Source organism: Mobula hypostoma, chromosome 6, assembly GCF_963921235.1.
Source record: "Mobula hypostoma chromosome 6, sMobHyp1.1, whole genome shotgun sequence".
Taxonomy (NCBI): domain Eukaryota; kingdom Metazoa; phylum Chordata; class Chondrichthyes; order Myliobatiformes; family Myliobatidae; genus Mobula; species Mobula hypostoma.
The window spans coordinates 25,347,513-25,419,601 of NC_086102.1; positions in this window are offsets into that span (position 1 = coordinate 25,347,513).

Genomic DNA, 72,089 nt, shown 5'->3' on the forward strand with positions numbered 1-72,089 from the left:
ATGGATAATTTGTAGAATACCGACAAGATGATATTTTAGAGTAGCTCCTGGTTGAGCCCACTAGGGAATCAGCTATTCTGGGATTGGGTATAGTGCAATTAATTGGAATTGATTAGAAAGCTTAAGGTAAAGGAACCCCTAGGGGCCAGTGATCATAATATGATAGAATTCACCCTGCAATCTGAGAAGGAGAAGCTGAAGTCAAATGTATCAGTATTGCAGTTGAGTAAAGGGAATTACAGAGGCATGAGAGAAGAACTGGCCAAATTTGATTGGAAGGGGACATTAGCAGTGATGACAGCAGAGCAGCAATGACTGGAGTTTCTGGGAGCAATTCAGAAGGCACTGGATAAATACATACAAAGAAGTATTCTAAAGGCAGGATGATGCAAACATGGATTCTGGCTTGGTCCAGAAGACTGGAAATACAAATGTCACTCCACTCTTCTAAAATGGAGAGAGGCAGAAGAAAGGAAACTATAGGCCAGTTAGTCTGACCACAGTGGTTGGGAAAATGTTGGAATTGATTGTTAAGTATGTGGTTTCAGGGTACTTTGAGGGACATGATAAAATAGGCCAAAGGCCAGCTTGGTTTCCTCAAGAGAAAATCTGTTGGAATTCTTTGAAGAAATAACAAGCAGGATTGACAAAGAAGAATTGGTGGAAATTGTGTGCTTGGATTTTCAAAAGACCTTTGCCAAAGTGCCACACATGAAGCAACGTAACAAATTTAGAGCCTATGGTATTACAGGAAAGATACTAGCATGAACAGAGGATTGGCTGATAGATGGGAGACAAAGAGCTGAAATGAAGGGAGCCTTTTCTGGTTGGCTTCTGGTGACTTGTGGTGTGCCACAGGGGTCTGTGTTGGACCGATTCTTTTTATTATATGTCAGTGATCTGGATGATGGATTGATGGATTTGTGGGCAGGTTTGCAGATGATATGAAGATAGGTGAGTGGCAGCTAGTGTTAAGGAAACAGAGAGACTACAGAAGGATTTAGACAGATTAAGAGAATAGACAAAGAAGTGACAGATGGAAGATCATGTCAGGAAGTGTGTGGTCATGCACTTTGAAGGAAGAAATAAAGTGTAGAATATTTTCTAAATGGAGAGAAAATTCAAAAACCTGAGGTGCAAAGCCACTTGGGAGTCATTGTGTAGGATTCCCTGAAGATTAATTTTCAGGTTGAGTCAATGGTGAGGAAGGCAAATACAATGTTAGCATTCATTTTGAGAGGATTAGAATATAAAAGCAAGGATTTAATGTAGAGGCTTCAAAGGAGGTTCATGAAAATGATTCCAGGATTGAAAGGTTTATCATATGAGGAGCATTTGATAGCTCTGGGTCTGTACTCACTGGAATTCAGAAAAATAAGCAGGGTTGGGGTGGGGTGGGGGGAGATGGTGGATGATTGTATCTTATTGAATGTTGCAAAGCTTCGATAGGGTGGATCTGGAGAAGATGTTTCCTATTGTGGGGGAGTCAAAGACCAGACGATACAGCCTCAGAATAGAGGGATGTCCATTTATAATGGAGATGAGGAGGAATTTCTGTAGCCAGAGATTGGTGAATCTGTGGAATTCACTGCCACAGTTGACTGTGATGGTCCAGTCATTGGGTATATTTAAGGCGGGGGTACACAGATTCTTGATTAGTAATGAAGGGATACGAGAGAAGGCAGGAGATTGGGGCTGAGAGGGAAATGGACCAGCTATGATAAAATAGCAGAGCAGACTCGTTGGACCAAATGGCCTAATTCTGCTCCTATATCTTATGGTCTTATGATCCCTTCCTACATGCTTGGTTGAGCATTATCCTTCTATTGCATTGGTCTTTCCCAGTAGAACATTCATAGTGGTGCCAAATCAAACCCCTACCCGCACATCTCTGAGATAGGTCCTTCGGAAATTTTTATGATTTGGAATCTATTTCAAAAATGCTGACATTTCAGGTTGAGACTCTGCTTCAGGACAGACTGAAGAGGAATGGCCATTACAGTCAAGGGGTGGGTGTTCAGAGGCTGCTAGCTGTGATAAGATTGAAGGGGCAGTGATGGGAAAGGTGGATAAACAGGAGAAACTGAAATAGATGGGTGAGTGCATGTGAGAAAACAACCAAGCCGTAATAGAAAAGAAGAAAATTCCTGAACAGTATCACAGATTCCTACATCTTGTAGACAAACATTAACAGGTGTTGCACAATAGCACCGGAGGATTTTTAGCTTTCATCAAAAGAAGGAAAAGTAAATTGGTGAAGACAGTTCACATCAGGAAGTACTGTATATAGGACAGTTTTTTTTAGATTAACATGTTGGGAAGCCATTGACCAGACAGGTACTTTTTGAATCAGTGAAGAAAGACCATCTCAAAGTTCAAAGTTCAAAGTTCAAAATAAATTTATTATCAAAGTACAAAATGTCACCATATACAACCCTGAAATTCATTTCTCATGGGAAATAATAGTAAATACAAGAAAAACAATAGAAACACTGAAAGTTTATGCCCAACAGGATGGGCAACGATCAATGTGCAAAAAAATCAACAAATTATACAAATACAAAAGGAAAGAGAAAAAAAAAAGCAATAAATATCAAGAATATAGATGAACAGTCCTTCAAAATGAGTCCAGTACAGTGATGGGATGGGTGAAGTTGAGTGAAGTGATTGTCCTGGTCATTTTTATGATGATCGCAAGACCTGTCCGTCGTTAAAGATGTAGAATTCTGCAAGTCTGGTTCACTGGCTCATTAGCAAGATTGAAGTTGAGGGAACTGCTTTGCCTCAGTTGTGGCGAGGACAAGGACCTCACCGCGGGGTCGCCTGCTGCAGTTGCTCAGTGGAGGAGATGCCAAAGGCGGTATGGCAGATAGCATAGGCCTCAATGGGTGCACAGGAATCTGCAGTATGTTGGGGGATGGCCTCTCCTGCCAGTGCAGCCCTCTAGTGGAAGAACAGGCTAGTCCAGTGCAACTTACCATCAATTTACAGGTCATGCCACTCAGGGACTTGGGCTATGTTATTATATTTTTTTCTCTGTGACTGATTGTTTTTCTGTAATCATGACCATAGGTTGCTATTTCTGCTGTGTGCTATGTGCTGTTGGTAATGTGTTTTGCACCTTGGCTCCAGAGGAAAGCTGTTTCATTTGTCTATATTCTTGTATGGGTGAATGATAATTAAACTTGAACTTGAATTAGATTTGGCGTCTGTTGTTTTATTTGTTTGTCAGTAGGATCTTGACTGATCTGCCCCAGGCTTCAGCTTCTCCACTGTGCCAGATCTCCACAGCCCTCAGTACGCCTGATTGTTCAAAAATATACCTTACCTCCATTCAAAATTCTTTCAATGAGCTGTCCGTCACACTTCTCTGGGGCAAAGAGTTCCAAAACTTCTCCATGAGAAGAATTTTCTATGCACCCTGTTTGTAAACTATTGACTGCTTATTTGAAAATAATATCCTCTCTTTGGAGACTCTCCCACTAGCCAAAATATTTCAACCAGAATACCCCCTCAGGACCTAGTGGACTTTTTTGCAATTACTTCTCATTATTCTACACTCAGTGGCAACTTTATTAGGTACACCTACACACCTGCTTGTTAAAACAGTTATCTAATCAGCCAATCCTGTGGCACCAACTCAAGCATAAAAGCATGCAAAGTGGTCAAGAGGTTCAGTTGTTGCTCAGACCCAAAAATCAGAATGGGGAAGAAATGTGATCGAATTTTGACCATGGAATGATGGTTGGTGCCAGACAAGGTGGTTTGAGTATCTCAGCAACTCCTGGGATTTTTGCACAGAACATTCTCTAGGGTTCACAGAGAACGGTGCAAGAAACAAAAACAATAGCATTCGGTGAGCAGCAGTCCTGCGGGTGAAAATGCCTTGTTAACGAGAAAGGTCAAAGGAGAATGGTCGGACTGGTTCAAGCTGACAAGAAGGCAACAGTAACTGAAATAACTATGCATCACAACAATGATGTGCAGAAGAGTACCTCTGAATGCACAACAGTAGCAGAAGACCACAAACATACACTCAGTGACCACTTCATTAGGTACAGGGGGTACCTAATAAAGTAGCTACTAAGTGTAAATTCCAAGAAATATTTACTCAATCAGTTTGGTTTCATATTCCAGGTAATTAATCTTGGGGAATCTCTTGTGAACTAACACTAATGTTACAATATCCTTTGTTAATCAGATTTAAATTGTACAGTACTGCAGTTGTGACCTCACCAACATGTATTTTTTTATATTAAAGCTTCCTTATTACTTAACTCTATCCTTTGCTATTTGATCTCTTAATCATCTGCGGCACCTCTCTGTGATTCATACACAATAGCACCTAAATTTCTCAACTCTTTACTGATTTGCAGTCTCTTTCCAATTAGGCAACCAGCTTCTTGGTTTCTCCGACAAAGAGTACAATCTTGCACATTCGCACATTAAACTTTATATGCTGCGATTTCACTTACTCGCTCAATCTATCTACAGAGTCATTGAGAGTGCCGGAAGTTTGGAATGGGGTGTCAGGAATAGTGAAGTAAATAGATATGATAGTGGAGTTTTAGAGGGATGCATGAATATACAGAGAATGGAGGGATATGCATCATGTACAAGCAGAAGTTATTTAGTTTAAATCAACATTGTGTTTGGCACAGGCAGTGTAGGGCAAAGAGCCTGCTCCTGTACTGCTCTATGTTTTCTCACCACAGATGCCGCCTGACATGCTGAATATTTCCACATATTCTGTTTTTATCTCAGATTTCCAGCACGTGCAGTTCTTTATTTCTAATTACTCTGTTCATGGCCGTCTTAATTTTGTATATGTCCATCTCTAAATACCTTTGATCGATAAAAATCTTTGAATTTCAGATTTTAACTTAACTAATAAAATATTAGCTATTGTTGGAGATCAACACACTTACTTGCAGAAGAATTTCATCACCTTACCCCAAGAAATCCTAGTTTGAAGATCAGGCTGACGTCGAGCCAGCACAAGTAGATTCTCTCTTTATACTTCTCAATATCTTTAAAACTTCATCCCAATTGCCCTTACTTTTCAGTGAATACAACCCAGGTTTGTATATTTATAATTTAATACTTGATCCAGGTATCAATCTTGTAATTCTATATATCTATGATGCATCCTCTTCATAGCTCAATAAGAAGACACTTCTCCACTGAACTGCCAATTACGGGATGGTTTTTGTTTTGCACACCATTCTCCATAAACTCCAGAGACTGTTGTGCATGGGAACCTCAGAAGATTAATAGTTTCTGAGATATTCAAACCACCCCGACTGGCAGCAACAATCATTCTACGGTCAAAGTCACTTAGATCATATTTCTTCCCCATTCTGATGGTTGGTATGAATGACAACTGAACCGCTTGATCATGTTGTATGCTTTTATGCGTTGAGTTGCTGCCACGTGATTGGCTGATTAGACAGAGTCATAGAAAAGTACAGCACAGATATAGGCCCTTTGGCCCATCTAGTCTGTGCTGAACCATTTAAACTGCCTACACCTATCGACCTGCACTGGGACCATAGCCCTCCATACCCCTTCCATCCATGTACCTATCCAAACTTCTGTTGAACTTTGAAATCGAGCTTGTATGCACCACTTGTGCTGGCAGCTCATTCTACACTCTCATGACCCTCTAAGTGAAGAGGTTTCCCCTCATGTTCCCTCCCCTCAGATATTTGCTTTAATGAGCAGGCCTGCCGGTGTACCTAATAAAGTGGCCACTGAGTGTATGTCATTTCACTACTTTTATACACTTATGGAATGAGACTTTGCTAGCACAACCAATATTTATTGCCTCAATCCTATTTGCTCTTGAGAGCTGGTATAAAGTTGGTGTTTTAAACCACAGTCATTAATGTAAAAGCTGCTTATACAATTCTCTCCTCCCCCTGCCTGTTTCCAAAGAAACGAAACCAGCACCACCCAATTTTGGAAGGAGCTGCCTTTTAAATGTTGAGGCAAGCACATTTGCAATATTTGAAAGGCATTTAGATATGTACATGGATAAGAGAAGTTTAGAGGTTCATAGGCTAATTCGGGGGTTACATTATTGTCATGGATGAGTTTTCATGCAGTATGACTGTAGAAGTAGATCTGAGCCGATATTTATGACAAATTTTTCAGCTTTGGCTGGCAGAATTGCTGGCTGCTTTTCCTATTACTGTGCAGACTTTAGGAGCCTAAAATGGTGCACTGTGTAGCAGATTGAAAAATCTGGACATTATCTTGACTCAATGGGGAAAAGCATCATTAGCACACTGCTTTACAGTGCCAGTAATTGGGGTTCAATTCCCACCGCTGTCTATAAGGAGATCATATGTTCTCCCTGTGATTGTGTGGGTTTCCTTTCAGTGCTTTGGTTTCCTTCCACATTTCAAAGGTGTACTGGTTAGGGTTAGTAAGTTCTGGGCATGTTATGTTGCAGCTTGAAGCATGTGGACTGTCCCCAGCAACCCTCAGACTCATTTCACTGCATGTTTTAATGTGTATGTAACAAGTAAGGCTAATCTTCTCTTTATCAGCACCAGTGCAGTCAACAATGTAGTGGAAGAAGAGTTGGGGAGAATTACTGGGGAAGGCTTGGGATATGGACTGTTCTACATAACCAATGAAAAGGCAGACATATCTGAGGCCCATGTGAGTGCCCATCGCTACCACTTGAGTCTGCAGAATGTGGGAGGAACCAAAGGAGAAACTGTTGAAGGTGAGGACTAGTTCTGCCAGATGGAGGAGGCTGGTGGTAGAATGGAACTGCTTTTTTTTATTGAGAAAGAAGCAGAGAGTTTTAAGACCTTCTTGATGGGGTATAGAAGTGTATAGGGACTGGACATCCATGATGAAAATGAGGCGGTCAGGGCTAAGGGAGGAGATCAAGACCATCAGAAGTGTCACAGATGTAGGTGAGAAGGGACTGATTCAAAGAGGATAGAATGGCAGGAGCAGGCAGAGACAATGGGCTTATCTGGACAGTCAAGATTGTGGATATTGTTTAGGAGGTAGAAGAGAGCAGTGTGGGGTAAGGGGACTATGAGTTTGGTGGCAGTGGATGGGAGTTCTCCGGAATTGATGAGGTCAGAGATGAATTTGAAGTCAGTTTTCTGATGGTCCAGAGAGGAGTCCTCTTCAAGGGTTAGGTTTAAGGAGCAGTGAGGAGTGCTGTTGCTGTCTCATCAGTAATTAGAGATGTAACGATCCGGGACAGGCAGAGAACCCGAGTGGGATGTCCAAGAAGAGGAGGAGGTTGGAGATGGGCCAAGGAGTCATCAGTCCGGGGTGGTGTATTCTTGCCAAAGAAGTGGGCTTGGAGGCAGAGGCGATGTAAGAAGAGCTAGGCACCGTGGTAGTCATGGAACTCACTGAGGTGTGGGTGAAGAGGAACAAAGGTAAGACCCTTGCTGAGTACAAAGAAGGTTCAGGGAGTACAAAGAAGGTTCACCAGATTGATTCCTGGGATGGCAGGACTTTCATATGATGAAAGAATGGATGAACTAGGCTTATACTCGTTGGAATTTAGAAGATTGAGGGGGGATCTGATTGAAACGTATAAAATCCTAAAAGGATTGGACAGGCTAGATGCAGGAAGATTGTTCCCGATGTTGGGGAAGTCCAGAACGAGGGGTCACAGTTTGAGGATAAAGGGGAAGCCTTTTAGGACCGAGATTAGGAAAAACTTCTTCACACAGAGAGTGATGTATCTGTGGAATTCTCTGCCACAGGAAATAGTTGAGGCCAGTTCATTGGCTATATTTAAGAGGGAGTTAGATATGGCCCTTGTGGCTAAAGGGATCAGGGATATGGAGGGAAGGCTGGTACAGGGTTCTGAGTTGGATGATCAGCCATGATCATACTGAATGGCGGTGCAAGCTCGAAGGGCCGAATGGCCTACTCCTGCACCTATTTTCTATGTTTCTATGAGACAACACCCCATGTTAGTGGGGAAGGTCATTGGGAATGTTGAAGACATGGCAGGGATTAGAAGAATGAGGGGAGACCTCATAGAAACATTTCGAATGTTAAAAGGCATGGACAGAGTGGATGTGGCAAAGTTGTTTCCTATGATGGGGGAGTCTAGTACAAGAGGGCATGACTTCAGGATTGAAGGGCGCCCTTTCAGAACAGAAATACGAAAAAATTTTTTTAGTCAGAGGGTGGTGAATCTATGGAATTTGTTGCCACGGGCAGCAGTGGAGGCCAAGTCATTGGGTGTATTTAAGGCAGAGATTGATAGGTATCTGAGTAGCCAGGGCATCAAAGGTTATGGTGAGAAGGCGGGGCAGTGGGACTAAATAGGAGAAAATGGATCAGCTCATGATAAAATGGCGGAGCAGACTCGATGGGCCGAATGGCCTACTTCTGCTCCTTTGTCTTATGGTCTTATGGATTAGAGCTGGGATTGAAGGGGCAAGATTTCGAGGCATCAGAGAAGGGGATAGGGTTAGGATGTTCACGGAAGGTGGGGTGGGAGGAAGATAGAGGCTCCGAGGACCCAGAAGGTAATGGTGGAACCTGAGAGACATGGGGTTAGGGAGTGGTGGTCAGGAAAGGGGAACCTAGGGGCCCAGAGGCAACGAGGAAAGTCTCGACCTGGAGGTGCTGGTGGCCTAGATCCAGGCTGGAGAAGGTTTTTTTTCTGCGGGGGCTCATTCTAAAGAAATGTATCAGCTCTCCCTCCAGTTGATGCATGAGGTGGTGTATAATCTTTAGATTACTTTGAATTGCCATGTAAGACTTAGAAAATGTGGTGATAATTATCACCATTCTCAGGTCACTATCTATACATCAGCTTCATTTTGACCATAGACCATAAGACTTAGGAGCAGAATTGGGCCATACGGCCCATAAAGTCTGCTCTGCCATTCCATCATGGCTGATTTATTATCCCTCTCAAGTCCATTATCCTGTCTTCTCCTCGTAACTTTTGTTGCCTTTACTAATCAGGAACCTAACAACCTCCACTTCAAGCACACTATGTTGGAATGATAACCCCAGCAATTGTCCCAATGCAGTTGTACTTAGATTTATTACAAAGGATATGTTTACAATGAATGTTCAGCTTATTATTTGTGCATTCATTGATGCAGAAGAAAAAAAAATCTGAAAGGACAGCTCTTGAACTCATATTTAAATTGGGAAACCATTTATAACTAATCCATAAGAAGATGAAAACTGGTTTTGCACCTTTGTCCATGACATATGCAGTCACTTCCTCCCTACCTGCATTATTAAAGAACACCTTCAGAGCTCTCAACACAGACACAAAAGTCCCTCAGAGACTTTTCAAAGAAAGCCTGATGCTCTGGGCATTCAGATAGTAAGAAAAATCACAATCTGAAGTCAGCCCTATTCACCATGGGATGCACGATACCACAATGGATCATGTTAACCGCTGCAGTTTTCTGTAAGTTTTATTTTGTGTATGTCCTATTCAGAATCTCTTTTTATATCCTGGCAGGATACAGTCATACTGTGAGAATATAAATTCCTGAACCAGTAAGGAACCAGTTTAAATATTTGCCAAATTAACTATAATGGAACTGACCAGAATCAGTGTGAATTTAAGAAAGGAAAATCATGTTGTTAAATCTACTGAAATGCTTTTGGGGATATGTTTAGTAGAATAGATAAAGGGGAAGCAGTGAATGTAGATTCTTGGAGGATTTTGATATAGTCTCACACAAGATGTTGGTAAACAGTCTGGACAATATGGAATTGGAGGAAATGCGTTGATATGGATTGAATATTGATTATTGAATAGAAAGCAAAGAATGGGAATAAACAGAGCCCCTTCAGATTTGCAGTCTGTGACTAGTGTTATATCGCACGGAGCATGTGAACTCCAGCTTTTCACAATCTATGTGAATGATTAAAAGGCAAAATATCAAATTTCTAATTTTCTTATTGATACAAAATAAGGTGGGATTGTGAGTATTGATGTGATGTAGAGTGGCTTGCATGAGAATATGCATTATAATGTGGAAAAATGTGAGGTCATCTATTTTAGTGCACAATACAGAAATACAGAGTATTGTGCAAACAGTTTGAGACTGGATGATATTAATGTTCAAAGGAAGCTGGGTGTCCTTGTGCACATGTCACTGAAAGTGAGTGGATGTAACAGGAGAACAGGAAGGTGAATGTTATGTTAGCAGTCATTATAAGAGGATTGGTATAAAGAGTAAAGGATTCTTAGTGCAATTGTGTTGGGGAGTGGAGCAGTGTGCACAGCACTGGTGTCATGGAGTCATGGTGAAAGAACACACTAATGGTACATCAATCACCCATTTAAACTTATCCGACACTCATCCCGTTTTGTTTTAATTCTCCCTTTTCCAAGAAACAGGGTATAGCAAAGGTTCACTATCTGTGTTCTAGGAATGGCAGCTTTGCTAACAGAGGGGAGACAGCAGAATGAGAGTGTACACTCTTGAGTTTATTAAACTGAGAGGAAATCTCATTGGAAAAAGTAACAGGCACTCAAGGGAGGTTTGAGTTAACTGTGGCCAACTAGATAGCTTTGAAAAAAGCATATTAAGTTTCACTAACCTGATTTTTAAAAATTTTTACAAAATGAATGAAGTGAAAGCTTTAGGTGTTATCCATCTATATTTTAAGAAAGCATTTGACAAGGCTGATATTACTGCAGTAGAGGAGTCAGCTTGATTTAAAATAATTACTTAAGAATGGGAGGTGCTGAAATTGGCCCAATGTTTTGCAGTCAGGAGGATGTTGAGATGACTCACCCCACACGTCAAAGCCCCAGGCAGTTTATTGTTCTGTTTTTTTTTATAGAAGACAGAGTAAATTCCAGAAGTTGTCATTATTTCTAAATATGGCAAGGGTCGACACACCGGTAGATTCCACAAGGATACCCCAATCACGCACAACGTGATAGCCACTTACCCAGTTCCATGACATACGAAATAACTCCAACAGTGATTTGCCACAGGGGTGCCTTCTTCCAGTGAACTACCACATCCAGACAAAGGGTAAATACACATGTGGTATTCACAAGGCTTTCTCCTCACCAGAGAACCCACTCCTGTGGATTGACTATGTGACAGTCACACTTTCGTATTCAGATGGAAACAAACTCACCCTTATGGGCTATTTAGAAGAGAGCCCAAACAGTGATATCTTTATCACGAGGTTTCTTCTGTTTTAAACCTTTCTCTTCCCGCCTCTTTCTCTGCAACCTTCTTCTAGTTGCAGTACTTTGTGAGAGTCATTTATCAATACTCTGGATCGATCTCAACTCACCCCTTTGGGCTACTGAAAGTTTAAACCAGCGACACCTCCCCTCCCCCCCCCCCCGGCACTGGTGTCTTCCCATGGTTGAAACCATCTCAACTCTCTCTGTGTGTGTCCGTATGAGGATCATCTGGCCTTGCTTATTCAAAACAAGCCGCGAGAAACCAGAAACATTCATTGTCCATCAAATAACTCCACCTCTGTCACCATAGTAACCAAGCAATTTTGCAGTTAGCAGAAATCCAGCAGTGTCCAAAAGTCAGTCTCATTCTTTCAGCGTTTTAAAGTGATAGTCCACAGAAAAAATGAACCCTAGGGGTATATAACAAAGCAAACAGAAAAGATGATGGCCTTCTGGACATCAGAAATACTGACTATAAAAGCATGGGAGTAATGCTGAAATAATACAAAATTCTCGTTAGACCACAAGACAGAATAAAAACTGTGGTCTAACCAGAATACTTTAACAGCAAACAAGAGTATCTGTAGATGCTGGAAATCCAAGCAACACACACAAAATCCTGGAGGAACTCAGCTGGCCAGGCAGCATCTATGGAAAAGAGTAAACAGTCAACGTGTCAGGCTGAGACCCTTCATCAGGACTGTAGGGTCTATATTTAAGAAAGATGCAGGGACAAACCAGATAGAAACATAGAAAATAGGTGCAGGAATAGGCCATTTGGCCCTTAGAGCCTGCACCACCACTCAGTATGATCATGGCTGATCATCCAACTCAGAATCCTGTACCTGCCTTCTCTCCATATCCCCTGATCCCTTTAGCCACAAGGGCCATACCTAACTCCCTCTTAAATATAGCCAATGAACTGGCCTCAACCGTTTCCTGTGGTAGAGAATTCCACAGATTCACCACTCTCTGTGTGAAAAAGTTTTTCATCATCTCGGTCCTAAAAGGCTTCCCCTTTATCCTTAAACTTTAACCCTCGTTCTGGACTTCTCCAACATTGGGAACAACCTTCCTGCATCTAGTCTGTCCAATCCCTTTAGGATTTTATACGTTTCAATAAGATCCCCCTTCAATCTTCCAAATTCCAGTGAGTATAAGCCTAGTCGATCCAGTCTTTCATCATATGAAAGTCCTGCCATCCCAGGAATCAATCTGGTGAACTTTCTTTGTACTCCCTCTATGGCAAGAATGTCTTTCCTCAGATTAGGGGACCAAAACTGCACACAATACTCCAGGTGTGGTCTCACCAAGGCCTTGTACAACTGCAGTAGTACCTCCCTGCTCCTGTACACGAATCCTCTCGCCTTTTTCATTGCCTGCTGTACCTGCATGCCCACTTTCAATCACTGGTGTATAATGACACCCAGGTCTCGTTGCACCTCCCCTTTTCCTAATTGGCTACCATTCTGATAATAATCTGTTTTCCTGTTTTTGCCACCAAAGTGGATAACCTCACATTTATCCACATTAAATTGCATCTGCTATGAATTTGCCCACTCACCTAACCTATCCAAGTCACCCTGCATCTTCTTAGCATCCTCCTCACAGCTAACACTGCCACCCAGCTTCGTGTCATCCGCAAACTTGGAGATGCTGCATTTAATTCCCTCATCTAAGTCATTAATATAGATTGTAAACAACCGGGGTCCCAGCATTGAGCATTGAGGTACCCCACTAGTCACTGCCTGCCATTCTGAAAAGATCCCGTTTATTCCCACTCTTTGCTTCCTGTCTGCCAACCAATTCTCTATCCATATCAATACCATACCAATACCGTGTGCTTTAAGTTTGCACACTAATCTCCTGTGTGGGACCTTGTCAAAAGCCTTTTGAAAATCCAAATATACCACATCCACCAGTTCTCCCCTATCCACTCTATCCACTCATCCTCAAAAAATTCTATGAGATTCGTCAGACATGATTTTCCTTTCACAAATCCATGCTGACTTTGTACGATGATTTCACTGCTTTCCAAATGTGCTGTTATCACATCTTTGATAACTGACTCTAGCAATTTTCCCACCACCGATGTTAGGCTATCTGGTCTATAATTCCCCGGTTTCTCTCTCCCTCTTTTTTTAAAAAGTGGGGTTACATTAGCCACCCTCCAATCCTCAGGAACTAGTCCAGAATCTAAAGAGTTTTGAAAAATTATCACTAATGCATCCACTATTTCTTGAGCTACTTCCTTAAGCACTCTGGGATGCAGACCACCTGGCCCTGGGGATTTATCTGCCTTTAATCCCTTCAATTTACCTAACACCACTTCCCTACTAACATGTATTTCCCTCAGTTCCTCCATCTCACTAGAGCCTCGGTCCCCTACTATTTCCGGAAGATTATTTATGTCTCCTTAGTGAAGACAGAACCAAAGTAGTTATTCAACTGGCTTGTCATGTCCTTGTTCCTCATGATCAATTCACCTGTTTCTGACTGTAAGGGACCTACATTTGTGTTAGCCACTCTTTTTCTTTTCACATATCTATAAAAGCTTTTACAGTCAGTTTTTATGTTCCCTGCCAGTTTTCTCTCATAATATTTTTTCCCTTTCCTGATTAAGCCCTTTGTCCTCCTCTGCTGGACTCTGAATTTCTCACAGTCCTCAGGTAAGCTGCTTTTTCTGGCTAATTTGTATGTTTCTTCTTTGGAATTGATACTATCCCTAATTTCCCTTGTCAGCCACGGGTGCACTACCTTCCCTGGTTTATTCTTTTGCCAAACTGGGATGAACAATTGTTATAGTTCATCCATGCGATCTTTAAATGCTTGCCATTGCATATTCACCATCAACCCTTTAAGTATCATTTGCCAGTCTATGTTAGCTAATTCACGTCTCATACCTTCAAAGTTACCCTTCTTTAAGTTCAGAACCTTTGTTTCTGAATTAACTATGTAACTCTCCATCGTAATGAAGAATTCCACCATATTATGGTCACTCTTACCCATGGGGCCTCTTATGACAAGATTGCTAATTAACCCTTCCTCATTGCTCGATACCCAGTCTAGAATGGCCTGGTCTCTAGTTGGTTCCTCTCCAGAAAACCATCTAGTTGGTTCCTTTTCAGAAAACCATCCCGCATACATTTCAAGAAATCCTATTCCTCAGCACTCTTACCAATTTGGTTTACCCAATCTATATGTAGATTGAAGTCACCCATTATAACTGCCGTTCCTTTATTGCATGCATTTCTAATTTCCTGTTTAATGCCATCCCCAACCTCACTACTACTGTTAGGTGGCCTGTACACAACTCTCACCAGCGATTTCTGCCCTTTAGTGTTATGCAGCTCTACCCATATCGATTTCACATCCTCCCGGCTAATGTCCTTCCTTTCTATTGCGTTAATCTCCTCTCTAACCAGCAATGCTACCCCACCTCCTTTTCTTTCATGTCTATCCCTCCTGAATATTGAATATCCCTGAATGTTGAGCTCCCATCCTTGGTCACCCTGGAGCCATGTCTCTGTGATCCCAACTATATCATATTCATTAATAACAATCTGCACTTTCAATTTGTTCACCTTGTTACGAATGCTCCTTGCATTGACATACAAAGCCTTCAGGCTTGCTTTTATAACACTCTTAGCCCTTACACAATTATGTTGAAAAGTGGCCCTTTTTGATTTTTGCCCTAGATTTGCTGGCCTGCCACTTTTACTTTTCACCTTACTACTTTTTGCTTCTACCCTCATTTTACACCCCTCTGTCTCTCTGCACTTGTTCCCATCCCCCTGCCACATTAGTTTAAATCCTCCTGAACAACAGTAGCAAATGCTCCTCCTAGGACATTGGTTCCAGTCCAGCCCAGGTGCAGACCGTCCTGTTTGTACCGGTCCCACCTCCTCCAGAACTGGTTCCAATGCCCCAAAAATTTGAATCCCTCCCCCATACACCATTTTTCAAGCCACGTATTCATCTGATATATCCTCTTATTTGTACTCTGATGAGCACGTGGCACTGGTAGTAATCCAGAGATTATTACCTTTGTGGTCCTACTTTTTAGTTTATTTCCTAACTCCCTAAATTCACCTTGTAGGACCTCATCCTGTTTTTTTCCTATATCGTTGGTACCTATGTGCACCACGACCACTGGTTGTTCACCCTCCCACTCCAGAATGTCCTGCAGCCGCTCAGAGACATTCTTGACTCTTGCACCAGGGAGGCAACATACCCTCCTGGGGTGTCGTTTGGGGATAATTATCACCAGTAAGTTTAATGCTGTTAGCAGGGGATTCTTCAGAAAGCTTCTGAGGGAGAGTGGTGTTAGAGGGTTCCCTCTGAATGGAGGCATGTGACTAGTGGTATGCCTCAGGGATCGGTGCTGGGTCCTTTGTTGTTTGTCATCTATATCAATGATTTGGATGATAATGTGGTTAACTAGATCAGCAAATTTGCAAATGACACCAAGATTAGGGATGTAGTGAACAGTGAGGAAGGGTATCAGAGGGAGCTACATCAACTGAAAAAATGGCGGACAGAATTTAATGCAGACAAATGCAAGGTTTTGCACTTTGGTAGAACCAACTAGGGTAGGTCTTACGCAGTGAATGGTAGGGCACTTAGAAGTGTGGTAGAACAAATGGTTCTGGGAATACAGGTCTATAATTCAATGAAAGTGGTGTCACGGGTAGACAGGGTCGTAGAGAAAGCTTTTGGCACATTGGCCTTCATAAATCAGTGTACTGAGTACAGGAGATGGGATGTTATGTTGAAGTTGTATAAGGTGTGGTGAGGCCTAATTTGGAGTACAGTGTGCAGTTTTGGTCACCGACCTACAGGAAAGATGGAAACAAGGTTGAAAGAGTACAGAGAAAATTTACAAGGATGTGGCCCAGTCTGGAGAACCTGAGTTATAAGGAAATATTGAATAGGTTAGGACTGTGTTCTTTAGAATGTAGAAGACTGAGAGGAGATTTGATAGATGTATACAAAATCATGAGGAGTATAGATAGGGTAAATGCAAGCAGGCTTTTTCCATTGAGGTTAAGTGGGACTACAATTAGAGGTCATGGGTTGAGGGTGAAAAGTCAGAAGTTTAAGGGGAACATGAGGGGAAATTTCTTCACTCAGAGTGTGAGATGAGCTGCCTGCACGAGTGGTACATGCAAGCTCAATTTCAATGTTTAAGAGAAGTTTGGATACATACATGGATAGTGGGGATATGGAGGGCTATGGTCCTGGTGCAGGTCGATGAGAGTAGTCAGATTAAATTGTCTTGGACAAGAGAAAATCTGCAGATGCTGGAAATCCATGCAACACACACAAAGTCCTGGAGGAACTCAGCAGGCCAGGCAGCACCTGTGGAAAAGAAAACGGTTGGCGTTTCAGGCCGAGGACCTTCATCAGGACTGGATAAAAAAAAAGATGAGGAGTCCGAGTAAGAAGGTGGGGGGAGCGGAGAAAGAATCACAAGGTGATAGGTGAAACCGGGAGTGGGGGAGGGGTGAAGTAAAGATCTGAGAAGTTGATTGGCGAAAGAGATACAGGGCTGGAGAAGGGGGAATTTGATAGGAGAGAACAAAAGGCCATGTAAGTAAGGGAAGGGGGGAGAAACACCAGAGGGAGGTGATGGGCAGGTAAGGAGATAAGGTGAGAGAGGGAAATGGGAATGGGGAATCTACTGTTGTGATGAGGCTGCTCTCAGGTTGGAGGAGCAACACCTTATATTCTGTCTGGGTAGTCTCCAACCCGACGGCATGAACATCGATTTCTCGAACTTCTGGTATTGACACCACATTTCACTATTCCCCATTGATGTACTTGTGACAAACAAAGCTAGCAGAGGTAATAGAACATGGAACATAGAATAGTACAGCACAGTACAGGTCCCTTGGCCCACATTGTTGTGCCGACCCTCAAATCCTGCCTCCCATATAACCACCTCACCTTAAATTCCTCCATATACAAGGCCATAATCAAGGCTTCATCTTTTTTTCTCCAGTCCTGAGTAAGGGTCTCGGCCTGAAATATTGACTGTTTACTCTTTTCCATAGATGCTACCTGGCCTGCTGAGTTCTCCAGCATTTTGTGTGTGCTGCTTAATTTGTTTTGGCATGGACTAGATAGGTCAAAGGGCCTATTTCCGTGCTGTAATTCTCTACGACTCTATGACAGGATTAATGTAAAGGCAGAGGATGATCAATGATCATCAGCATAGCTTTGTTGGGTGAGGGATCCCATCTGACAAATATGATGGTGTTTTTTGAAGAAATAAACAAAACTGATGAGGGCAGTTCAGTTCATGTAGTCGCATGGACTTCATGGAAAGCTGCTCTAAATGATTAGAGCTCACTGGATCCAAGCAAAGTTAATCAATTGCATCCAAAGTTTGTTTTGAGGTTTGCAATTGCACTCAAAGTTTGCTTAGAGGTTTCCTTTTATGATTGGAAGCTGGTGACCGATGGTGTACAAAAGGGTCTAATACTGATATCCTTGCTATTTGAAATATACTTTAATAATTTGGATGTGAGTGTCAAAAGTACGATAAGCGTATTTGAGGAAGGCACAAAGATTTTTGTTGATGATAATGAGTTTTAGATTTTGGAATGATATCGATCAGCAAATTTAGTGGAGCAAAAGCAGATGGAACTTGTCCCAATAAAGTGTATGGTACTTTGGACATATGATATCAATGATTTGGTTCTACAGTGTTTCAAGGAATAGGTAGACCTCAGCATAAATCCCCGAAAATGTGAGCACAGGTAGATAAGTGATGGAGAAGGCTTAAGGGATTCTGTGCTTCATTAACCAGGGCCTAGAATACAAGAGGACAGGGGTCATGGTACAACTTTATAAATTGGTGATAAAACCACTGCTGGAGTATTGTGTGAAGTTCTAGTCATCACGCCCTACAAAGGATGTGAATGTTCTGGAGAGAAGATTTACCAGGATGTTGCCCGAAATGGAACGGATAAAGAATGGACAAACTTAGCATGTTTTTCTTAGATCGGAGTAGGCTGACAGGGGACCTGATAGAGGTACACAAAATCATGTGGAGCCTTGATTACCTTTACTAGCTTTGTTTGTCTCAAGTACATTGAAATATCAAAACATACAGTGAAATGCATTATTTGCATCAATGATCGACCCAGTCCAAGGATTGTGTTGGGGGCAGCCCACAAGTATCACCACGTGTCAAGCGCCAAAATAGCATGCCCACAATTCATTGACCTCTAACCCTAACCATACATCTTTGGACATTGAGAAGGAATCAGAGCACCAGGAGGAATCTCACACGGTTGTGGGAAAACGTACAAAACTCCTTACAGACAGTGGCAGGAACAGAACCCTGATCAGCAATTGGCGGTTCTGTAAGACACTGTGTTAGCCATTATGCTACCATGTCGTCCTCCTTGTAGAACGGAATGGAATGGCACTGGCCCAGATGATCTGCAGGGTGCAGTAGGTACTTCAAGGACTGAAGTTATAGCATATCTAGGCTTGTGATCTGGCGCATAGGGAGAAACATTCCCCCATATATTCCAGAGGGTATAAGGTAAAGATGAAAAATAAGAGGGTTAGAGGAGATCTCAGGAAAATTCCAAGGATGGTTGTAGTCTGGAGTACAATGATAATTTGATGGAGGCATATATACTCAGGACATTTTAAAAAAGTATCTAGACTTCCAAGATGGCACCAAGCTGCAACTTCTGTTGAATTGTTGCTCAGGTTTAGATGCTTTTTTTTCAGGTTTGTAGAGATTACTTTGGGGACAGAGAAGGGAGTTAAGAGTCAGGTTAGGGTTTAGAGTCTGGGATGCAGGTAATTAGAGATAGGGCAGAACGTAAGTCTCCGCTCTGTGTTAAAATGCCAGTGTTGAGAATTTGGGACATCTGTGGACCAGGACAGGATGTTCAGCCGAATGTCAGGCTGGCGGACCAGTGTGGACAAGCCCTAGGGGTCAGTGAGCTGCGGAAAGTTTTGGACTTGAACTTCCGTATGAGCAGAGAGGAAAGAGCTCTGATAACCCCCTGGGTTTGCGAATTGGTGAAACTAGAATTCAAGGCCTTGTGTTAAGTGTCTGTTAGCGATGAGCCTGGTTTGAGGCCTAGTGTTCAGTGATCAGTGGGTCCTTGTGGATCAGAGGCCCAAGGAGTGAATCGGAAGTCCCGAACTCGCGGCCCATTGGCCAGAGTCCTGAGCCTATGAATCTGTGCGGGTCTGCCGGGAAAGTCAGTCCAATATCTGCAAACACGAGGAATTCTGCAGATGCTGGAAATTCAAGCAAGACACATCAAAGTTGCTGGTGAACACAGCAGGCCAGGCAGCATCTCTAGGAAGAGGTACAGTCGACGTTTCGGGCCGAGACCCTTCGTCAGGATTAACTGAAGGAAGAGTGAGTAAGGGATTTGAAAGTTGGAGGGGGAGGGGGAGATCCAAAATGATAGGAGAAGACAGGAGGGGGAGGGATGGAGCCAAGAGCTGGACAGGTGATTGGCTAAAGGGATATGAGAGGATCATGGGACAGGAGGGACAGGAGGCCCAGGGAGAAGGAAAAGGGGGAGTGGGGGGAAAACCCAGAGGATGGGCAAGGGGTATAGTCAGAGGGACAGAGGGAGAAAAAGGAGAGAGAGAAAGAAAGAATGTGTGTATATAAATAAATAACAGATGGGGTACGAGGGGGAGGTGGGGCATTAGTGCAAGTTATGCCATCCCCTTCTCGCAATTCCTCCGTCTCCGCCGCATCTGCTCTCAGGATGAGGCTTTTCATTCCAGGACGAGGGAGATGTCCTCCTTTTTTAAAGAAAGGGGCTTCCCTTCCTCCACCATCAACTCTGCTCTCAAACGCATCTCCCCCATTTCACGCATATCTGCTCTCACTCCATCCTCCCGCCACCTCACTAGGAATAGGGTTCTCCTGGTCCTCACCTACCACCACATCAGCCTCTGGGTCCAACATATTATTCTCCATAACTTACGCCACCTCCAACGGGATCCCACCACTAAGCACATCTTTCCCTCCCCCCTCTCTGCTTTCCACAGGGATCGCTCCCTACGCGACTCCTTTGTCCATTTGTCCCCCCATCCCTCCCCACTGATCTCCCTCCTGGCACTTATCCTTGTAAGTGGAACTAGTGCTACACATGCCCTTACACTTCCTCCCTTACCACCATTCAGGGCCCCAGACAGTCCTTCCAGGTGAGGCAACACTTCACCTGTGAGTCAGCTGGGGTGATATACTGTGTCCGGTGCTCCCGATGTGGCCTTTTATATATTGGTGAGACCCGACGCAGACTGGGAGATCGTTTTGCTGAACACCTATGCTCTGTCCGCCAGAGAAAGCAGGATCTCCCAGTGGCCACACATTTTAATTCCACGTCCCATTCCCATTCTGATATGTCTATCCACGGCCTCCTCTGCTGTAAAGATGAAGCCACACTCAGGTTGGAGGAACAACACCTTATATTCCGTCTGGGTAGCCTCCAACCTGATGGCATGAACATTGACCTCAAACTTCCGCTAATGCCCCACCTCCCCCTCGTACCCCATCCGTTATTTATTTATATACACACATTCCTTCTCTCTCTCTCTCCTTTTTCTCCCCGTTTCTCTGACTATACCCCTTGCCCATCCTCTGGGTTTTTCCCTCCTCCCCCTTTTCCTTCTCCCTGGGCCTCCTGTCCCATGATCCTCTCATATCCCTTTTGCCAATCAACTGTCCAGCTCTTGGCTCCATCCCTCCCCCTCCCCCTCCCACTTTCAAATCTCTTACTAGCTCTTCCTTCAGTTAGTCCTGACGAAGGGCCCGAAAAGTTGTCTGTACCTCTTCCTAGAGACGCTGCCTGGCCTGCTGCATTCACCAGCAACTTTGAAGTATGTTGCTCCAATATCTGCAAGACTGAGTCAGAGTCTGAATCTGCTGGAGGTGGGAGTCGGAAGAAGAAGGACTGTCCAGGGGTTAGAAGTGTGTGTATATGTGTGGGTGGGAGGAATGGGGCTCGTTTTGCTGTTGTTTCGTTACTCGTTGTGTTCTGTGTTCTGTGGAGTATTGTGGGCATGCTATGTTGGTGCTGGAATGTGTGGTGGAACTTGCAGGCAGCCTCCAGCACCTTTCAGTTGTGTTGGTTATTCACACAAATGACACATTTCACTCGATGTTTTGATGTACAGTACTATGAAAAGTCTTATTTATATATATAGAGAGTTAGGATGCCTATGACTTTTGCACAGTACTGTAGTAATTTTATGTATTGCACTGTACTGCTGCCACAAAAAAAGAACACATTTCATGACTTCTGTGAGTGATGATAAACCTGATTTTGATATGAGTCTCTATTGTGGACAGAGAGTGCAAAGGGGGCAGAGAGAGGGAATTCATAGTTGGGAAAAGGGGACGGGAGAGGGGACGGAGCAGGAAGTACCAGAGAGACATTCTGTACTGATCATGTTTGGAGTCAAATGATCTTGCCTGGTGTCTCATGGCTAGGTGTGTCTGCACCTGCACCACCCCCCACCCACCCATGGCCCTCCTCTCTGCCACCTGTCTCATGCCCCTCCCACGGCACTTCACCCTCAGTATCCCCAACATCCTTCTGCTCTGCTCTGCCAGTTCTACAAACTTGCTCTCTGCTCCATGTTGACAAATAGAGTACTGTCGAAAGTCTGGGCACCCGAGCTGTATACATGTGCCTAAGATTTTTGCATAGTACTGTATATGTGATAAATAATGTTGAATTTTGCATCTTGACATACTCTTAAATCACCAAGGCATAGAAGGCTATGGACCAAACACTGGTAACCAGGTTTAGTGTTAATAGGTACTTGATGATCAAAATGGGCATGGTGGGCAAATGGATTGGTTTCCATATTGTATGATTCTATAACTGCAACCAGTTCAGGACACTGCACTTTGGAAGAATTGAGAAAATCCCTGAGGTGGCCTGGAGCACACTTACCAGGTTGATCATAGAGATTCCAGACATCTTCTACAAGAAGCTGGGCTGTCCTTTTCAGAACATGAGAGATAATGAGGAGATTTGATAGAGGTATACATTGTTATGACATTTAGTTATGGCACCCAGAGAAAAAGCTGTTCCCATTAGACTGAGGACTACTTGGGCGCCACGGCACCATAGTGGTTAACGCGGTGCTTAGAGTTCAGAGTTCAATTCTGTTGCCATCTGTGAGGAGTTTATACATTCTTTCCGTGAACAGTGTGGTTTCCTCCAAGTGCTCTGGTTTCCTCCCACTGCGCCAAGATGTACAAGCTAGTAGGTTAACTGGTCGTTGTAACTTGTCCTGTGATTAGATCACGGTTAACTAGGTGAGCGGTGAGGCTCACTGAGCCGGAAGAGAGCTGGATCTCTGTAACAACAAATAAATAAAGACTAATGTGAATAGTTTAAGACTTTGGATAAGAAATAAGGGTGGATGTAAGAAAAGACATTTTTATGCAGTTGATAATAATAACCTTGAACTTGCTGCCTATGAGGGTGGTGAAAGTGGAGACAATCAATGATCTTGAAAGGAAATTTGTGGGGCAATTGCTTGAAACAGACAGGGTTAGAGGGTTACAACAAGGGAGTGAGACTGGCCGGAATATCTACATTCATACATGTACAGTAGATACTTCAAGGACTGGTGGACAGGAAGACACTGTAATTCATATTTTAAGTATTATTGACATGCTTATTTATTATTAATATTATTTTTGTACATACAGATTGTCTTTTGCACATAGACTGTCAACTTTTTGCAGTTTTTGCAGTTTTTCATTGATTTTGTCATACTTCTTTGTTCTACAATGAATGCCTGCAAGAAAATGAATCTCAGGGTAGCATAAGTTCAGAGTCCAAAGTACATTTATTATCATAGTAGCAGTAGTAGGCAGCCATCGATCCCAGGGGATCATGGGTATGCGCCTCTAGTAGACAGTGTCCTCTCCAGGGCACAAGCCTGGGTGGGAAGACTTGAAGAACCGGCTGTGCCTGTGCAACGGGCTCCCCCTCTGCACGTCACTGATGTAGTTCAAGGGAAGGCCAAGTGCAGATACAGCTCATCACCAGTGTCGTTGCAGAGGTTGCCAGAGTGAAGTTGTAAACAACGTCAAACTGCCTTAGGGACCTTATCAAAGTATGTGCTGTATATACAACCTTGAGATTCGTCTCCTTACAAGCAGCCACAAAACAAAGAAGCCCAATAGAACCCTTTAAAAGAAAAGACCATCAAACACAAAAGGTGCAGGAAAAAGAAACAAATCATGCAAACACTAAAAGTAAGCAAATTACATTCAAGACTGAAGTTCACAAAAGTGAGTCCACAGCCACGAAGCCAGTCTCAGCCGATCCAGGAGCCCTTTAATTACAGGCCACGGCCTCAGTTCAACGCAGAGACGAGTAAACCTCGTGAGCAGCAAGCTGAACACTGGCCCATCCTTCTCTGCTGGCCCCGACACCCTGACCTTTTAAATCTGGACCAGCGATTAAATCGGCCAATCAATGAGTTGTTCCTCACTCATGGATCCAGGCCCTGCAGCTTTTATCAGGCTCATACCTTAAATCAGTCAATCATCGTACTTCGATAATAAATTTGCTTTGAACTTTGAAAGGTATATCCAAGTTTATGATGTTAACCAAACGTGCCCTTTGAAGTTGTGGCAGCTTTTGAGGGCACCTGTATACAAGTGCAGATATAGCTAATGCTCCTAAATATTGGAAGATTCAACCCTTCTACCAGCACTTGCTGTTACAACCACTGGCACTTACCTACTTCGGCCAGGAAGTAGCCAGACCAGTGGAGTTGCTTGGTATTTGCTGAACTGGCTGCCTGTGGCCGTCCACTTACTGGTATATTGGACCAAAATAATTTTGTTATAAATATTTTAATTAAATATAAATATAATAGTCTAATAAATGTTTCAGCTGACAATAAACATCCTAATTAGATTTTAGCGGAGAGGGGAATGAGGGCCTGAGGGGTAGTAGTTTCACCCAGAGTGGTCTGTACGTGGAATGAGCTGAGACAGGATCAATAACACCATTTAAAATGCACTTGTACAGGTACATGGATCGGAAGAATTTAGAGGGATATGCATCTCTCCAATTGCACCTGACCGCAAGACCCCACAAAGGCTTGTGTGGACTGCTTACAGGATCAGTGGGGTCTCTCTTCCACCTGTCTGAGATGTCAGTTATCAAAGATGTGATAACAGCACATTTGGAAAGCGGTGAAATCATCGGACAAAGTCAGCATGGATTTGTGAAAGGAAAATCATGTCTGACGAATCTCATAGAATTTTTTGAGGATGTAACTAGTAGAGTGGATAAGAGAGAACCAGTGGATGTGGTATATTTGGATTTTCAAAAGGCTTTTGACAAGGTCCCACACAGGAGATTAGTGTGCAAACTTAAAGCACACGGTATTGGGGGTAAGGTATTGATGTGGATAGAGAATTGGTTAGCAGACAGGAAGCGAAGAGTGGGAATAAATGGGACCTTTTCAGAATGGCAGGTAGTGACTAGTGGGGTACTGCAAGGCTCAGTGCTGGGACCCCAGTTGTTTACAATATATATTAATGACTTGGATGAGGGAATTAAATGCAGCATCTCCAAGTTTGCGGATGACACGAAGCTGGGCGGCAGTGTTAGCTGTGAGGAGGATGCTAAGAGGATGCAGGGTGACTTGGATAGGTTGGGTGAGTGGGCAAATTCCTGGCAGATGTAATTTAATGTGGATAAATGTGAAGTTATCCACTTTGGTGGCAAAAATAGGAAAACAGATTATTATCTGAATGGTGTCCAATTAGGAAAAGGGGAGGTGCAACGAGACCTGGGTGTCATTATACACCAGTCATTGAAAGTGGGCATGCAGGTAAAGCAGGCGGTGAAAAAGGCGAATGGTATGCTGGCATTTATAGCGAGAGGATTCGAGTACAGGAGCAGGGAGGTACTACTGCAGTTGTACAAGGCCTTGGTGAGACCACACCTGGAGTATCGTGTGCAGTTTTGGTCCCCTAATCTGAGGAAAGACATCCTTGCCATAGAGGGAGTACAAAGAAGGTTCACCAGATTGATTCCTGGGATGGCAGGACTTTCATATGAAGAAAGACTGGATGAACTAGGCTTGTACTCGTTGGAATTTAGAAGATTGAGCGGGGATCTGATTGAAACGTATAAAATCCTAAAGGGATTGGACAGGCTAGATGGAGGAAGATTGTTCCCGATGTTGGGGAAGTCCAGAACGAGGGGTCACAGTTTGAGGATAAAGGTGAAGCCTTTTAGGACTGAGATTAGGAAAAACTTCTTCACACAGAGAGTGGTGAATCTGTGGAATTCTCTGCCACAGGAAACAGTTGAGGCCAGTTCATTGGCTATATTTAAGAGGGAGTTAGATATGGCCCTTGTGGCTAGGGGGATCAGAGGGTATGGAGAGAAGGCTGGTGCAGGGTTCTGAGTTGGATGATCAGCCATGATCATAATAAATGGCGGTGCAGGCTCGAAGGGCCGAATGGCCTACTCCTGCACCTATTTTTTATGTTCTATGTTTATCAGGAGCACTGCATATGCAGGGCCCTTAGCATTGTCAATGATCCCTCGTATCCATCCAACAATCTCTTTGATCCCCTACCATCGGGTAGAAGGCACAGTAACATTAGGACAAGCACTGTTAGGATAAGAAACAGCTTCTTCCCCCAGGCTCTGGGACTACTGAACTCCCTGCCACCGGCCCGGTCTTGTCACATATGGAGAGCCAGTAGTGATATGCTGTTTACCTTTTAACTTATGACGTGAATGCACCTTATTATTTATTAATTGATTTGTGCAACCATTAATGCAACTATCTAATCAGGCAATCAAAGCATAAAAACATGCAGACATGGTCAAGAGGTTCAGTTATTGTTCAGACATCAGATTGGAGAGGAAATGTGATTTAATTGACTTTTTCAATGGAATGATTGTTGATGCCCAATTGGGTGATTTGAATATCTCAGAAATTGCTAATCTCCTGGGATTTTCACACACAACAATCTCTCAAATTTACAGAGAATAGTGCGATAAAACAAAAGACATCCAGTGAGTGGCAGTTCTGTGGGTGGAAATGCCTTGTTAATAAGAGAGGTCAGAGGAAAATGGCCAGATTTGTTCAAGCTGGCAGGAACGTGACGGTAACTCAAATAACCATGTGCTACAACAGTGGTGTGCAGAAGATTATGCACAACACATTGAATCTTGAAGTGGATGGGCTAGAGCAGCAGAAGACTACATGGGGTTCCACTCCTGTACCTAATAAAGTGGTCACTGAGTGTAGATTGATGGAATCCATACTCATACAACAAGGAAACAGGCTGTTTGGCCCAATATTAGCTCAGACCACCGCACACCCCTCCTGTATTAATCCCCTCTTCAGGAGCTAAACTCATTGCTTTCTCTGCCTAAGGGATTCAAGTAGTCATCTAGCCACATGTTAAATGCTGTCAAGAACCCAGCTTCAACATAGCACTGTCTGGGTGATGAAGGACCCCTTATATCCCATTCAATTTTCTTGCCCCTTACTCTGTGCCATATAGCTTTATCTACATCTAAAATGGATACATTTTATATACCTTAAGCATGTCTCCTCTCAACTCTGGAGTTAGCTTCTCCAGTCTCTCCTCATAATTAAACTGCCCCATGCTAGGCAACATTCTGGATGAATTTACTCTGCAATTTCTCCAGCACCATCACATCTTTCATATAGTGTGGTGTTCAGAACTGCATGCAGGATTCCAGCTGAGGTATGGCCAAAGGCTTTATAAAGTTATTTTACTTATTCAATGTCCTGACCAACGAAGGTTTGTATTTCTTTTTTTTTCTTTTTTTTGTAATTTATTTTTTATTGAAGTTCATCAACAAACATTTCCATAAGATGTATTTCAGATACTGTAATATGATTATATGATACTATATATCATATAATCATATTTGTCACAAATCTCCACATAATATTTATCTGAGGTATACACTTATAGAAAGGAGAGAAGAGAAAGAACAATTGAAAGAAGAAAACTTTGTACAAAGTAGGGAGTGATCTTTTTTTTTACAACATATTCATTGACTTGTGAGAATAAAATCAGGCCTATGAGGTGTTAGTTAGTTAAACCGTTTTTCCCAGTATGAATCAAATTGTTCCAATTTAAGTTTAACAGATGCTGTTATCTTCTCCATTTTGTAAATGTCCATTGTAATTTCCATCCATACATTTAAAGTTGGGCTCTCCTGTGATAACCATTTTCCTGGTAAGGGTCTTTTTACCAGCTACCAGCAGTATGTTCATTAAATATTTATTTCTTTTCAACTATTCTTGAGGTATATACCCAAAATATATGGTCTTACTCTCTAAGGGTATTTCACATTTGTAGGGCATTATGTATCCCACCCCAATAGTCTTTGATAACTGGGCATTCCCAGAAAATATGATAATTGTTTGCATTTTGATTTCCACAATTTCTCCAGCAAACAGGGAGGTTACGACCATAATGGGATTTCTGAGAGGGTGTAATAAAATATCTTAACAAGTTTTTCCACCCGAACTCCCTCCATTTCTGTGAACTGGTACACTTCCATTGATGCCTCCATATTATTGTCCAGTCTTCCTCAGATATTATTATCCCTCCTTCCTTCTCCCACTTTGTTTTAATGTATGAAGTTGAATGTGTTTTAAGATTTGACAAACCTTTATACACGCTTGAAATAATTCTACTACCGTTGTCTGAATTATATGCTTTTCTATCAGACACGTACTTGCCTTGGTTACATTTTTAACCGTCCTATTAACATACTGTCACATCTGTAAATACCAGTAAAAGTCTTGATTTTCTAATAAGTGTTTCTTTTTGAGCATTTCAAAACTGAACACTGTTGCTTCTTTCATTATATTGCAAATAGCTGTTATTCCTTTAGCTTTCCAGTCCTTAAATCTAGCATCCAGTTTGTTCGGCGTAAAATCCGAGTCATATGCACACCATTTGAGAATTGCAAAGTCTCTCTCTAGTTTATATTCTTTTATAGTGGTTTTCCATATTTTAAAGAGTCCATTTCACCCATAGGTTACCAATAGTATTTATGTAACTTTGTAGGTTGTAATCAGCCAAAATTGCCTGTATGGGGATGGAAAGTATCCTCTCCTCAATGTTTTTTCACTGAGCGTCATATTATGGGTTGCCCCAGCACATCACAGCTCTCAACTGTGCAGCAAAATAATAATCTCTAAGAGAAGGTAGGCCCCATCACCCCTTTTGAAGGTTTGTATTTCATGTGATTTCCTAACCACATTATCTACCTGTGCTGCCACCTTTAAGAATCCGTGGATTTGTATACTAAAATCACTCTGTTGCTCAGTTCTCCATAAGACTCTCCCATGCTTCATTAGTACCCCTGAAATGCATTACCTCATAGTTGTCTGGATTAAATTCAATCTTCTATTTTACATGCCCATTTCACCAACACATCAAATTCTTTCCTACAGCATAAGATTACCTTCTGCTCTATCAATAACTCTGTCAATCTTCATGTCATCTGCAAACTTACTGATCAAGCTTCCAAGATTCTCATTTGAGTCACTCACATATACTACAAACAGCAAGGGTCCTGGTATTGATCCTTGTGGGACATCATTAGTTTTAAATGTCCTCTACTTTTATCTTCTGTCTCCTGTTATCAAGTCAAATTTGGATTCAGTTTGCCCTGACCTCTTTAACAAGTCTCCCACATAGGTCCTTGCTAAAAGACCTTACTTAAGTCCATGTAAATCTTGTCTGCTGCACAGTCCTCATCGATACAATTTGTTATCTCTTCAAAAGGATTCAGTCAAATTGGCCAGACAGGATCTTTTCTTGACAAAGCCATATTGGCCATCTTTGATTAATCCCTGCCTTTCTAAGTGATCATTAACCTTCTGACTCAGAACTTTTTTTCCAGTAAATTCCTTCCTACTTTTGGCTCATAGGTATATAAGTGTCAGGTTTTTCCCTGCTGCTGTTAGAAAGAGGAACCATATTTGTCATTCTTCAGTCACCTGTGCCCAGCAAAGATTTAAAAATTTCAGCCAGAGCCCCATCAATTTCTCCCCTTGATTCCTGCAGCAGCCTAGGATATAATCCCACCCTGTCCTGGAGATTTATCCTCCTTGAAGCCCATGAAGACCTTAAGTAAATCCTTTTTATTAACAAAGACCTGTCTTGGACTTTCACATACCCCTTCATTGAATTCTCCAACCACAAAGTCTATTTTCTTTGTAATTAATGATGACATGTATTCATTTAGGACCTCACCTATACCTTCTGGCTCTATGCACAGATTTCTCTAGTAATTTCTACTGAGCCCCTGGTTATTTTTTTTTGGCCTTACATGCAGTGGCCATTTTATTAGGTACACCTGTACACTTGCTCATTAATGCAAATATCTAGTCATCCAGTCCTGTGGCAGCAACTCAATGCATAAAAGCTTTTATGAGGTTCATTTGTTTTTCAGACCAATTTTCAGGATCAGGAAGAAATGTGATCTAAATGACTTGACCACAGAATGATTGTTGGTGCCAGATGGGGTGGTTTGCATATCTCAGAAACTGTTGATCTCCTGAGACTTTCACATACAACAGTCTCTGGAGTTTACTGAGAATGGTGGGAAAAACATTAAAAAAAAATCCAGTGAGATGCAGTTCTGTGGCAAAAATGCCTGATTAATGAGAGGGTTCAGAGGAGAATGGCCAGACCAGTTCAAACTGATAGGAAGGTTACATGAAGTCAAATAACCATATGTTACATCAGTGGTGTACAGAAAAACATCTCTGAACACACAACACGTCAAAATCAGAAGAGGAGTAGGTACAGGAGGTACCCTAGTAAAATGGCACCGAATGTTCAACACCTTGAGATTCTGAAAGCCAATCACTTTGCATGGCCCCTCTTAGCCTTAATAACTTCATTTTTAATCATCTCCCTACACTTTTATTCTCTATATGGGCCATTGAAACAGGATAAAGGACATAATGCTTGGAAATACCTTCATTGACTGCCCCTCTATCCCAGATGAGTTCAACTACATTCTTGGCTCTGAGTAAGCTGAGGGGGTTGGGTGTTTGGGAGATAGATGGAGTTTATAGGACTGAAGAACCTGCACAATCCTTGGCATTTGATGAGTTGATGGACATCTTGTGCTCTCCGAATCCAACATTTGTTTTTAGGACTTTTTTTTCCCACTTTATGTCAACACTTACACCAGTTGCTCAGTGACATTTATACTAGAACTTACCTACCTAGTGATTTTTATACTAGAATTTATTTTCTGAATGTAAATGAACTTGCTTTTAAACATTCTTCTTCCACCCTACCATTCTAACTTAAGGACTATTATTTTATCTCATCTCTGTTGAGTAACACACTCTCTATTTAGAAGGAAGATTATGGATATATTTGTCCTTTAGCAATGTAAAATTATACATTTTTTTTAGAAACATCAATGTGGTAGATAACTTTGTATCGTGCTTAATGCTTGTAAGCATTTTTGTTTATCTAAACCATATTAAGAGTCATTGGAAAGGAATGTTTGCATCTGGAAAGGTTTGCGTCTTACTTTCTGACTTACGTAAATACAAACCCCATTTCCAGAAAAGTTGGGATATTTTCCAAAATGCAATAAGAACAAAAATCTGTGATATGTTAATTCACATGAACCTTTATTTAACTGACAAAAGTACAAAGAAAAGATTTTCAGTAGTTTTACTGCCCAACTTAATTGTATTTTGTAAATATACACAAATTTAGAATTTGATGGCTGCAACACACTCAACGAAAGTTGGGACAGAGTTAAAATAAGATTGAAAAGCGCACAGAATATTCAAGTAACACCGGTTTGGAAGACTCCACATTAAGCAGGCTAATTGGTAGCAGGTGAGGTATCATGACTGGGTATAAAAGTAGCGTCAATCAAAGGCTCAGTCTTTGCAAGCAAGGATGGGTCGTGACTCATCCCTTTGTGCCAAAATTTGTGAGAGAATTGTCAGTCAGTTCAAAAGGAACATCTCTCCGCAAGATCGGGAGTACTTCGGAAAACCATTGTCACTCAACACAGTCCGTCGCTGCATCCAGAAATGCAACTTGAAACTGTATTACGCAAGGAGGAAGCCATACATCAACTCCATGCAGAAACGCCGGCAAGTTCTCTGGGCCCGAGTTCATCTCAGATGGACCGAAAGACTGTGGAACCGTGTGCTGTGGTCAGATGAGTCCGCATTTCAGGTAGTTTTTGGAAAAAACGGGCGTCGAGTTCTCCGTGCCAAAGATGAAAATGACCATCCAGATTGTTATCAGCGAAAGGTGCAAAAGCCAGCATCTGTGATGGTATGGGGGTGCATCAGTGCCCACAGCATGGGTGAGTTGCATGTATGTTAAGTTACCATTGACTCTGAGGCATATATTAGGATTTTAGAGAGACATATGTTGTCATCAAGGCAACGTCTCTTCCCGGGACGTTCATGCTTATTTCAGCAGGACAATGCCAGACCACATTCTGCACGGGCTCTAACAGAGTGGCTTTGCAGACACAGAGTGCGTGTGCTTGACTGACCTGCTGCCAGTCCAGATCTATCTCCTATTGAAAATGTATGGCGCATCATGAAGAGGAGAATCAGACAACGGAGACCACGGACTGTTGAGCAGCTGAAGTCTTATACCAAGCAAGAATGGACAAAATTTCCAATTGCAAATCTACTACAATTAGTATCCTCCGTTCCAAAACAATTAAAAAGTGTTATTAAAAGGAAAGATGATGTAACACAATGGTAAACATGCCTCTGTCCCAACTTTTGTTGAGTGTGTTGCAGCCATCAAATTCTAAATTTGCATATGTTTACAAAACACAATTAAGTTGGTCAGTAAAACTATTGAAAATCTTTTCTTTGTACTTTTGTCAGTTAAACAAAGGTTCATGTGAATTAACATATCAGATTTTTGTTTTTATTGCATTTTGGAAAATATCCCAACTTCTCTGGAAATGGGGTTTGTAATTCCTCTGAAAAAGACCTTTTTTTGGGGAACTTTTTTTATTTTACTGTGACTCTTGTTATTGGATGTCTTTATAACAACCAATAACAGATATCCTTTGAAAGGCAAGATAGACTTACTATGGAAGTGGAGAATGAGTTCTGTGAACGTAATCTCAACTTCAACTTCCTTGAATGATTCTGATGTTAGTTTGAGATCCAGGAAGGAAAGTGGTCATTTTCTAATGCCGTACCTACCTGTCGATTACTTAAAAGACTCCTGCTCAATATGACATGAAAAGTTGATATTGGACTGGCAACTATTTCATGTTAGCCAATTACTACTCCCTTATAGTCCTTTAGAACCACATTATTTTAATATACCCTTCAGATATCAATGCATGCCTGTGGTCATAGGTTAATACCCAGTGGGTCAGGCAGGATCTGTGGTGAGAGAAATAGATTAACCACTTTGGCTGACGACAAATCTAATCAATAAACTCCAAGACCTTGGCTTCAATTCCTCCTTGTGCACCTGGATTCTGGATTTCCTCACTTGCAGACCCCAGTAAGTCTGGATTGGCAACAACGTCTCCTCCACAATCACCGCCAGCACAGGTGCACCACGAGGTTGTGTGCTTAGCCCCCAGCTCTGCTTGCTTTACACTTACAACTGTGAGGCTAAGCACAGCTCCAATGCCATATTTAAGTTTGCTGATGACACCACTTCTTCTTCTTCTTCTTGCGCCCTTAACACCTGGTGGAGTCATCGGGATGCCGTCAAGACAAGCTTTGCACAGTTTGGTGTGCTCAGCATGCGGCGTGTCTTGGGCATCTGAAACCCGGCGGAGCCCATCCCTCTCCAGCTTTGACCACAGCCGATTTTCCCCAACTAGGTGGCTCGCCTTGGTCGTGAACACATGGCTGTTATAGTTCATCTGAGAACCTTTCCGACCCAGCCGGTAACTTCATCATGGAAGTCATTCACGCAGTGGTGCCTTACGTGGTTTAGCCCGCCAGCTGAAGTGGTTTACGGGAGTATGGCGCTTGGAGCCAACACGTGAGAGATTTAGGAGATGGATGAGGACCAGTGATGCCCGTCCACCCTGTCCGGTAGGGAGCAGCATGACAGACATCAAAGGTACTACCTCTATCCAGACCCCCCATACCCTGATGACACCACTGTTATTGGTCAAACGAAAGGTGACGATGAATCAGCATATTAGAGAGTGATTGAAAATCTAGAAGAGCGGTGCCACAGCAGCTTCCTCTCACCCAATGTCAGAAAGACTGTTACGTACCCCGTAACTGGGTTGCCAAACCAGCAGAAATGGATCACTCAGTTGGAGTCTGGATTACTAGAACTAAGCAAGTTTTATTAAAGAAACAAACAACACAGTAATCAAAAAGATAATAAATACAACAGTTCAGCAATGATAAACACACATGTGCACAGAATTAAGATAACAGCATCAATCAAGCTCTACCGTTGTCTAGGGGTAAATGACCAATTTCAAAGTGACACAAAGTTCAGTCCAATTTAGTTCAGTTCGCAGTAATCGTTGCCATGGCGATGGACAATGTGGGGGGGGAGGGAGAGAGAGAACGAGAACGACTGATCATTCAGAACGGCTTCCACTCACAGATCGGCGATATTGCTCACAAGCAGCTTTCGGGCGGGTCCTTTGTGATGTCACCTGAGGTCACCGACTGTGACCCCTCCTCCAGATGCGGTCGATCCTCTGCAGTGAACCCGGCACCCAAGCGAGGGTGGACACACACCGGGTTCCCGCTGATCGTACCTTTCCACCCTGTGCGTTTAAGGCTGATCCCCCGATCAGCCGTCCAAGAGCTTTCCACCGACTTGTGAGAGGCGCACCGCTTCCAGGGTCTCATGTGTGTCCTGCCTTAGTGAACCTGTCCCTTTTTATCCCCCTGCTGGGGTATCGCCTGTCCATCACTTCAAACAGTTCAGGGTTCAAAGGGGGAGCCGCTCTAGACAGCTCTCTCTCCCGTCCCTTCATTACACATCTCCAGATCGCCTGTCCATCACTTCAAACAGTTCAGGGTTCAAAGGGGGATCCGCTCTTGACAATACCCAGACTGATGGCTCCTTCATTAACACCTCCAAATGCTGCTTCATTGTGTGCCTTATCTCTCCCTCCCCTGAGGACAGGTGACAGACTAACTGCTGATGCCACTGGTGCTAGCCCAGGCCAGCAAACATCTTAATTTATGTGTATTCTCGTCACAAGACCAAGGAGATGATTGTTGACTAATGAAGCAGGAAACTAGAGGTCCAAAAGCCAGACCTCATTGGTGGAGAGGCTCAGCAATTTTAAATTCCTCAGTGTTATCATTTCAGAGGATCTGTCCTGGGTCTAGCACATGTGCCATTACAAAGGAAGCATTGCAGTGCCTCTACTTTCTTAGAAGTTTGCAAAGATTTGCCATGTCACCTAACACTTTGACAAACTTCTATAGATGTGCAGTGGAGAGTATATTGACTGGCTGCATCACAGTCTAATATGAAAACACCAATGCCCTTGAATGGAAAAGCCTACAAAAAGTAATAGATACAGCTCAGTCCATCGTGGGTAAAGCCCTCCCCACCATTGAGCACATCTACATGGATCAACGTTGCTGCAAAACAGCATACAAGAATATTCCCCCCCCCTCCCCCCCCCCCCCCACACCACCATCCAGGCCATTTTCTCTTCTTGGTGCCACCATGCCACCAGCAGGAAAAAGTACAGAGGCCTCAGGACCCACACCACCAGGTTCAGTAATTAGGTATTACACAGAAATCTTCAGTTATCACCCCTCAACCATCAGGCGTTTGAACCAGAGTGCCTAACTTCACTCACCCCAACACTGAACTGTTCCCATAATCTATGAACTCACTTTCAAGGACTTTTCCTCTCATGTTCTCAGTACTTATAGCTTATTTATTTATTATTATTGTTTTACTATCTTTTTCTGTTTGTATTTGTTGTCTTTTGCACATTGGTTGTTTGTCTTCTTGTATGTGATCTTTCACTGATTCTATTGTGTTTCTTCATATTTGCTGTGAATACTCACAGGAAAATGAATCTCATGGATATATGTAGTGACATAAATGTACTTTGAGATTACATTTCATTTGAACTTTGTATTCACGGCATCTTGCAGCCCTTGGGGCTCCATACTGAAGTCAAACGTTTTAGATAACTATCCATTTTTTACTTTTGTCAGAAATGAACAGATCTGATGTAATAGGATCCAATTGTAACACTGATTTGGTTTTGGTACTCTGGCACGGTAGTGTAGTGAATAGCGCAACACTATTAGAGCTCCGGGCATTACGGAGTTCAGAGTTCAATTCTGCAGCCATTCTGTAGAGAGCCTCTGTGTGTCCTCTCCATGGAATGTGCGGGTTTTCTCCCATTTCCTTCTACAGACCAAAGACATACTGGATAAGTTAATTGTGAATTGTCCCATGATTGGGTTAGGGTTAATTGGGTCTTTTTTGGGGGTTGCAAGGGTGGTGTGTCTCGAAAGGCCAGAAGGGCCTACATCACACTACTCATTAAATAAATAAAATCCTGTTAATTTCTGGTTTCAGGAATTAAACAGATGATGATAGACCAATTAGTTATTTTTCCACAGATGCCAGCTTTGTGAAATATGATTGAAACATAAAAGGAGGAAATTGATCCTCAGTTCTATATATTGGACATATGTTGAAACAGACAGTGTACATATCTTGTAGTCCAACTTTAGAAATTTACTTCTATTGAAACAACTGTAGAACTCTGAAAGTACCATATTGCATGTTGGTCACAGGACCAACGAAGTAGATGAGTTTCTACTTCGGGATATCATTAACATTTCCATTTTCCATTGTGACAGGCATATCTATATCTGAACAAAAACCTTAAGCAATCCCAGGGCATTTGGATATATTAAGCTGCTGTCTTCTCCTGAACATTTTTAGCTGCACCATTTCCAGTGGTTTTGCTCCCACCATTCAATGCTGAGGGTGACTTCATTTTTAAGAACTTATATTTCTTTTTTAGCTCTTTTCCATTTAGCTGTCATCGGTGAACTTAATGAAACCACAGAGGCTTCCTTCAGGTTTAAAACTTCCCACTGTCTCCTCTTTCCCTCAAGAGTCCAACAAGAACTCAAAATTCCTTGAACATTAGACACACAATAAATGTCACTTTCTTTGTCCTCCAGCATTAGTTGGCCTTCAAGTTCTGGAATTTCTTTTATAAGCACCTTCTTTTCTCCATGGGGCACACCTTGAAACTTACCTTTCTATGTTGAGTTCCTCTGGGGTGCATTAGGCATTTTTCTGTTCAGAATGTTGCTGTACTTGATCCAAAGGAGAACAAAATTAACAGAACTATGTTCACTGAATTTCAAAGAACATCACATAGCAAAAATTTTGAGAATTTTCAGCACTTCATTAGCAACCAAGTCTTGTTTTGTACTCATAGGGTAAAAGTATAACTGGGTACACCCTGTAGGAACTGGAAACTCTGACCAGATTCAACTGATTACATAACTGGATACGTCAGAATGTCTGACAGGAATCATCGACAATACTGAAGTTTTCAGAGACAAAGTTGGAATCTCTCCATTAAACAATCAAAATCAATCCCTATTCTGAGCTTTGATTTTACAAAAGTAGTTATTTCATAGAGACAGAACAATCTTATAAAAGAAACTGCAAACATACCATGCAAGCACAAGTGGCAAGAGCTTGGGATGACATTATGCAATGCACAGTCCGCATGGCCCTTGGCATAAGGTCACTTCTTGACTGTGTGGATCCTGAAGCACCAGACTGAGTGGCATCACTTGGCTATTTCAAAGAACACAGGACAGTACGGTTCAGGAACAGACCCTTTGGTCCATAATCTTGTGCCAAGCTAATAAAATTGCTAATTAAATGCCTAACTAAACTAGTAACTTCTGCCTGCATAATGTCCAAAAAACTGGTAGTACCAGTCCCAATTTCCCCTGTACCAAGGATGTGTTTTCAATGAGCGCCAGTCATTGTGCACTGTCCTGTCATTAGGGTGGGATGAATTTAGTTTTTCGGAGTTGCTGGGCTGGCATGACTTGAAGGGCCAGAAGGGCCTACCCTGCACTGCATCACTAACTAAATAAAACAAACAACTAAATCCCGGTTTCAGGAATTAAACAGATGAAAGCAGAACAATTAATTATTCTTCCACAGACGTCAGCATGTGGATGTGAAAAACGTTTGAACCGTATAAGGAAGGAAACTCATCTTCATTGAGACCATAAGATATAGGAGCAGAATTAGGCCATTTGGTTCATCGAACCCGCTCCACCATTTCATCATGGCTGATACAATTTTCCTCTCAGCCCCAAACTCCTGTCTTCTCCCTGTATCCCTTCATGCCCTGACTGATCAAGAATCTATCAGCCCTTGCCTTACATATACATAAAGACCTGGCCTCCACAGCTGCCTGTGGTAAAGAATTCCACAGATTTATTACCCTCCTTTTCTCCATTCTAAAAGGATGCTCCTCTACTCTGAGGCTGTGTTCTCTGGTCTTACTCTTCCCCACCATAGGAAACATCCTTTCCACATCCACTCTATCAAGGCCTTTCACCATTTGAGAGGTTTCAATGAGATCATCCCTCATTTTTCTGAATTCAAGTGAATGCAGGCCCAGAGCCATCAAATATTCTTCATATAATCCTGGAATCATTTTTGTGAAACCCCTTTGAATTCTCCCCAGTTTTAGCAATTCTTTCTAAGATATGAGGCCCAAACCTGCTCACAATACTCCAAGTAAGGCTTCACTAGTGCTTTATAAAGTTTCAACATTACATCCTTGCTTTTATATTTTCGTCCCCTTGACATGAATGCTAACATTGCATTTAACTTCCTCACTACAGACTCAACCTGCAAATTAACCTTTAGAGAATCCTGCACAAGGACTTCCAAGACCCTTCGTGCCTCAGTGTTTTTGTATTTTCTCTCCATTTAGAAAATAGTCAACCCTTTCATTTCTTCAACCAAAGTGCAGGACCATATACTTCCTGACACTATACACCATCTGCCATTTCTTTGCCCATTCTTCTAATTGGTCTAAGTCCTTCTATAGACTCTCTACTTCCTCAAAACTACCTGCCCCGCCACCTATCTTCGTATCGTCTGCAAACTTTGCAACAAAGACATAAATTCCATTATCCAAATCATTCACACATAACGTAAAAAGAATCAGTCCCAACACAGACCCCTGTGGAACACCACTAGGTCACCGGCAGCCAACTAGAAAAGTCTCCCTTTATTCCCATTCTTTGCCTCCTGCCAATCAGCCACTACCTTATCCATGCTAGAATCTTTCCTGTAATACCATGGGCTCGTAGCTATACATAACATCAACAGATTCTCCTTTGTTTCTCCTGCATGCTATTTATTCAAAGAATTCCAACAGATTTGTCAAGCAGGATTTTCCCTTGAGGAAACCATGCTGACTATGTCCTATTCTATAATGTGCCTCCAAGTACCCTGGGACCTTATCCTTAATATTGACTCCAATGTTTTCTCAGCCACTGATGTCAGACTAACTGGCCTATAGATTCCTTTCTTATGCCTTTCTCCCTTCTTGAAAAGTGGAGTGACATTTGCAATTTTCCAGTTTTTTGGAACCACTCCAGAATTTAGTGATTCCTGCAGGATCATTACTAATGCCTTCACAATCCTTCGGCCACCTCCTTCAGAACTCTGGGGTGTACACCATCTGGTCTAGGTTTCTTATCCACCTTCAGACCTTTCAGTTTCCCAAAAACCTTATGATAACTTCACTCACTTCATGACTCCAGACACCTGCAACTTCCACCATATTGCTAGTGTCTTCCACAGTGAAGACTGATGCAAAATACTTATTCAGTTCATCTGTTAATTCATTATCCCCCATTAATACCTCTCCTGCATCATTTTCCAGGGGCCCAATATCCACTCTTGCCTCTCTTTTACTTTTTATGTATCTAAAGAAACCTTTGGTATCCTCTTTAATATTATTGGCTTGCTAACTTTCGCATTCCATCTGTACCTTCGTAATGAATTTTTTAGTTGCCTTCTGTTGGTTTTTAATCCTCTAACTTCTGACTAATCTTTGCTTTTATTGTATGTCCTCTTTTTGGCTTTTATGTTGGCTTTGACTTCTCTTTTTAGCCATGGTTGTATCATCTTTCCTTTAGAATACTTCTTCCTCTTTGGGATGTGTATCTCTTCTGCTTTCCGAATTACTTACCATGTATTGATCATGTGTTGTCCACATCCCTCCATTCAAGTTCAAAGTTCAAAGTAAGTTTATTGTCAAAGTACATACATGTCACCATCAACTCTGAGATTTGTTTTCTTGCGGATGTACTCAATAATAGAATAATACCCATAATGGAATCAGTGAACGACTGCACCAACTTGGGATTTCAACCAGTGTGTAAAGGACAACAGACTGCAAACACAAGAAGAAGGAAATGATAATAATAATAATAATAATAATAATAAGCAATATTGAGAACATGAGATGAAGAATTCTTGAAGGTGAGTCCACAGATTGTGGAATTGAAGGCTGCATGGACAGGGAAAGAAAAAGAGTTGAGGTCTGTGATAGATCAACCATGTTTGTATTGAATGATGGTGCAGTCTTGAGGACTGGGTAAATTATCAACATTACTCTCCCGTTTTGTTGAGTTTTTTGTCAAGTAGGTGGTCTTTCACAAGAACTCAGTAACTATCTCAGTATGCTTCATGACTGCAGCCTCTGGAAGACAGAGTCCTATATTACTAGGCTGATATGGAACTCTGTTCCATTCATGTCACTCACACACAATGCTGGAGCTCTGCCTTTTATGCTTGCTTTGACCTTCAAAATATGGAGGCACTTTCACGAACTCCCACAGTCAGTTGATCCTGTGATTTCAGTCTCTGAGGTCGATGTGAGAGCATCCTTCTAGAAGGTGAACCCACAGGAAGCATCCAGCCCAAATGGGGTACCTGGCTGAGGACTAAAGGCCTGTGCTGATCAACTGGCTGGAGTGTTCACTGAACCTTTAACATCTCACTCTGTACCCACCTGCTTCAAGCAGTCTTCAATATACCGGTGCCTGAGAAGAACATAGTAACCTGCTTCATTCACAATCATCCAGTAGCACTTACATCCATTGTGATGAAGTGCTTTGAGAGGTTGGTGATGAAACATATTAACTTCTGCCTGAGAAGTGACATGGGTTTGCTCCAATGTGCCTACCAGCAAAAGAGGTCAACAGGAGATGCCATTTCATTGGCTTTTCATTCAATTCTGGAACATCTGGACAGCAAAGATGCACACAATTGGATGTTCTTCATTGACTCTAGCTCAGCATTCAATAATAGCAGGATCTCCCAGTGGCCACACATTTTAATTCCACATCCCATTCCCATTCTGACATGTCTATCCACGGCCTCCTCTACTGTAAAGATGAAGCCACACTCAGGTTGGAGGAACAACACCTCATATTCCGTCTGGGTAGCCTCCAACCTGATGGCATGAACATTGACTTCTCTAACTTTCGCTAATGCCCCACCTCCCCCTTGTACCCCATCCGTTACTTATTTACAGTATATACACACATTCTTTCTCTCTCTCTCCTTTTTCTCCCTCTGTCCCTCTGACTATACCCCTTGCCCATCCTCTGGGTTCCCCCCCCCTTGTCTTTCTCCCCAGGCCTCCTGTCCCATGATCCTCTCATATCCCCTTTGCCAATCACCTGTCCAGCCCTTGACTCCATCCCTCCCCCTCCTGTCTTCTCCTATCATTTTGGATCTCCCCCTCCCACTTTCAAATCTCTTACTACTCTTCCTTCAGTTAGTCCTGACGAAGGGTCTCGGCCTGAAACGTCGACTGTACCTCTTCCTAGAGATGCTGCCTGGCCTGCTGCGTTCACCCGCAACTTTGATGTGTGTTGCTTCAATAATATCATCTCCTCAAACCTAATCAATAGGCTCCTAATTCTGGGCCTCAATACATCCTTCAAAGGTCAAAGTTTAAAATAAATTTGTGTGTGTTGAGGTACAGTCGATGTTTCGGGCCGAGACCCTTCGTCAGGACTAACTGATGCTGCCTGGCCTGCTGCATTCACCAGCAACCTTGATGTGTGTTGCTTGAATTTTCAGCATCTGCAGAATTCCTTGTGTTTGTGTGTGCTGCTCTGGATTCCAGCATCTGCAGAATCTCGCTTTTATGACATCCATTTGCGTAGGAGATTTCATGTCCTCAAGATGTTTCAGAGTACCTTTCTGCCCCATACATTTGCAGTCACTTTACATGATATATCCTTCTTTAACAATACTGTTGTTCAGCTGCAATTCTTCACCTTTGTAATCCGCCACCCCTCCTTCACTGCATCAAGTTCACATTTAGATTCAAGATTCATTCATTTATTACATTTACATCAAAACATATATTGAAATATGCCATTTGTGTTATCAACCCACACACCCAAGAACATGTCGGGGGTGGGGGTGACTGCTTGCAAGTCTTGCCATACATTCTGGCACCAACACAGCATGCTCATAATGTTCAGCACAGTAAGACAACAACAAAACAAGCCCCTTTCTCACCTACTTACACAGACACACACACAGACCCCCAACCCCAGGACAGTTCACCTCTGGAGTCCTTGGTCTTGTACGCTCAGAATTGCAGACATAAGGCCTCCAGCTTCTGGACACACTTCGAGTTTCAGGCCTCGTCCTCCGGACTCGCTGACTACACTCACAACCTACTGGATATTTAAGAATAGTACTGCTTTAATGATTCCAATCATATTTGTGTGACTCATCAGTGCTAACTGACATTGGGCCCACCCAAGCTAGAATATCCTGCAGGCCAAACTTATCAGACACAGAACTTGCCTTGTCTTGATGTGGTAGCAGAAAGATCAGATCCCCCATAGCTGAGTCCAAATATAGCAATATTGCAGGGGCCCTGGCAGATATATTTAAAATGTCGGTATCTACGGGTGAGGTGCCGGAGGATTGGAGGGTAGCTCATGTTGTTCCGTTGTTTAAAAAGGGCTCTAAAAGTAACCCGGGAAATTATAGGCCAGTAAATTTGACATCAGTAGTAGGTAAATTATTGGAAGGAGCACTAAGAGGTAGGATCTACAAGTATTTGGATAGACAGGGACTTATTAGGGAGAGTCAACATGGCTTTGTGCGTGGTAGGTCATGTTTAACAAATCTATTCAAGTTTTTTGAGGAGGTTACCAGGAAAGTGGATTAAGGGACGGCAGTGGATGTTGTCTACATGGACTTCAGTAAGGCCTTCGACAAGGTCCTGCATGGGAGATTAGTTAGGAAGATTCAGTTACTAGGTATACATGGAGAGCTAGTAAATTGGATTAGACATTGGCTCAATGGAAGAAGTCAGAGAGTGGTAGTGGAGGACTGTTTCTCTTAGTGGAGGCCTGTGACTAGTTGTGTGCCACAGGGATCAGTGCTGGGTCCATTGTTACTTGTCATCTGTATCAATGACCTGGATGATAATGTGGTAAATTGGATCAGCAAATTTGCTGATGATACAAAGATTGGAAGTGTAGTGGACAGTGAGGAAGGTTTTCAAAGCTTGCAGAGGGATTTGGACCAGCTGGAAAAATGGGCTGAAAATGGCAGGTGGAGTTTAATACAGACAAGTGTGAGGTATTGCACATTGGAAGAACAAACCAAGGTAGAACATACAAGGTAAATGGTAGGGCACTGAGGAGTGCAGTAGAACAGAGGGATCTGGGAATACAGATACAAAATTCCCTAGAAGTCACGTCACAGGTACATAGGGTTGTAAAGAGAGCTTTTGGTACATTGGCCTTTATAAATCAAGGTATTGAGTATAAGAGTTGGAATGTTATGGTGAGGTTGTATAAGGCATTGGTGAAGCCGAATCTGGAGTACTGTATTGTGTGCAGTTTTGGTCACCAAGTTACAGGAAGGGTATTAATAAGGTTGAAAGAGTGCAGAGAAGGTTTATAAGGTTGTTGCCGGGACTTGAGAAAGTGAGTTACAGAGAAAGGTTGAATAGGTTAGGACTGTATTCCCTGGAGCATAGAAGAATGAGGGGAGATTTGATAGAGGTATATAAAATTATGATGGGTATAGATAGAGTGAATGCAAGCAGGCTTTTTCCACTGAGGCTAGGGGAGATAAAAACCAGAGGACATGAGTTAAGGGTGAAGAGGGAAAAGTTTAAAGGGAACATTGGTGGGGAGGGGGTCTTCACACAGAGAGTGGTGGGAGTGAGCTGCCAGATAAAGTGGTAAATGCGGGCTCACTTTTAACATTTAAGAAAAACTTGGACAGGTACATGGATGAGGGGTGTATGGAGGGATATGGTCCAGGTACATGTCAGTGGGACTAGGCAGAAAAATGGTTCGGCATAGCCAAGAAGGGCCAAAAGGCCTGTTTCTGTGCTGTAATATTCTATGGTTCTATAGTTCTATACAACATCCACTGCACCCTCTTATCTATCCTATTTGTAATCTCCTCAAAGAGTTCCAACAGCTTCATCAGACAGGATTTTCCCATAAGGCAACCATGCTGACTTTGTACTATCTTAACCTGTGTCACCAAGTACTCCATTACCTCATCCTTAACAATTGACTCCAACATCTTCCCAACCACTGAGGTCAGGCTAACTGGTTTATAATTTCCTCCCTGCTGTTTTCCTCCTTTCTTAAAGAGTGGAGTGAGATTTGCAATTTTCCAGTCCTTTGACACCATGCCAGAGTCCAATGATTTTTGAAAGATTATTTCTAATGCTGCTACAATTTCTAATGCTACCTCTTTCAGAACCCTAGGGTGCAGTTCCTCTGGTCCGGGTGACTTATGTACCTTTTGGTCTTTCAGCTTTTTTGAGCACCTTCTCTCTTGTAACAGTAACTGCACCCACTTCTCTTCCTTCACACTACAACATCAGGCATACTGCCGTTGTCTTCCACTTTGAAGACTGATGCAAAATACTCATTTAGTTCATCAGCCATCTCCTTGTCCCCTGTTATTATTTCTCCTGCCTCATTTTCTAGTGGTCCTATACCTACTCTCATTTCTCTTTTATTTTTAACATACTTGAAAAAACTTTTACTATACTATTTGCCAGCTGCTTTCATATTTCATCTTTTTCCTTCTAATGATTTTTTAGTTGCTCTCTGTAGGTTTTTAAAAATCTTCCCAATCCTTTATCTTTGCTTTGTTGTCTGCCCTTTCTTTTGCTTTTACAATAGCTTTGACTTCCCTTGTCAGCAATGGTTGTGATATTTTACCATTTGAGTATTTCTTCATTTTTGAAATACACGTCCTACACCTTCCTCATTTTTCCCAGAAATGCACACCATTGCTGCTCTGCTGACATCCCTGCCAGCATCTCCTTCCAATTTACTTTGGCCGACTCCTCTCTCATACCGTTGTAATTGCCCTTACTCCACTGAAATACTGCTACATCAGACTTTACCTTCTCCCTCTCAAGTTTCAAGTTGAACACAATCATATTGTGATCACTGGTTCCTAAGGGTTCTTTTACCTTAACCTCCTTAATCGCCTCTGGTTCATCGCATAACACCCAATCCAGTATAGCTGATCCCCTAGTAGGCTCAATGAAAAACTGCTCTAAAAAGCTGTCACTTAGGTATTCACAAACTCACTCTCTTGAGATCCATTACTAACGTGATTTTCGCAATCGACCTGCATGTTAAAATCTCCCATGACTGCCATAACATTGCCCTTTTGACTCGCCTTTTCTATTTCCTGTTGTAATCTGTGGTCCACCTCCCAGCCACAGTTGGGAGGTCTGTATATAACTGCCACCAATGTCCTTCTAACTTATCAGTTTCTTAACTCAACCTACAAGGATTCAACATCTTCTGATCCTGTCACTTCTTTCTACTGATTTGATGCCATTCTTTACCAATAGAGCCACACCACCCCCTCTGCCTACCTTCCTATCCCTCTGACATAACGTGTAGCCTTGGACATTCAGTTCCCAACTACAACCATCCTTCAGCCACGATTCAGTGATGTCCACAACATCATACCTGACAATCTGTAATAGTGCAACAAGATCATCCACCTCATTTCTTATACTACATGCATTTAGATACAGCACCTTGCTATTCTTTCTGATTCCACCTCCCTAATGATTTGATGCTCAGATTTGATACTTAGTTGACTGCAACTAAGCCCTATCACCTGCTTGCCCTTCCTGATAATCTGATTGTGTGCTATCTTTACTTTTTTACCATCCGTCCTATCCTGAGTCCCTTCACTCTAGTTCCCAGCCCCCTGTCAAGTTAGTTTAAACCCTCCCCAACAGCTCTAACAAACCTACCCATAAGAGTATTGGTCCCCCTTGGCTTCAGGAGCAACCCATCACTTTTGAACAGGTCTTACCTCCCCCAGAAGAGATCCCAATTATCCAAGAACCTGAAGCCCTGCTCCCTGCATCAGCTTCTCAGCCACGCATTTATCTGCCAAATCACCCTGTTTCTATCCTCACTGGTGCGTGGCACAGGCAGCAATCCAGAAATTACTACCCAGGAGCTTTCTCAGCTTTCTACCTAGTTCTCTAAGTTCTCTTTCCCGGACTTCATTGCTTTTCCTTCCTATGTCATTGGTACCAATATATACCAAGACATCTGGCTGCTCCCCCTCCCACTCCAAAATGTTGTGGTTGCAGTTTGAGACATCCCTGACCCTGGCACCCGGGAGGCAACATACCATCTGGGCATCCCATTCATGTCCACAAAATCTCCTGTCTGTTCCCCTCACTATTGACTCCCTTATCACTACCACTCATTTCTTCTCTCTCTTTCCCTTCTGCACCACAGGCCGATGCTCAGTGCCTGTGACCTGGTCACCGTGGCATTCTCCTGGGATGTCATACCCCACAAAAGTATCCAAAGTGGTATACTTGTTCTTAAGGAGAATGGCCACGGGGGTGCTCTTCTCTAACTGCCTATTTCCATTTCTCCTGACAGTCTCCCAGCTACTCACCTCCTGCAACTTTGGGGTGACTACTTCCTTGTAACTCTGATCGATGATCTCCTCACTCTCCCATACAAGCCGAAGGTCATCCAGTTGCTTCTCCCGATACCCAACACGGTCTTCAAGGAGCTGTAGCCAGATGCACTTCATGCAGATGTAGTTCCCCAGGAGACTCTGGGTCTCCCAGTTCTCCAACATCCGGCATGAAGAACACACCACAGCCATTTAACTGGTACAGTAAGAGAGGATTAAAAAAAACCAAAAAGGAAACCTTAGCAGTCACTTTACACAGAGCCGACGTCTCTTCCTAGCCGAAGCCTCTTTTTAAACAACCTTTTTTAAATAACCGCCGCTGAAATACCTCTTAGTAGAGGTCTGTTGACGCTGCTAATAGGCCACGTACAATACTGAGTACTTACTGAGATGTCTGCTAGAATGGAGAGTTTGTGCCTTGTTGTGCGAGGCAGGTGCTGGAAATCCAGAGTAGCATATACAAAATGCTGGAGGAACTCAGCAGGTCAGGTAGCATACATGGAAAGAAATACACAGTCAATGTTTCGGTCTAAGACCCTTCATCAGGACTGGAAAAGACAGGGAAGAAGCCAAAATAAGGTGGGAGGAGAGGGGAAGGGAGTACAAGTCAGAAGGTAATAAGTGAAGCTAGCTGGGTAGGGGAGGGGGGATGAAGTGAGAAGCTGGGAAGAGATAGATAGAAAAGGTAAACGGCTGAGGGAGTAATCTGAAAGGAGAGAAGAGTGAACCATGGAAGAAAGGGAAGGAGGAAAGGCACCAGATGGAGAAGAAGTGAAGAGATAATGGGGAGCTGGAGTAGTGAATGGAAGAAGAGGGAAGAGGGATGGGAAATTATTGCTCAAAGTTAGAGAAAACAAAGTTCATGCCATCATGCCTAGACAGAATATGAGGTGCTGCTCCTCCATTCTGAAAGTGGCTTCATTGTGGCCATAGAGGAGGCCATGAGACATCATGCCAGCGTGGGAGTGGGAATTGGAATTGAACAGTTGGCCACTGGGAATTCCTGGTTATTGTGGATGGAGTGAGGGTGCTTGACAAATCTGTCTCTCAAACTCAGTTATTAGACATTTCAACACCAGGAAAAGGATGCCGTCTGTCTACTTTATCTATGCCTCTTATAATCTTATGAACCTCCATCAGATCTCCCCTCAGCATCCACTGCTCCAGAGAAAACAACCCAAGTTTGTCCAACCTCTGGTTATTGTACATGCACTCTAATCCAGGCAGCATCCTGGTAAACCTCTTCTGCAAACTTTTCAAAGGCTGAACATCCTTCCGATAATGAGGTGACCAGAAATATATGTAATATTTCAGATGCTGCCGAACTAGAGTTTTATATAGCTACTACATAACTTCTTGACTTTTTAACTGAAAGCCTTGACTAATAAGGCCAAGCCTGCTGTAAGCCTTCTCAACAACCTTATCAGCCTGTGTAGCCACTTTCATGGAGCTATGAACTTGGATTCTAAGATGCCCTTAACAGTATACTGTCTCTTTACATTTGATCTATCAAAGTGCAACACTTGATAGGTCAAATCTGGCTGGCTAAACTCCATCTGCCATTTCACTCATATCTGGAACTGATCAATATCTCACTATATTCCTTGACAGTCATTTACACTATCCACACCACCACCAAAGTTTGCATCTTCTGCAAACTTACTAACCCACCCATCTACATTTTCATCCAGGTCATTTATATGCATGACAAACAGCAGAGGTCCCAGTATAGATCCCTGCAGAACGCAAATAATCACAGACCTCCAGCTAGAATATCGTTTCACCACCACCCTCTAACATCTATGGGCAAGCGCATTCTGATTCCAAATGGCCAATTCATCATTGATCGCATGCATCTTAATCTCCTGGACGAGCCTCAATGAGGGATCTTGTCAAACTCCTTACTAAAATCCATGTAGACAACATCCACAGCTCCACCTACATCAATCACCCTTGTCACCTCATCAAAAAACTCAATCAAGTTCGTAAAACACATTTTGTCCCATACAAAGCCATGCTGGCTCTCCCTAAATAGGCCATGGTTTTCCAAATGCTCATAAACCCTATGCCTAAGGATTCACTCCAGTAGCTTCCCTACCACAGATAAGATACTCAGCAATCTATAGTTTCCTGGATTATCCTTTGTTTCCTTCTTGAACAATGGAACAATATTAACTATTGGCCTGTCTGCCAGGACCTTGCCTGTGGCTAGAGAGGACACAGAGATACTGGTCAAGGCCCCAGCAATGTTCTCACTTGCCTCTCTCAATAACCTGGGGTACATCCCATCATGCCCTGTGGACTTGTCCACCTTAATGCTCTTTAAGAGACACAACACTACCTCCTCCTCTACTTCAAAATGCCCTAGCATATCAATGCACTGATCTCCCTATCCTCCATGTCCTTCTCCTTGGGAAAAATGATGTAAAGTACTCATTAAGGACTTCAGCCACATCCTTCACATCCAAGAAAATGGTCCTCCATTTATTCTTGAGTGATCCTATCCACTCCCTAGTTATCCTCTTGCTCCTGAGGTATGCATAGAATGGCTTGGGATTCTCTTTAATCCTACTTGCCAAGGACTTTCGTAGCCCCTCCTGACTTCACTAAGTTCCTTCTTGTATTTTTTTCTGGCTTCTTTATAATTCGCAAGGGCTCTGTTTGATTCCAACTTTCTAAGCTTTACATATTTTACCTTTATCTTCTTGCTTTAATTCATCGGCTCTCTCAACATCCGAGGTTCTCTTACCTTGTCATCCTTGTCCTTTCTTCTGACTGGAACATATATGTCCTGTGCTCTGTGCAGTTGGTCTCTAAACACGGCCCACATGTCAGATATGGACCTGTTCAAAACAACTATTCCCAATTAACTCTCCCTTGTTCCTACCTAATACTGTTGTAATTTGCCCTGCTCCACTTTAATACTCTCCAATGAGGTCCATGCTTATCCTTATCTATAGCTACCTGAAAAGTTAAGGAGTTGTGGTTACTGTTCCTGAACTGCTCACCCATTGAAAGGTCAGTCACCTGGCCAGGCTCGTTACCCAACACCAGGGTGGGTACAGCACCTCCTCTGCATGCTGATTTAAGGAGCCCTCCTAGACGCACCGAACAAGTTCTGCCCCATTTAAACTACTTGCAATAGGAAAGTCCCAGTTTATATTAGAGAAGTTATTAACTTCTTTTTTTCTCTCACTTTTCTGCTTAATAGGTTTTTTTTGTTATCACAACATTTTTTTCCAATCTTTAAGATAATGTCTTTTTTGAGACATTGTAAGTGTTGGTACTTCAATGTACTCATGTTATTTTTTCTGTATCTGTTTCTGATCTGTTGCTCTGCTTTCCATCCTCCTGCCAAATTACTTTAAACCCTCCTGAATAGTACTGGTGAACCTCCCAGTCAGGATTTTGGTTTCCCTCCAGGACAGGTGCAGTCCGCCCCTCTATCTCAAGTCACCCCTGTCCAGGAGAGGTTCCAATGATCGACGAAACCGCAGCTCTGCCCCCTGCACCAGTTCCTCAGCCACTCATTCATCTATATTATCATCCTATTCTTGCCCTGGCTAGCGTGAGTACATAAGAACATAAGTAAATGGAGGTCCTGCACTTCAACCACATTCCTATCTCCCTCTTCGCCTGTTCTACCTATGTCATGAGTGCCAATGTGCACCACGACCTCTGGCGACTCATCCTCTCCCCTGAGAATATTCTGCAGATGCTCTGACACATCTTGGACCCTGGCACCTGGGAGTCAACACACCATACTAGTGCCTCTTTCTTGGCCCTACCCTCTTGTCCCTACCCTAACTATCAGGGGTTCAGCAAAGGGAGACTTCAGTCAGAGAAAGCAAAGGAAAGAAATACTCAACTTTTTTTTTCATTCTATTCTTTCTATCTGCTCAGCTACGGCAGTAAAGATGCCAGGAAGGATAGCGAAAAGCTTCTCTTGCAGGATGTAGGAAGGCAGGGAGACCTCCAGTGTCCCTGATAATTACAACTGCAAGAAGAGCATCCAGCAGCAGCTTCAAACAAACGACGTTAAGGAACTGGAGCTGGAACTGGATGAGCTCCAGGTCATTTGGGAGGCTGAGGGGGTGATAGACAGAACAAATAGAGAGGAAGTTACACCCAAGGTGCAGGACACAGGAAACTAAGTGGCAGTCAGGAAAGAGAAAGGGGTTAAGGAGCCAGTGCAGAGTAACTGTGGCCATCCCCCTCAACAACAGGTATATCACTTTGATTATTGTTGGGGGAGATGACCTAACAGAGGAGAGTCACAGTGGTCGGGTCTCTGGCACTGAGGCTGCTTCTGTGACTCAGAACAGAAGGGGGGAGAAGAGGCACGTGGTGGTGACAGGGGATTTGTTAGTTAGGGGAATGGACAGGAGGTTCAATGGGTGAGAGGGAGATTCCCAGATGGTAGGTTGCCTCCGGGTGCCGGAGTCTGGGATATCTCAGATCAAGTCCTCAGCATTCTTAAGTGGGAGGGTGAACAAGCACCCATGTAGGTCCATGTAGGTATCAATGACATGGGTAGTGTCAGTGACGAAGTTCTGTATAGGGAGTTCAGGGAGTTAGGTGCCAAAGGGCAGGCCTCCAGGGTTATGATCTCAGGGTTGCTACCTGCCATGTGCTAGTGAGGCCAGAATGAGAAAGTTTATACAGTTTAATATGTGACTAAGGAGCTGGCATGTGGCCAAGTGATTAAGGCGCTTGTCCAGTGATCTGCAGGTCGCTAGTTCGAGCCTTGGCTGAGGCAGCGTGTTGTGTCCATGAGCAAGGCACTTAACCACACATTGCTCTGCGATGACGCCGGTGCCAAGTTGTACGGGTCCTAATGCCCTTCCCTTGGACAACATCGGTGGCATGGAGAGGGGAGACTTGCAGCATGGGCAACTGTCTGTCTTGCATACAACCTTGCACAGGCCTGCACCCTCGAAACCTTCCAAGGTACAAATCCATGGTCTCTTGAGACTAATGGATGCCTATATATATATACATACACATACACACACACACACACACACACACATATATATATATATAAGGAATTGGTTAGGAGGGAGGTCATAAGATTATTGGATCATAGGGCTGTCTTCCCAGGAAGGTGGGACTTGTACAGAGGGACGGTTTGCACCTGAACTGGAGGGGATAATATTCTAGTGGGAAGGTTTGTTCATGCTGTATGGTGTGATTTAAACTGGCGTTGCAGGGAGATTGGAACCAGAGTGCCAGAACAAGACCTCAGACAAAGTAAAAAATCAAAAGGTTGAACATGGTGCGACTAGTATCCTGATCTGTGAATATTTCAATGCAAGAAATATTGTGGGAAAGGCAGATAATGGTGCTGAAGGTGAGGTAGCAGGTTTACAAACAGAGACAATGCGATGTGAGGAAAGGCTGTTGATAGGGCAAAATTGCAGTCAACAGGATGAGTTGCAACATAAGAGACTGATGAAATCGAAAAGGGTGAAGGTGTTGTATTTGAATGTGTGCAGTGTACAGAATAAAGTAGATAAACTTGCAGCACAGTTGCAGATTGGCAGGTATTATTTTGCAGGCATCACTGAATTATGGTTGAAAGGAGATTATAGCTAGGAGCTTAATGTCCAAGGATACACATTGTATCAGAATGACAGGCAAGAAGGCAGAGGGGGTGGCATTGCTCTGTTGGTAAAAAGACCTCGATGGGAGTTGTATGCAGACCACTAAACAGTAGAAAGAGTGTGGCCTACAAATTACAACAGGAAATAGAAAATGCATGCTAAAAGGGCAATGTTACAATAGTCATGGGGGACTTCAATATGTAGGTAGCTTGGGAAAATCAGGTCGGTGCTGGATTACAGAAAGGGGAGTATCTAGGGTGCCAACTAGATGTCTTTTTACAGCAGCTTGTGGTTGAGACCACCAGAGGATGAGGAGCTTCAGGATTTGGTGTTGTGCAATAAAGCAGATTTGATTAGAGAGCTTAGGGTAAGAGAACACCTTGGGGAAAGTGATAATAGTATGATCAAATTCATCCTGAAATTTGAGAAGGAGAAGCTAAAGTCAGATATATGAGTATTACAGTGGAGTAAGGGGAATTAACAGAGGCATGAGAGAGGAGTTGGCCAGAACTGATTGGTAAAGAACACTGGCAAGGACGATGGCACAACAGCAATGGCTGGAATTTCAAGAAGTAATTTGGAAGGCACAGGACAAAGAGGAAGAAGTATTCTAAAGGAAAGATGACACAACCGTGTCTAACAAGAGAAGTCAAAGCCAACATAAAGGCCAAAGAGAGGGCATATAATAGATCCAAATTAGTGGCAAGTTAGAGGATTGGGAAGTTCTTAAAAACCAACAGAAGGCAATTAAAAAAAATCATTAAGAAAGCAAAGATGGAATACGAAAGTAAGCTAGCCAATAATATTAAAGAGCACACCAAAAGTTTCTTCAAATACATAAAGTGTAAAAGAGAAGTGAGCGTGGATAGCGGACCATTGAAAAACAATGCTGGAGAGATAGAAATGGGGGACAAGGAAATGATGGACAAAATGAATAAGTATTTTTCATCAGTCTTCACTGTGGAAGACACTAGCAGTATGGTGGAAGTCGCAGGTGTGAGGGGTCATGAAGAATGTGAAATTATCATAACTAGATAGAAGGTACTTAGGAAACTGAAAGATCTGAAGGTACAAAAGTCACTTGGACCAAATGATGTACACCCTGGAGTATAAAATCAGTGGTTGGGAAGATGTTGGAGTCAATTATTAAGGATGAGGTCTCATGGTACTTGGGGAACATGATAAAATAGGCCATAGTCAGCATGGTTTCCTCAAGGAAAAACCTTGCCTGACAAATCATTTGGAATTCTTTGAAGAAGTAACAAGCAGGAGATACAAAAGTGAATTGGTTGATGTCACATACTTGGATTTTCAGAAAGCCTTTGACAAGGTGCCACACCTGAGGCTGCTTAACAAGCTATGAGTCTATGGTATCATAGTGTAACTCTCAGTTTGGCTAGTGGCTTAATCTAAGGGATGATAGCCCCCAGCCCAACCAAACATAAGAAATCTCGTTTGGGTGGATGCTGTGTGACGTGTCCCCTGTTATAAATCAGTACCACAATATAACAAACAGTACACAATATGCAATTAAATGATTGAGCTTTATAATTCTTAATTTGACTATATGGTTAGTAAAGAAACAAAAAAAAAGAAAAGGGCCCATTCTCATGAAACAGTCTAATGTGCAAACGTTGGAGCTCACTGATAAGGCCGTTCGTCCACCATCGACCTTCTCCGATCGTTGCTGACCTTCGGACCCTCGCTCCAGGTCCACTCTGTCCAGTGGTCTACCAACTCTCTCCATTCACGTCTTCTCTCCTCATTGCTCCCCAACAAAAGACTGAGAAATCCCTCTCCCAGACACACGAGAAAGAACAACATCCTGCTCATTAGCCAACATACCCTGTTATCTCTGGTCATAACCCAAACATTGCTGCTACAGAGAAACCATTACCTTAGCCTTAGCAGTAAAACATTACAGGGAGGCCATTATATTAGCAGTAAAACCTTACGGCGTGTTACAATAGGAAAGATTCTAGCATGGATAAGGCAGTGGCTGATTGGCTGGAGGCAAAGAGTGGGAATAAGGGGAGCCTTTTCTGAGTGGCTGTTGGTGATTAGTTGTGTTTCACAGGAATCTGTGTTGGGACCGATTGTTTTTATGTTATATGTCAATGGTTTGGATGATGGAATTAATGGCTTTGTTGCCAAGCTTGCAGATGATATGAAGGTAAGTGGAGTGCAGGTAGTTTTGAGAAAGTAGAGGCTACAGAATGACTTACACAGATTAGGAGAATGGGCAAATAAATGGCAGATGGAGTGTTCTTTGAGCGGCTGTTCATTTGGTGTGTGCCAGTCTTTAGAGTGGCTTTGCCTCCTCAGGCGTGGGTGAGGTAGATTGTCTAGTAAGTTACTCCCGCTCTGTTCTTAGTTGTTCATTCCTCATCTATTAGTGCATTGCCTAGTGAGAATGGTTCCAGGGGCAGGTACTGTGTGTGGGATGTGTGAAGTCTGGGAGACCTCCATTCTCCCAGATAAACACATCTGCACCAGGTGTACTGAGTTACAGGTCATGAGACAATGTATTTAAGGAACTAGATCTACAACTCGATAACCTTAGATTACAGGAGACAGGTTGCTGGGTGGATGTTATGAGGCAGCGAAATGCACAGCCAATGCAGAGTACACCTGTGGCCATATAACTTCAGATACGATTGAGGGGGATGACCTACCGGGGGATGCCACAGTGACCAGGTCTCTGGCACTGAGTCTGGTGCTGTGGTTCAGAAGATCAGAGAGGTGAAGAGGAGTGCAGTGGTGTGTTGATAGGAGATTCCATAGTCAGTGGAACAGATGTGAGGTTCTTTGGGTGAGATAGAGACATCCATATGAAATGTTGCCTCCCTGATGCCAGGATCAGGGATGTCTTGGATTGTGTCCATGGCATTCTCAAAGGTGAGGGTTAGCGGCCAAAAGTCTTGACACGTACTGGCGCCAATAACATAGGTAAACAAGGTGAGGAGGTCCTAAAGAGAGATTTTAGGGAGCTAGTTAGAAAGCTGAGGAACAGGACTTCCAGGGTAGTAACCTCTTCTGGAGAAGGTATGACCTATACAAAAGGATGGGTTACATCTGAACCCGAGAGGGTCCAATATCCTTGCTGGTAGGTTGGCTAGAGTTGCTTGGGTGGATTCAAACTGATTTGGCAGGGGGATGGGAACTGGAGTGATAGTGCTGAAGGTGAGGTCAATCCTATTATCTAAATCATTGACAAACAGTGTGAAAAATAGCTGTCCTAATACTGACCCCTAAGGAACACGACTAGTCACTGGCAGCCAACCAGAAAAGGCCCCCTTTATTCCTACCCATTGCCTCCTACATGTCAGCCATTCCTCTATTCATGCCAGTATCTTTCCTGTCATGCTGTAGGATTTTATCTTGTTAAGCAGCCTCATATGTAGCGCCTTTTGAAAATCCAAGTAAATGACATCCACTGCCTCACCTTTGTCCACCCTGTTGATAACTTCCTCGAAGAACTCGCACGTCAGGCAAGATTTCCCTTTACAGAAACCATGCTGACATTGACTTATTTTATCAATAGTTTCCAAGTAATGGAAAATCTCATCCTTAGTAATAGACTCCAACAATTTCTCAACTACTGATGTTAAGCCAACTGGCCTATAATTTTCTTTTATTTGCCTTCTTCCCTTCTTAAAGAGTGGAGTGACATTTGCAATTTTCCAATCCTCCAGGACCATGCCAGAATCAAGTGATTCTTGAAAGATCGTGACCAATGCATCCGTTTTCTCTTCAGTAAGACATAGGAGCAGAATTAGGCCATTCAGCCCATTGAAACTGCTCCACCATTCTATCATGGCTCATCCCGGATGCCACTCAACCCCATACACCTGCCTTCTTGCCATATCCTTTGATACCCTGACCGATCAGGCAACTATCAACTTCTGCCTTAAATATATACACGTATTTGGCCTCCACCGCAGACTGTGGCAGAGCATTCCATAGATTTACCACTCTATTGAAAAAAAAATTCTTCCTCACCTCTGTTCTAAAAGGTCAGCCCTCAATTTTGAGGCTGTGCCCTCTAGTTCTGGATACTCCCACCATAGGAAACATCCTCTTCACATGTACCCTATCAAGTTCTTTCAACATTTCTTACCACCATCTACTATGCCTTCCTGCCTGTACTTTGATACAAAGTATACTCTTTGATGATAAGCTCAAAACTATTCTTGATTGGTCAGAGCATGAAGGGATATGGTGGGAAGGCAGGAGATTGGTGCTGAGAGGGAAAATGGATCAGCCATAATAAAATGGTGCAGCAGACTTGAGGGGCCAAATGGCATCAATCTGCTCCTATACCTTATGGCCTTATGGTCCAATACAGTTGTTGGGAAGTGTATGGTCATGCATTTTGGTAGAAGAAATGAAAGGGTTGACTTTTTTCTAAATGGAGAGAAAATTCAAAACACTGAGTTGCAAAGGGAATTGGAAGTCCTTGCGCAGAAATCTTGAAAGGTTAATTTGCAGGTTGAGTCTGTGGTAAGGAAGGCAAATACAATCTTAGCATTCATTTTAAGAAGACTCGAATATAAAAGCAAAGGTTAATGTTGAGACTTTATAAAACACTAGTGCCTCACTTGGAGTATTGTGAACAGTTTTAGGCCCCTTATCTTAGAAAGAATGTGCTGAAACTGGAGAGGGTTCAAAGGAGGTTCACAAAAGTGATTTCAGGATTGAACGGCTTGTCATATGAAGAGCGTTTGATGGCTCTGGGCATGTATTTACTAGAATTCAGAAGAATGGGGGTGACCTCATTGAAACCTATCAAATGGTGAAAGCCCTTAATTGCATGAATGCGGTGAGGGTGTTTCCTCTGGTGGAATAATCCAGACCAGAGGACACAGTCTCAGAATAGAGGGGTGTCCTGTTGGAACAGAGATGAGGAGAATTTTTTTTTAGCCAGAGAGTGGTTAACCGGTAGAATTCTTTGCCACAGGCAGCTGTGGAGTCCATGTCTTTATGTATATTTAAGGCAGAGGTTGATAAGTCCTTGATTGGTTAGGGCAAGGAGGGATACGGTGAGAAGGCAGAAGATTGGTGGTGAGAAGAAAATTGGATCAGCCTTGAGGAAATGGTAGAGCAGTCTCAATGGGCCGAATGGCCTAATTCTGTCCCTATACCTTATGGTTCTTATGGTCCTGTCACTATTGCTCTGCCTGACTTTCCCTTACTTGTTGAGCCTCAGGGATGGCCACAGTGGCACTGGCCAGGCTGCTGCCGCTGTGTCCAGTCGGGTCATACCCCCACCCAGCAGTATTGAAAGGGGTATTCTCGCTGTGCTGAATGGCTACAGGGGAGCTCTGCACTGACAGCTTACCTCCTTTAATTCTCCTGGTGGTCACCCACCTACAATCTGTAGCCTGTGTCCTAGGTGTGACCACCTCAATTAAAGTTTTATCTGTGAGGTTTTCAGCTTTACAGATGGTCCTCAGTGCATCCAGATCCTCCATCTTGTTCGTCAGGAACTAAAGTTCTATGTTTTTTTTGTGAATGACACAATGTGTCTGTGATGCTCAGACAAGTAAGTTTGTTCACTGCTTTCACGTAACTTAGCATGCTCAAGCACAATGACGACATTCATTCTCTTTGCCATGTAGCTCCGAATGGTAAGTACAGAGGTACAACGGTGAATGATGACCCAAGGGAACGAGCAGGCATATCAATACTGTATGTTAGGAAAATGGGAGGAAGAGATATCATATTTGAGAAACAAAGGTACAGCAAATATTAAACTGTGAAATTAAAACTGAAATTGCTGGAAACACTAAGGAGCACAGTAAGTGTCTGGAAAGTGAAGATGAATTAAACTTTTCAGGGTGGAGATCATGAGGAAGGTAATGGATCTGAATTATTAACACTGTTCCTCTCTTGACAGATGCTAAAACTGTTGTGATGGAAAGCACCTCAGAAGAGGCAACAGATGACTCAACATACACAACAGCACAGTCATCCTCAGCCACCACATCAGAAATTACCTCAAGAGGTACAACAACTGTGACTGTATCAACAGGCACAACAGCAGAGACCATGTCAAAAGACACATCTGCAGAGACAACTTCATTGGCATCAACAGCAACAACTTCTGAAGCTGTCTCAACAGGCACAACAGGGGAGACAGCTTCAACATCTGCAACAGCCAAGTCTGCATCAACAGACAGAACTGTGGAGACCACTTCAATGACACCAGCAGCAACAACTTCTGAGACAGTCTCATCAGGAACAGCAGCAGAGACTGCCTCAACAGGCACAACAGCTGTTACTGTATCAACGGAAGCAACTGTGGAGACCACATCCATGGCATCACCAGCAACAACATCTGAAACTGTCTCTACAGATACAACAGGAGAGACTACATCAACAGGCACAACAGCAGAGACAGCCTCAACAGGTGCTACATCTGAGACTGTCTCAACAGGCACAACAACTGAGACTGTCTCCACAGGCACTACATCTGAGACTGTCTCAACAGGTACAACAGCTGAGACTGTCTCAACAGGTACAACAGCTGAGACTGTCTCAACAGGTACAACAGCTGAGAATGTCTCAACAGGTTCAACAGCAGAGACTGCATCAACAGGCACAACAGCTGACACTGTCTCTACAAGCATGACAGCTGAGACTGTATCAACAGGTACAACAGCTGAGAATGTCTCAACAGGTACAACATCTGCAACTGTCTCTGCAAGTACAACATCTGAGACTGTCTCAACAGGCACAACAGCTGAGACTGTTTCAACAGGCACAACAGCTGAGACTGCATCAACAGGCACAACAGGCGAGACTGTCTCAACAGGAACAACAGCTGAGACTGTCTCAACAGGCACAACAGCTGAGACTGTCTCAACAGGCACAACAGCTGCGACTACCTCAACAGGTTCAACAGCAGAGACAGGTTCAACAGGCACAACAACTCAGACGGTCACAACAGGTACAACAGCAATGACTATTTCAATCAGCACAATAGAAGCAACTGCAGAGGCCACATCAATGACATCAGCAGCCACAACGTCCGAGACTGTCTCTACAGGCACAACAGCAGAGACAGCCTCAACAGGTTCAACAGCTGAGGCGGTCTCAACAGGTACAACAGCTGAGACGGTCTCAACAGGTACAACAGTTAAAGCTGTATCAATGGAAGCAACTGTGGTCACCACATCAATGGCATCATCAGCAACAACATCTGAAACTGCCCCTATAGGTACAACAGCAGAGTCTAGTTTAATAAGCACAACAGCAGAGAGTGTCTCAACAGGATCAACAGCAGAGACTGTATCAACAGGTTCAACAGCAGAGACTGCATCCACAGGCACAACAGCTGAGATGGTCTCAACAAGTACGACAGCTGAGACTGTATCAACAGGCACAACAGGTGAGACTGTATCAACAGGAACAACAGCTGAGACTGTCTCAACAGTTATAACAGGACAGATTGCACCCACAGGCACAACAGCTGAGACGGTATCAACAGGCACAACAGCTGAGACGGTCTCAACAGGTACAACAACAGAGGCTACCTCAACAGGCACAACAGCTGAGACTGTCTCAACAGGTACAACAACAGAGAGTGCATCCACAGGCACAACAGCTGAGACGATATCAACAGGTACAACAGCTGAGACGCTATCTACAGGTACAACAACAGAGGCTACCTCAACAGGCACAACAGCTGAGACTGTCTCAACAGATACAACAACTAAGACTGTATCTACAGAGACAACAACTAAGACTGTGTCTACAAGTACAACAACAGAGACTGCATCAACAGGCACAACAGCTGAGACTATGTCAACAGGCAAAACAGCTGAGACTGTATCAACAGGCACAACAGGTGAGACTGTATCAACAGTTACAACAGTAGAGAGTGCATCCACAGGCACAACAGCAGGGACTGTATCAACAGGTACAATAGCAGAGACAGCCTCTACAGGTACAACAACTGAGTCTGTCTCAACAGCAGAGACTGTATCAACAGGCAAAACGGGTGAGACTGTCTCAACAGGCACAACAGCTGAGACTGTTTCAACAGGTACAACAGGAGAGACTGACTCAACAGTTACAACAGCAGAGACTACATCAACAGCCATTACAGAGCAGACTACTACAATGGCTTTATCAGCTCCGACTTCTGCTGCTCTCTCTACAGGTACAACAGCTGAGACAATCACAACAGGCACAACAGGGGAGACAGCTTCAACATCTGCAACAGCCAAGACTGCATCAACAGACAGAACTGTGGAGACCACTTCATTGACACCAATAACTACAACTTCAGAGATTTTCTCAACAGCCACAACAGCTGAGACTGCAATAACAGCAGAGACTACATCAACAGTCACAACTGTGCAGACAACTTCAAAGGAAACAGCAGCAACAACTTCTGAGACTGTCTCATCAGGAACAGCAGCAGAGACTGTATCAACAGGCACAACAACTGCGACTACCTCAACAGGTTCAACAGCAGAGACAGGTACAACAGCTCAGACGGTCACAACAGGTACAACAGCAATAACTACTTCATTCAGCACAATAGCTGAGCCTGTCTCAACAGAAGCAACTGCAGAGACCGCATCAATGACATCAGCAGCTACAACTTCTGAGACTGTCTCTACAGGCACAACAGCAGAGACAGCCTCAACAGGTACAACAGCCGAGCCTGTATCAACAGGTACAACAACAGAGACTACCTCAACAGGCACAACAGCAGAGACAGCCTCAACAGGTTCAACAGTTGAGGCAGTCTCAACAGGTACAACAGTTGAGACTGTATCAATGGAAGCAACTGTGTTCACCACATCAATGGCATCATCAGCAACAACATCTGAAACTGCCCCTACAGGTACAACAGCAGAGTCTAGTTCAATAACCACAACAGCAGAGATGGTCTCATCAGGTACAATAGCTGAGATGGTATCGACAGGTACAACAACAGTGGTGGCCTCAACAGGCACAACAGCAGAGAGTGTCTCAACAGGCACAACAGCTGAGACGGTCTCAACAAGTACAACAGCTGAGACTGCATCAACAGGCACAACAGGTGAGACTGTCTCAACAGGAACAACAGCTGAGACTGTCTCAACAGGTACAACAGCTGAGACGGTCTCAACAGGATCAACAGCAGAGACTGTATCAACAGGTTCAACAGCAGAGACTGTATCCACAGGCACAACAGCTGGGACTGTATCTACAAGTACAACAACAGAGGCTGCCTCAACAGGCACAAGAGCTGAGACGGTCTCAACAAGTACGACAGCTGAGACTGTATCAACAGGCACAACAGGTGAGACTGTATCAACAGTTATAACAGGACAGACTGCATCCACAGGCACAACAGCTGAGACAGCATCAACAGGTACAACAGCTGAGACTCTATCTACAGGTACAACAACAGAGGCTACCTCAAGTGGTACAACAGCTGAGACTGTCTCAACAGGTACAACAGAGAGTGCATTCACAGGCACAACAGCTGAGACTGTATCAACAGGCACAATAGCTGGGATTGTATCTACAGATACAACAACAGAGACTGTATCAACAGTTACAATAGCAGACAGTGCATCCACAGGCACAACAGCAGGGACTGTATCAACAGGTACAATAGCAGAGACAGCCACTACAGGTACAACAACTGAGTCTGTCTCAACAGCAGAGACTGTATCAACAGGCAAAACAGGTGAGACTGTCTCAACAGGTACAACAGCTGAGACTCTATCTACAGGTACAACAACAGAGGCTACCTCAAGTGGTACAACAGCTGAGACTGTCTCAACAGGTACAACAGAGAGTGCATTCACAGGCACAACAGCTGAGACTGTATCAACAGGCACAATAGCTGGGATTGTATCTACAGATACAACAACAGAGACTGTATCAACAGTTACAATAGCAGACAGTGCATCCACAGGCACAACAGCAGGGACTGTATCAACAGGTACAATAGCAGAGACAGCCACTACAGGTACAACAACTGAGTCTGTCTCAACAGCAGAGACTGTATCAACAGGCAAAACAGGTGAGACTGTCTCAACAGGCACAACAGCTGAGACTGTCTCAGCCATTACAACAGGAGAGACTGCATCCACAGGCACAACAGCTGAGACGGTCTCAACAAGTACAATAGCAGGGAGTGCATTCACAGGCACAACAGCTGAGACTGTCTCAACAGGCACAACAGCTGCTACTGTATCAACGGAAGCAACTGTAGAGACCACATCCATGGCATCACCAGCAACAACATCTGAAACTGTCTCTACAGGTACAACAGGAGAGACTACATCAGCAGGCACAACAGCAGAGACAGCCTCAACAGGTACAACAGTTGAGACTGAATCAATGGAAGCAACTGTGGTCACCACATCAATGGCATCATCAGCAACAACATCTGAAACTGCCCCTACAGGTACAACAGCAGAGTCTAGTTTAATAAGTACAACAGCAGAGACGGTCTCATCAGGTACAATAGCTGAGACGGTATCGACAGGTACAACAACAGTGGCGGCCTCAACAGGCACAACAGCTGAGAGTGTCTCAACAGGATCAACAGCAGAGACTGCATCCACAGGCACAACAGCTGAGATGGTCTCAACAAGTACAACAGCTGAGACTGCATCAACAGGCACAACAGGTGAGACTGTCTCAACAGGAACAGCAGCTCAGACTGTCTCAACAGTTATAACAGGACAGACTGCATTCACGGGCACAACAGCTGCGATGGCATTAACAGGTACAACAGCTGAGACTCTATCTACAGGTACAACAGCAGAGAGTGCATTCACAGGCACAACAGCTGAGACTGTATCAACAGGCACAACAGCTGAGACGGTATCAACAGGTACAACAGCAGAGAGTGCATCCACAGGCACAACAGCTGAGACTCTATCTGCAGGTTCAACAGCAGGGACTGTATCAACAGGCACAACAAGATTGACTGTCTCAACAGACACAACAGCTGAGACGATAACGACAGGCAGAACAGCTGAGACTCTATCTGCAGGTTCAACAGCAGGGACTGTATCAACAGGTACAACAAGATTGACTGTCTCAACAGACACAACAGCTGAGACTGCCTCAACAGGCACAACAGCTGAGACTGTATCAACAGGTTCAACAGCAGAGACTGCATCTACAGGCACAACAGCTGAGACAGTCTCAACAGGCACAGCAGCTGAGACTGTATCAACAGGTACAACAGTAGAGACTGTCTCAACAGGAACAACAGCTGAGACTGTCTCAACAGGCACAACAGCTGAGACTGTATCAACAGGTACAACAGCTGAGACTGTATCTACAGGTTCAACAGCAGAGACTGCATCCACAGGTTCAACAGCAGAGACTGCATCCACAGGCACAACAGCTGAGACTGTATCAACAGGTTCAACAGCAGAGACTGCATCCACAGGCACACCAGCTAAGACTGTCTCAACAGGCACACCAGCTGAGACAGTCTCAACAGGAAAAACAGCTGAGACTGTCTCAACAGGCAAAACAGCTGAGACTGCCTCAACAGGCACAACAGCAGAGACTGCATCCACAGGTTCAACAGCAGAGACTGCATCCACAGGCACAACAGCTGAAACTGTATCAACAGGTTCAACAGCAGAGACTGCATCCACAGGCACAACAGCTGAGACTGTCTCAACAGGTACAACAGCTGAGAATGTCTCAACAGGTACAACATCTGTGACTGTCTCTGCAAGTACAACAGCTGGGACTGTCTCAACAGGCACAACATCTGAGACTATCTCAACAGGCACAACAGCTGAGACTGTTTCAACAGGTACAACAGGAGAGACTGCCTCAACAGCTAAAACAGCAGAGATTAAATCTACAGGTTCAACAGCAGAGACTGCATCCACAGGCACAACAGCTGAGACTGTATCAACAGGTTCAACAGCAGAGACTGCATCCACAGGCACAACAGCTAAGACTGTCTCAACAGGCACAGCAGCTGAGACTGTATCAACAGGTTCAACAGCAGAGACTGCATCCACAGGCACAACAGCTAAGACTGTCTCAACAGGCACACCAGCTGAGACAGTCTCAACAGGAACAACAGCTGAGACTGTATCAGCAGGCACAACAGCTGAGACTGTCTCAACAGGCAAAACAGCTGAGACTGTCTCAACAGGCACAACAGCTGAGACTGTATCAACAGGTACAACATCTGAGACTGTATTTACAAGTTCAACAGCAGAGACTGCATCCACAGGTTCAACAGCAGAGACTGCATCCACAGGCACAACAGCTGAAACTGTATCAACAGGTTCAACAGCAGAGACTGCATCCACAGGCACAACAGCTGAGACTGTCTCAACAGGTACAACAGCTGAGAATGTCTCAACAGGTTCAACATCTGTGACTGTCTCTGCAAGTACAACAGCTGGGACTGTCTCAACAGGCACAACATCTGAGACTGTCTCAACAGGCACAACAGCTGAGACTGTTTCAACAGGTACAACAGGAGAGACTGCCTCAACAGCTAAAACAGCAGAGACTACATCAACAGCCATTACAGAGCAGACTACTACAATGGCTTTATCAGCTCCAACTTCTGCTGCTCTCTCTACAGGTACAGGTACAACAGCTGAGATTTTCTCAACTGCCACAACAGCTGAGACAATCACAACAGGCACAACAGGGGAGACAGCTTCAACATCTGCAACAGCCAAGACTGCATCAACAGACAGAACTGTGGAGACCACTTCATTGACACCAGTAGCTACAACTTCTGAGACTGTCACAACAACTGAGACTGCAACAACAGCTACAGCAGCAGAGACTGCATCAACAGGCACAACTGTGCAGACAACTTCAAAGGCAACAGCAGCAACAACTTCTGAGACTGTCTCATCAGGAACAGCAGCACAGACTGTATCAACAGGCACAACAGCTGAGACTGTCTCAACAGGTACAACAGCAGAGAGTGCATTCATAGGCACAACAGCTAAGACTGTATCAACAGGTACAATAGCAGAGACAGCCTCTACGGGTACAACAGCTGAGACTGTCTCAACAGGTACAACAGCTGAGACTGTCTCAACAGTTACAACAGGAGAGACTGCATCCACAGGCACAACAGCTGAGACTCTATCTGCAGGTTCAACAGCAGGGACTGTATCAACAGGCACATCAAGATTGACTGTCTCAACAGACACAACAGCTGAGACGATAACTACAGGCACAACAGCTGAGACTCTATCTGCAAGTTCAACAGCAGGGACTGTATCAACGGGTACAACAAGATTGACTGTCCCAACAGATACAACAGCTGAGACTGCCTCAACAGGCACAACAGCTGAGACTGTATCAACAGGTTCAACAGCAGAGACTGCATCTACAGGCACAACAGCTGAGACAGTCTCAACAGGCACAGCAGCTGAGACTGTATCAACAGGTACAACAGTAGAGACTATCTCAACAGGAACAACAGCTGAGACTGTATCAACAGGTACAACAGCAGAGAGTGCATTCACAGGCACAACAGCTGAGACGAACTCAACAAGTACAACAGCTGAGACTGTATCAGCAGACACAACAGCTGAGACTGTCTCAACAGGCAAAACAGCTGAGACTGTCTCAACAGGCACAACAGCTGAGACTGTATCAACAGGTACAACAGCTGAGACTGTATTTACAGGTTCAACAGCAGAGACTGCATCCACAGGTTCAACAGCAGAGACTGCATCCACAGGCACAACAGCTGAGACTGTATCAATAGGTTCAACAGCAAAGACTGCATCTACAGGCACAACAGCTGAGACAGTCTCAACAGGCACAGCAGCTGAGACTGCATCCACAGGTTCAACAGCAGAGACTGCATCCACAGGCACAACAGCTGAGACTGTATCAACAGGTTCAACAGCAGAGACTGCATCCACAGGCACAACAGCTAAGACTGTCTCAACAGGCACAAAAGCTGAGACAGTCTCAACAGGTACAGCAGCTGAGACTGTATCAACAGGTTCAACAGTAGAGACTGTCTCAACAGGAACAACAGCTGAGACTGTCTCAACAGGCACAACAGCTGAGACTGTATCAACAGGTACAACAGCTGAGACTGTATTTACAGGTTCAACAGCAGAGACTGCATCCACAGGTTCAACAGCAGAGACTGCATCCACAGGCACAACAGCTGAGACTGTATCAACAGGTTCAACAGCAGAGACTGCATCCACAGGCACAACAGCTGAGACTGTCTCAACAGGTACAACAGCTGAGAATGTCTCAACAGGTTCAACATCTGTGACTGTCTCTGCAAGTACAACAGCTGGGACTGTCTCAACAGGCACAACATCTGAGACTGTCTCAACAGGCACAACAGCTGAGACTGTTTCAACAGGTACAACAGGAGAGACTGCCTCAACAGCTAAAACAGCAGAGACTACATCAACAGCCATTACAGAGCAGACTACTACAATGGCTTTATCAGCTCCAACTTCTGCTGCTCTCTCTACAGGTACAGGTACAACAGCTGAGATTTTCTCAACTGCCACAACAGCTGAGACAATCACAACAGGCACAACAGGGGAGACAGCTTCAACATCTGCAACAGCCAAGACTGCATCAACAGACAGAACTGTGGAGACCACTTCATTGACACCAGTAGCTACAACTTCTGAGACTGTCACAACAACTGAGACTGCAACAACAGCTACAGCAGCAGAGACTGCATCAACAGGCACAACTGTGCAGACAACTTCAAAGGCAACAGCAGCAACAACTTCTGAGACTGTCTCATCAGGAACAGCAGCACAGACTGTATCAACAGGCACAACAGCTGAGACTGTCTCAACAGGTACAACAGCAGAGAGTGCATTCATAGGCACAACAGCTAAGACTGTATCAACAGGTACAATAGCAGAGACAGCCTCTACGGGTACAACAGCTGAGACTGTCTCAACAGGTACAACAGCTGAGACTGTCTCAACAGTTACAACAGGAGAGACTGCATCCACAGGCACAACAGCTGAGACTCTATCTGCAGGTTCAACAGCAGGGACTGTATCAACAGGCACATCAAGATTGACTGTCTCAACAGACGCAACAGCTGAGACGATAACTACAGGCACAACAGCTGAGACTCTATCTGCAAGTTCAACAGCAGGGACTGTATCAACGGGTACAACAAGATTGACTGTCCCAACAGATACAACAGCTGAGACTGCCTCAACAGGCACAACAGCTGAGACTGTATCAACAGGTTCAACAGCAGAGACTGCATCTACAGGCACAACAGCTGAGACAGTCTCAACAGGCACAGCAGCTGAGACTGTATCAACAGGTACAACAGTAGAGACTGTCTCAACAGGAACAACAGCTGAGACTGTATCAACAGGTACAACAGCAGAGAGTGCATTCACAGGCACAACAGCTGAGACGAACTCAACAAGTACAACAGCTGAGACTGTATCAGCAGACACAACAGCTGAGACTGTCTCAACAGGCAAAACAGCTGAGACTGTCTCAACAGGCACAACAGCTGAGACTGTATCAACAGGTACAACAGCTGAGACTGTATTTACAGGTTCAACAGCAGAGACTGCATCCACAGGTTCAACAGCAGAGACTGCATCCACAGGCACAACAGCTGAGACTGTATCAATAGGTTCAACAGCAAAGACTGCATCTACAGGCACAACAGCTGAGACAGTCTCAACAGGCACAGCAGCTGAGACTGCATCCACAGGTTCAACAGCAGAGACTGCATCCACAGGCACAACAGCTGAGACTGTATCAACAGGTTCAACAGCAGAGACTGCATCCACAGGCACAACAGCTAAGACTGTCTCAACAGGCACAAAAGCTGAGACAGTCTCAACAGGTACAGCAGCTGAGACTGTATCAACAGGTTCAACAGTAGAGACTGTCTCAACAGGAACAACAGCTGAGACTGTCTCAACAGGCACAACAGCTGAGACTGTATCAACAGGTACAACAGCTGAGACTGTATCAACAGGTTCAACAGCAGAGACTGCATCCACAGGCACAACAGCAGAGACTGTCTCAACAGGCACAGCAGCTGAGACTGTATCAACAGGTTCAACAGCAGAGACTGCATCCACAGGCACAACAGCTGAGACTGTCTCAACAGGTACAACAGCTGAGACTGTCTCAACAGGTACAACAGCTGAGACTGCATCCACAGACACAACAGCAGAGACTGCATCCACAGGCACAACAGCTAAGACTGTCTCAACAGGCACAACAGCTGAGACAGTCTCAACAGGCACAGCAGCTGAGACTGTATCAACAGGTACAACAGTAGAGACTGTCTCAACAGGAACAACAGCTGAGACTGTATCAGCAAGCACAACAGCTGAGACGGTCTCAACAGGCAAAACAGCTGAGACTGTCTCAACAGGCAGAACAGCTGAGACTGTCTCAACAGGTACAACAGCTGAGACTGTATCAACAGGTACAACATCTGAGACTGTATTTACAAGTTCAACAGCAGAGACTGCATCCACAGGTTCAACAGCAGAGACTGCATCCACAGGCACAACAGCTGAAACTGTATCAACAGGTTCAACAGCAGAGACTGCATCCACAGGCACAACAGCTGAGACTGTCTCAACAGGTACAACAGCTGAGAATGTCTCAACAGGTTCAACATCTGTGACTGTCTCTGCAAGTACAACAGCTGGGACTGTCTCAACAGGCACAACATCTGAGACTGTCTCAACAGGCACAACAGCTGAGACTGTTTCAACAGGTACAACAGGAGAGACTGCCTCAACAGCTAAAACAGCAGAGACTACATCAACAGCCATTACAGAGCAGACTACTACAATGGCTTTATCAGCTCCAACTTCTGCTGCTCTCTCTACAGGTACAGGTACAACAGCTGAGATTTTCTCAACTGCCACAACAGCTGAGACAATCACAACAGGCACAACAGGGGAGACAGCTTCAACATCTGCAACAGCCAAGACTGCATCAACAGACAGAACTGTGGAGACCACTTCATTGACACCAGTAGCTACAACTTCTGAGACTGTCACAACAACTGAGACTGCAACAACAGCTACAGCAGCAGAGACTGCATCAACAGGCACAACTGTGCAGACAACTTCAAAGGCAACAGCAGCAACAACTTCTGAGACTGTCTCATCAGGAACAGCAGCACAGACTGCATCAACAGGCACAACAGCTGAGACTGTATCAACAGGTACAACAGCAGAGAGTGCATTCATAGGCACAACAGCTAAGACTGTATCAACAGGTACAATAGCAGAGACAGCCTCAACGGGTACAACAGCTGAGAAGGTCTCAACAGGCACAACAGCTGAGACTGTATCAACAGGCACAACAGCTGAGACGGTCTCAACAAGTACGACAGCTGAGACTGTATCAGCAGGCACAACAGCTGAGACTGTCTCAACAGGCAAAACAGCTGAGACTGTCTCAACAGGCACAACAGCTGAGACTGTATCAACAGGTACAACAGCTGAGACTGTATCTACAGGTTCAACAGCAGAGACTGCATCCACAGGTTCAACAGCAGAGACTGCATCCACAGGCACAACAGCTGAGACTGTATCAACAGGTTCAACAGCAGAGACTGCATCCACAGGCACAACAGCAGAGACTGTCTCAACAGGCACAGCAGCTGAGACTGTATCAACAGGTTCAACAGCAGAGACTGCATCCACAGGCACAACAGCTGAGACTGTCTCAACAGATACAACAGCTGAGACTGTCTCAACAGGTACAACAGCTGAGTCTGCATCCACAAACACAACAGCAGAGGCTGTATCCACAGGCACAACAGCTAAGACTGTCTCAACAGGCACAACAGCTGAGACAGTCTCAACAGGCACAGCAACTGAGACTGTATCAACAGGTACAACAGCTGAGACTGTATCTACAGGTTCAACAGCAGAGACTGCATCCACAGGTTCAACAGCAGAGACTGCATCCACAGGCACAACAGCTGAGACTGTATCAACAGGTTCAACAGCAGAGACTGCATCCACAGGCACAACAGCAGAGACTGTCTCAACAGGCACAGCAGCTGAGACTGTATCAACAGGTTCAACAGCAGAGACTGCATCCACAGGCACAACAGCTGAGACTGTCTCAACAGGTACAACAGCTGAGACTGTCTCAACAGGTACAACAGCTGAGACTGCATCCACAGACACAACAGCAGAGACTGCATCCACAGGCACAACAGCTAAGACTGTCTCAACAGGCACAACAGCTGAGACAGTCTCAACAGGCACAGCAGCTGAGACTGTATCAACAGGTACAACAGCAGAGACTGTCTCAACAGGAACAACAGCTGAGACTGTATCAGCAAGCACAACAGCTGAGACGGTCTCAACAGGCAAAACAGCTGAGACTGTCTCAACAGGCAGAACAGCTGAGACTGTATCAACAGGTACAACAGCTGAGACTGTCTCAACAGGTACAACAGCTGAGAATGCCTCAACAGGTACAACATCTGTGACTGTCTCTGCAAGTACAACAGCTGGGACTGTCTCAACAGGCACAACATCTGAGACTGCATCCACAGGCACAACAGCTGAGACTATATCAACAGGTTCAACAGCAGAGACTGCATCCACAGGCACAACAGCTGAGACTGTCGCAACAGGTACAACAGCTGAGAATGTCTCAACAGGTACAACATCTGTGACTGTCTCTGCAAGTACAACAGCTGCAACTGTCTCAACAGGCACAACATCTGAGACTGTCTCAACAGGCACAACAGCTGAGACTGTTTCAACAGGTACAACAGGAGAGACTGCCTCAACAGCTAAAACAGCAGAGACTACATCAACAGCCATTACAGAGCAGACTACTACAATGGCTTTATCAGCTCCGACTTCTGCTGCTCTCTCTACAGGTACAGGTACAACAGCTGAGATTTTCTCAACTGCCACAACAGCTGAGACAATCACAACAGGCACAACAGGGGAGACAGCTTCAACATCTGCAACAGCCAAGACTGCATCAACAGACAGAACTGTGGAGACCACTTCATTGACACCAGTAGCTACAACTTCTGAGACTGTCACAACAACTGAGACTGCAACAACAGCTACAGCAGCAGAGACTGCATCAACAGGCACAACTGTGCAGACAACTTCAAAGGCAACAGCAGCAACAACTTCTGAGACTGTCTCATCAGGAACAGCAGCACAGACTTTATCAACAGGCACAACAGCTGAGACTGTATCAACAGGTTCAACAGCAGAGACTGCATCCACAGGCACAACAGCAGAGACTGTCTCAACAGGCACAGCAGCTGAGACTGTATCAACAGGTTCAACAGCAGAGACTGCATCCACAGGCACAACAGCTGAGACTGTCTCAACAGGTACAACAGCTGAGACTGTCTCAACAGGTACAACAGCTGAGACTGCATCCACAGACACAACAGCAGAGACTGCATCCACAGGCACAACAGCTAAGACTGTCTCAACAGGCACAACAGCTGAGACAGTCTCAACAGGCACAGCAGCTGAGACTGTATCAACAGGTACAACAGTAGAGACTGTCTCAACAGGAACAACAGCTGAGACTGTATCAGCAAGCACAACAGCTGAGACGGTCTCAACAGGCAAAACAGCTGAGACTGTCTCAACAGGCAGAACAGCTGAGACTGTATCAACAGGTACAACAGCTGAGACTGTATCTACAGGTTCAACAGCAGAGACTGCATCCACAGGCACAACAGCTGAGACTGTCTCAACAGGTACAACAGCTGAGAATGTCTCAACAGGTACAACATCTGTGACTGTCTCTGCAAGTACAACAGCTGGGACTGTCTCAACAGGCACAACATCTGAGACTGCATCCACAGGCACAACAGCTGAGACTATATCAACAGGTTCAACAGCAGAGACTGCATCCACAGGCACAACAGCTGAGACTATCTCAACAGGTACAACAGCTGAGAATGTCTCAACAGGTACAACATCTGTGACTGTCTCTGCAAGTACAACAGCTGCAACTGTCTCAACAGGCACAACATCTGAGATTGTCTCAACAGGCACAACAGCTGAGACTGTTTCAACAGGTACAACAGGAGAGACTGCCTCAACAGCTAAAACAGCAGAGACTACATCAACAGCCATTACAGAGCAGACTACTACAATGGCTTTATCAGCTCCGACTTCTGCTGCTCTCTCTACAGGTACAGGTACAACAGCTGAGATTTTCTCAACTGCCACAACAG